This window comes from Melopsittacus undulatus, chromosome 4 (genome assembly GCF_012275295.1).
Source record: "Melopsittacus undulatus isolate bMelUnd1 chromosome 4, bMelUnd1.mat.Z, whole genome shotgun sequence".
NCBI lineage: Eukaryota > Metazoa > Chordata > Aves > Psittaciformes > Psittaculidae > Melopsittacus > Melopsittacus undulatus.
In genome coordinates, this window is record NC_047530.1 from 55,024,586 (window position 1) to 55,085,533 (window position 60,948).

Genomic DNA, 60,948 nt, shown 5'->3' on the forward strand with positions numbered 1-60,948 from the left:
GTTTAAATGCCAAGTGAGATTAGCGTAATACTAAACCTAGATTGAATCATTTCTGCTGCTGACCAGTGAAAGACATTTATTTCCATGCCTTCTTATCTCTCTCAGAATCAGATAGTGTCTGCACCTGGTGGTAACCACCCCTCTCAAGAGTGCAACTATATATTTGCAGGGACATCCAGAGGAATATAAAGCAGCATCAGGATGTGCAGTAATGGACAGTGCGTATGTAAAGGAAAGTGTGCTGCCCAAGACTTGTAAAATTGGAAGGGGAAAACATAGGCAGTCCACTCTTATCTGAGTGTGATCCATTGATGGGAAACCAATTCCATGCCAGCATTAACAGAAAAGAAGAAGCTGTTCCCAAAAACCAGAGGAATCAGTTGTCATTGTTTTGAAGCTGCTGTTTCCACCAGCAGCACACAGCAAAAGAGGGAAGCACAACCCATTCTGGCAGCAGCCAGCTCAATGCCATGACCTGGCTTAGCACAAAGCACAGGAGAGGAAAAACACAGAGCCAGAGGCCTTGAGCAGCAGCACTCACTTTCTTTCATCTATACAGATAGTACCATCGTGCATAGCACAGTCCTCAAGGGAACTGACTGCCACATTCACTGACTCCAGAGCTGCTGCTGCTGCTGCACAGGACCTCTTGTGAAATAAGAGTAATTCTACCTAAAATGTACATGTATCTCAAGTCTAACTGGCTATGAAAACAGAACACTGCCACAGGACTCCTACCCTGTATGAGACGCTGGATAAGTAAAAGTCCCTTTCTATTAAAAACAAAGCAAAAAATAAAGCCAACAAAGTGGGTACATAAATAGATTTTCCCTTGCAATTGACACTGAATCTAAATTAAACTAAATGGTTCTCATAATCTGCGTCCTCTGGTTTCTCCATAATTATGATGTTGTGAAAGGAGTAGGAACAGCTAATGTATACCCACAGGGAAGAATTACTTTTAGTGACTTTATAATAAACCAGGACGAAGAAGATGCAATAAAGGAACCCACAGTATTCATTAATGAATAAGATCCATAAGAAAGGAGGAAGTTAGAGTTAATGAATATATTTAGGATTTTGATGTAGAAGCTGCAGGCAGAAGTAGCCAACTGTTTTATTCCAGCAATGGTCTCAGACATAAAGCACTTCATTAGAGATAATCATCTTCTGAAAAATCCCCAAACTCTCCCCATCTGCAGAATGCTGGAAAAAAAACCCTATTTTAAATATGTTTTGCCTTTAAAATAGGATGTAAACAGGTGTTATCAGCTATTACAGATAAAACAATCTGCTAGAAATTAATCTTAACCTCACCTGATTTTAGAATTGCTGCTTCCATCAGTTATTCCCTTGCACTGCTGAACAGTCTTTCTGTTGACCATCAAAATTCAAACAATCTCTCAGTGATACCATGTTCTCCTTATGCACCAGTATTCTGGGCCTGTTCAGTGCTTATAAAAAAATAGTATAAGCAAACCACTAACACAGGTGACTATGGAAAATTACAGAATTACAGAAAGTTAGAAGGAATTTCTCTTCCTACACACAATCTTCTCTTGTTCACAGTCCTTACCTCCTTGGTGAATGAGAATATATGGCATGTTAGGTAACAAGATGGCACATATCATTTGAAGCTTATGTTATGGTATCACTCAGATAACCCAGTCATAATGATAGCACAGCATATCATGGTCCAAATATGTCTAGCACAAGTTAGCTACATCCCTGTCTCCATGAAGCTTATTTGACAATCTAGGTAAGTTTGAAAACAAAACTTTATGGTAGGAAGAGCTCATCTAGCTAATACAATGTTCTGGCTAAAGCACAAATTGAGGGGTACCTTTTGCAAAAGGCAAGTTTCCCTTTGCCCACAGTTTGCACTAATTAAACTGTGACTTTACATCTGCACCTATGACTGATCTGTACCAACAAAGATTTGGTTTGTGTTCACGCTTTGACATGTGGATACAAAAGCAGAGCATAAGCTTTAGCCTGCTTCAGCATCATTAAATAACACAATATTCCATACATGAGAACTCTGTCCTGCCTACTTAACACTCCTACTTTACAGGATTAAATATACACCTGCCTCTAGTGAATAATTACATCTGGTATCAAAACTTGGTGGTGTACTCTAACTGCTTGACAAAACCTAAGAAGGATGAGTGTCATAGCTGCCATTTTCTTCCAAGTCCATCGCTGAGAAGCCCTTCTCCTTATCCTCAGGGACTAGGCATCCACCAGTGTTCTGAGCTGCTAGAAAGGATCAGTTATTCAGAAAATAGAAGAGTCTTCTAAAAATCCTCATTTTTAGAAAATTATTCTTAGAAAATTTGAATTATCAAAAGCAATCTTCTGGCTTTACAAACAGTATTACAAGCAGCAGACAACTGGATGGTTCGGATTTTCACTGTGCATTACAAACTTCACACATAACTAAAGAGGGTATAGAAGACTTGCCTTAGAAAAGTTTCAAGCACATCTGTTAACACTCAGAGCTCCCAACAGAAGTTAATATCTCAGAGACTCATTTCCTCTCTCAGCAGTCTGCTGGATGAAGAATTGGGAACCATTTATTTTGCAAAACCCCATTAGTTTTCGATAAACTCTTTCAGAAAAATGGTAATTTTGAGTGATTCACCTGAGCAAAATAACGCACCCAAACTTTCAAAGTGCCATTGGGGTGAGGTCAGGCAGGGAACGAGTCTGCCACCGTAAATGGCTGCATTTGTTTGCTGTCAGAGTCCTCCACTTCAGGCACAAACAGCACTACCATAGGATTACTGGCTTGACAGTGTGAGAACACAGATTGCTTTTTAATTTTCAGGAAGTTTTCAAGGAATTCAGAATAATAGATCCTATTAAAAAGCTTCAGATGCTACGAGATGAGCCCATGCACACACAGGCTTGTGTGCATGGGGAAGTGCACCTCCCTGTGAGTTTTACTGATGGAGGAGAACCAAGGACCACCCTTGTCTCAGTTATACATTGCTACGTTATATACAGTTGTGAACATTGATGAAAGTAAACATACCATACCTGGGTTTCAAAGTACAACACAGCCCTTGACAGAGACCCCTAATCCCTTTTGGATGAGGGCTGTTATGCTTTTGTCTAGAAACAGGCTTTCCAGACCACATCAACCACTACAGCCTCCTGAAAAACACACTCCTAAAACAAATCCAACATATTCATTTAAAACTAAAGCCTGAATTAACCCTCTTTAGCAAATTTGCAAATAGTACTGAAGATTGGTTCTAAGGATATCAGCTAAGGCCCTGGCATCAAAACAGCCAGTAATAACTGCTACTACAACCACAGGTAGTACCTGGCATGTAGATACTATAACAAATGCATTACAGAGGAAAACCATTTACAACCTTCCCATTGCCCTTAGATCTACTCCTTGTCCTTCTCTTGTGGGGAGCAACAGCCCAGCCCAGCCAGCCCTGAGCCTCTTGTGCTCCAGATTTCAAGATCCCATCTTGTTTATGCTTTGAAGAAGCTCTAAGCTGGCTCCAACTGGGACACCAGTAAGCTGCCTTGCTACTTCAGGATCAGCTTCCAGCAAATGACGGAATTCCTTGTTTGCCTTGTCAATGCCACTCTAGTCCTAAATATAGCACTGAAGAAACTTGAATTAATGCTCAATTACTGCACTGATGACATTGCAGTTAACTGTGCATGAGGCTGCATTTCCTTGGAGACAAACTGTAGGGCAGAGATGATCACCAGTCAGCCATTCTCAAGCTCAGATCCTGTTTTCATTCCATAATGCAAATTCTGCATGGAAAGAACTAACAAAAGATCCAATTCTCTAAGTAGCTGCTTAAGTTAAAAAAGCTGAGGTTTAGGGGAACTTTGAAGAGACAAGTATCTTCCACCCAGTCAGAAACACCAGAATTCATTTCAGGCACATAACATACACAGAACCAGTCAAACAAAAACGCACTGGATTGCCACTGGGCAATCTACAGGATTCAGCTGGATTTTGAAGCCATTACATGGAGCTCATCTATGCGAATGGCACCAATTCAGCATACTTTTCAGATGACTGAACCTTATATGATAATTTATCATGTTAGAGCTAAATCATATTAAAAACTGCCATCAAAAAAACATGAAGAAACAAGTGCTTGTAATACTTCCATCACATCACCCAGCAAAACTTTCATCATATGATACAAACCCACTCTACAACATAATTGTTATCACTGTCATTCACACTCTCTGTGTAGCAGTGTTTTAGTGCAGAAACCTTTGTGAGTGAGGACTACCAGGAGTTCAGTATACAGCATCCTTTGTATGTCATTGCATTTCCAAGCTCCCAATTAATTAAAAGCATTTTCAGGTTACTTCAAGGTATACTGTATACTGCAAAACATGAAGTTAAAATGCTACACCTGGAATCAAGGTAACCGCAGTTATTATATATTATTATATATTCTAGGCCAGCAAAGGACATAATCCCTTGCTTTGGTAAAATATGGGCACTTCAGCTGCTGAGAACAGTGCCACTAAAGGATCCCTGCATGGTTCAGAGACACTAATCTTTTCTATGAAGAAATTAACTTCCCTCAAAATCTTATCATAATCTAATTAAGCAGGATCAGCTGAACCTGTCAAGGGGCTGTGGTGGGTTGACCCTGCCTGGATGCCAGATACCCACCAGAACCATCCTATCACTCCTTGTCTTCAGCTGCACAGGGGAGAGAAAACGTTATGAAAATGGGTTGAGACAAGGACAGGGAAATAACACTCGCCAATTATTGTCACCAACTGAACCTGGGGAAATTAATTAGCAATCAAATCAGAGTAGGGTAACAAGAAACAAAACCAAGTCTTAAAATACCCCCCCCACACACACATCCCTCTTTCCCAGGCTTAACTTTGCTCCTGGATTCTCTACCTCCTCTCTGCCAGTGGTGCAAGGGGACAGGGAATGGGGCTTGGGGTCAGTTTCTCACAAGTCTCTGCTGCACCTTTCTCTTTATGGGGAGGACATCTCACACTCTTCCCCTACTCCAGCATGGGTCCCTCCCATGAACCACAGCTCCTCATGAACTGCTCCAGCACAGGTTCCTTCCTGCATCACCAGTCCTGCCAGCAAACCTGCTCCAGCATGGCCTCCTCTCTCCAAGAGGCAACAGGTCCTGCCAAGAGCCTGCTCCAGCCCCTGGGCTTCCCACAGGATCACAGCCACCTCCAGGCATCCGCTTGCACAGGCATGGGGTCTTCCATGTGCTGCAGGTGGGTATCTGCTCCATTATGGACTTCCATGTGCTGCAGGTGTGTATCTGCTCCACCATGGATCTCCATGTGCTGCAGGGCACAGCCTGCCTCACCATGGTCTGCAGCACCTGGAGCACCTCTTCCCCTCCCTCTGCACTGACCTTGGTGTCTGCAGGGCTGTTGCTCTCACACATTCTCACTCCTCTCTCCAGCTGCAATTGCTCCTGTGCAGGCACCTTTCCCCCTTATGAACTGCATTATCTCAGAGGTGCTGCCACTGTCACTACTGATGGGGTCAGCCTTGGCCTGAAGTGGGTCCCTCTTGGAGCTAGCAGGTATTGGCTCTATCAGACATAGGGGAATCTTCTAGCAGCTTCTCACAGAAGCCACCCCAGTAGCCCCCCTGCTACCAAAACCTTGCCATGTAAACCTCATAGTCCTCCAAAAGTGGCTGTGCCTGAATCTTTAAAAGAGAAGACAAACTGGAAAACAGAGCCAAAAAATAGCCTTTCCCTGTAACAAACAAGGTGTTGTTTTCAGATTTCACTAAAGGCAGCATGGCAGCAGCAAGACGAGCCTGCCAAGCCCAGCTTTCAATGATTTATCAATCCCCTTGCCTTGGCTCATGGAAAAGGTCATCTGAGATGCATCAGGCTGACCATGCTGCAGACTGGCCCTGCTACACTTCACCTACCCAACTGTTTTTATAGCTTTTGTGTACACCAAAAACTAGTCCTGCTTTGCTGAGTACTTACAATCTTCACATTAAATCATGGCAAAGTGTAAATCGTAGGACAAAGCTGGCAAAGTCTTTGTTCATCTGATAGCTAGCTGCTTACCAGCACTCTTTTGCAACCTGTGCATGGCCATCCAGTTCCCAGTTGTCTTATTGCATTCACCCAAGGCTTTCTCTGAGACATGACTCAGCTCTGTTACCTGCCCATTTACTGACTAGGAAGAAAGAAGTGGGGACTGTTGGCTAGGTTTTCAGAAGCAAAACAGCGTTTGAACTTTCATCTAGAACCTTTCACCACCAGATCTCAGAACACAAAGGTAGCAGCGTGTCTCCTTCCCAGCTATGAAACTGAGGCCCTGAGGTGATTTCCTGGGCATGTGAGAAAAATGGCAGAAATCCGTGTCATTCTCAAGACCTCTCCCATATCCCATCCATTAAATACTGCTATAAAAATCAGCTACAAGCTTTAGAAAACATGGTTGCCCCAATTATAAACCCCAGTAATTTTCAGGAAAACTGGTAATGTAAAAATAGGTTGGTTACAAAAAAGCAAAGGTTAAACCAGATTTGCAGCTTCATTATTTACATGCTTTAATATATATAACTAGGGAAGTTAAGGACTACTTTGTGTTTCCAGAAATACAAGCACATATTTGTTAGGGCTTGCATCTTCATGCTCTCAGTAACACATGGTGAATTAGCTGGAACACACACAATTCCTGATTTTCACTTAATTAACAAATGCTTTCCATAGCCTCACATGATCTGTATTTTCCATAAATAATAAGCTTAACTGATTAACTGATAAATGCCTTCATCTGCTTTTAGCATCTGCATGCTGCAAGAACAGGTTTCTCTGGCATTCCATACCTCTCTCAAAGTGACAGCGTTTCTACAGCAACGTTCACATTTATCAAGGCTGGATATAGTATCACTGCTGAACTTGTGCACCTGAAGCGTAAGTGAGAACAGGCGTAGGAAAAAACACCTGCTCTTACTTATGGAATAGGCATACAAACTCTGGAATAAGTCTGTCTCTTGCTAAAGATGGATTAACATAGCGCTACATGCTTTAGAATACAGCATTAAAGTATTGACAGGTCAAGCACATTAAGGTTTTAATAGCTTATTTTCTTGCACCTTCATGAAAGAGTTTGATATGGCATTAAACAAAAAACAAACAACAAACCAAAACCACAAATGCTCCCCTCCCCCAAAACCAAACAAAAAACCCCCAAAACAAACCAAAACCAAACCAAAACTACTACCACCATCCAAGGCAATTCCTTTCCATTGTGGAAACTGTAAGAAACAACATTTCAGTTTTGGCAGTCACCTTGTTGATCTCTGTATGTCAGGAAGTTAGGAGATAGATAGCCACTTGTACCACAGGACAGTACGGCATGGCACAGGGAAGACATCACTCTTCTGAGACAACCTCCACCAGTCTATATTGGATAAAGCAGAAAAGCAAGAAGCTCCTACAGCAGGGTTTTTACTGGCACATCAGTGCTGTCTGGGCAGGTAATCACCTGTTTGAAAGCAGCCTAATAAGCTAGGGAAGACTGGGTTTATAGCAACAGGCGTTTTAGGAGCAGGTACAGTCAGCAGGACTCTCCCTGGACACACTTGTGGGACCTGCAGACTGAATCAACCAGCAGCAATACATGCTTTGCTGCATGTGTCACCAGGTACGGATTCAAGTGGCCTTTTCTTCTCCACCTAGCTCAAATATGGATGAAGAGTGAGCTCTGGAATAAAAATTCACTCTTTCTCCTTCAGAAAATAGTATGTGTCAAAACAGATCTAATTGTAAGGAGACAGTGAACATCACTACTTTCTACATGAGGACAACATCGGCTGTACTAACCAAATAAACTGGGACACTTGCCTTCCAGACTGGTATCAGATCTGTGCATAACACAATAAATTAAGTGGACCATTTCAAGTTGCATTTTTCAGATATTAGAATATTGTGAGCAGGCAGAGATGTTTCTTAAGATCTAATAGACAGAAGCCTGGAGCATAACTCCCATCTGGTACAAAGAACTGCACATTTGGTCTTTGTGACAAGATGTCTCATCACATAGAGTGGCCTCCTCCTGACAGGCACAGGAACAGCCTGAAAGACCTCAGAGCATGGGATAATGCCTGTAGCAGGCAGCTACATCTCTGCCAGCAGCCACTGAATGAGGTAGGAATGGCATAAATAAATTAATAGCTGAAGTGAAGCCCAGCTTTGATTTGGTCTGACCTGTTGCCATCCTGGCACTGTATGTCCAGGCTCAGTCTTAACTGGGAATGAAGGTGGCACCAAGTCCTGATCCCAGGTGCTTATCACAGGCATGCAGACCTAACTGCTGGAGGTCATAGAATAACAGAATAGGTTGGATTGGAAGGGACTTAGTAAAAGCTAATGTATAGCTAAAATCATGCCGTTCCAACCCCCTGCCACAGGCAGGAACACTTTCTACTAAACCAGGTTGCTCAAAGGCCCTCTTGTAGTCATGTTGCAAGTGATGTACCAAGATAGTACTCTGGTTCACAACTTCAGTCTGGGTGCCACAAGGAAGAAAACTGCTTTAAGTTCAAGTGCATACCACGAGACTATAGCTATAAATGTAAAGCAGATTCACACCTACAACCATGCACTGTTATTAAAACAAGAACCCAGTGGGTTTTCATTGTACTCATGGGTCCCGCATTCTTCTGCTTAACAGGTTACAAACAAAAACAGAAACAAAAGAGTACTCTGCATCAAGATGGGACACACTGAAATCACAATGCTACCCCCTCCAGAATCTGAAGGGGCTTATGCATGCCTGCACTGCTCATTCACTACTCCTGGCCACAAGAAAGTATTTACTGCTAAATGGTGTATGCTTCTGCACATGAACAACCCTTCCCTGTGTTTCAGCAGGCATAGCTCAAAGAGGAAATTAGCCCACTAGCACCACTGAATTCAATGGAAAGGATAACAGAATTCAAGTTAAAAAACAATTACAAGCAGGGATACCCATGCAAAATGTCACATGAATTTCGGACAGTTCATCAGTTCTACAGTTATCAGTAGCATACGGGTTTTAAAATAAAGGAAAAATGTAAAGGTCATGGGGAATCTCAGAGTGAAGTCTCTACACATTAATAAAACATTTATGTATTCTCATATAGCTTAAGGTCAACTCAGTGGAAGTAATTCTTTATTCTTGTGCCTGAATATCAGTGACAGCAGTTGTAAAACGTCAGGTTAAAAGCTCATTGCTGCATTTTTAAATTCAAATGATCATTTCTGTAAACAAGAATTTTTGCTAGCAACTCCATTCTAAGCAGTTGTGGAGCATGCTGATGAAATATACTGCACTGATGCAAGAAAAAAATAAAGAATATTAAACAGTTTGGAAAAGGTTAAAATGACAAGCTAAAGAACACACAGAAATCCTCAGGAGAAAGATCTACTGAAATAAGATGGATATTTATGGCTTTGCTCAAACAAAATTGCTTAGGTTAGTATTAAAAATGTACAGGCAAAAAAAAAACCCAGTTGGAATTTCCTGTATTTCACCCATATCCATCTTAATTAACTCATTATCTTGTCTTTCAAAGAGGAGATCCTCCCTAGGCCGGCTGTATATAGCCACATCTATCTGATTGTGCTTTAGAAAAGTAAAATCTCTAAAGGGCTGTGTTCAGATGTACTGTATCAGTAATCTGAGCTCTCAGAATCACTGTGCACTGGTTACACATAGCTAGGCAACCTGAAAAGACACAAAAACCAACAGAAAGTGACCCCAAGAGTGGGCTAAAACTACCGTGTGTTGCTTTTAGGATGAAACCTGCAGGACAGCCTTGACACTTTTAAAAACAAAAAAAGCAAAAACGACACCAAAATTGATGGGTTGTTAGACAGCACCCCCTGGTGTAGCAACGCATGAAAACCTTACAAACTTACAACTTATTTGTGATGGGATGCAGCCAACAGGTATTACCATGTAGATTACCCAAGAAAGGGATTAACTGGCTGGGTCTTTCCTCCACACTTCAGCTGTAGCTCTGTGCCAAAAAGCACATGATACAGAGCCAATGCCTTTCACATGAGGCTTCACGTTGCTGAGAGCTGTGTTGAGCTGTCTCTACAGACACCCCTTACAAACCTTTTTAAAGGTCATTCTAAAAACTATGTTCCCCCATAGCCTGATTTATTTTTTATCCTACCTACCTTCACGTTTGCTTGGCATGACCCCTTCCTCTCCAACTGAGAGCTGCTTAGAGCGTGCCTGACATCAGATGAACATTCCTGTTTCTTGTGTTATAATCTAAATAGGACACGAATATAAACCCTCATTGGGCTCTGAATAAAGAAATCTGGCTCTGACTCACAGGAGCTCTACATCAGGAGCAGGGGCATGGGAGAAACTTGCTATGCCAACACTGCACTGTGCAGTGTGACCTTACAGAACTTTTAATGGAAAAGCAGCAAAATTTCCTCACTCTGTTTACTCCTATTGGGAATTTATTCCCGTTCTTATCAAATTTTCTGAAGTAAGAGTTGTGGAATACCACTACCTTAACCCAAGCACAGTGTACGCTATACTTACTGCTGTGCAGAAAATAGCTTAACCACTTCCTCATACAAAGTTTTCAACAATACAGGATAGCCACAGCTATACACTAGCTTTTACTAAGTCTTGCTGCAATAGAAAAGCTGTGAGTGGATCCTGAAGTAGGATAGTCTGTAATTCTTTTTCATATGCTGAACATTTCTCAAAACACTTCTATATGCAGAACACTTCTCTAGTATCTAGGAAAGGTTTTGCACCTCATTAATGTTGATCAAACGCTTCAACAGCAATTACTTCAGAGTTCCCATTCTCCAAACAGCAATTTTTGAAGTTGGCAACAGTGCATCTGTGGTTCTCAGCTCTCCTATTTGCTCACAAACACTAATCCTCAAGGAAGCCAAGAGGGATCGTACATCAACTTTCCTCCTATTTCCTTTCCCTGTAAATGGCTGTGATAGTTGTCACAGAGATGTTTTTAAAGTGGTGACAGGCCTGCACAGGAAGTAGAAGACCAGTGGGCCACCGATCAACAACACGAGAATCCTGCCTGTGTACACAAGCAGATGCAGAAAAATTGCTACGTCAGTCTCTCTGTAGGGTACAAAGCTATTGTAGAAAGAGGTGTTTTGAACCAAAGCCAGTCAATTATCTGAGCTACTGAGCAGAAGTTTAGCCAAAACACAAAAGGACAGAATTTAATCTCTGAAGTATGGTCATGAAACACACATCTAACTTTTCTGTTACTGAGAAAACGCACACCACCGATGAAAATGTCTGTACAAAACCAATTATGAAGAGCTACTGAAAAGTATGACATGTGGAAAATGAATCCTAAAGTCATGGCAGCATCTGGTGAACAGGTGTTTTCATGCCTCTGCATGAAGTTCTGATAGCAAAACACATCATAAATGAACTTATATTCTGCACTTCTCCCAGCTGACTAGAGTCACATGAAATGTGGGTATCTGCATATGCCAAGATGTTTTTTCTGTTCTTCAACAAGGATATCAGATTGTGACTGAAATAGGGCTTGGATAACAGATACTGAAAGTTATTCCTCTTCACCAAAAACATCCTTTCCTTGGGTGCAGTTGGCAAACCCATCTCATTCAAACCAGTCAGTATACACACAGTTATGACTCAATCTTTGTTAGCAATGTCTTTGTGAAGAGACGAAACCATTCACTGCAATATTAAGATTTTCTTCTCTCCTGCTTTGGCTTAAAGGGGTTGGAGAATAGAAATCCTCCCACACTCACCCAAGCAGCATACTAATACCCATTGAATCAGAACATACACAACATTCTCCTATGCTTCTCTCCCATCACCCACACCTCCACCCCGAATTATTAAGTACTGAACATTTAAGATGACAATCCGTTTAACTCTGCTATGCTCTTGTGAACCTGGCATAACTTCACAGAAAGGCAATACTCTCGTGAGATCATGCAGAGATAACTTAATTATCAAGGCAGACCTGCATATCCAGAGCTTCAGCTCCTGCTGGTATCATGATGTAAAAGTTGGAGCTTTCATTAAAAGCCAAAATAATGGCAGAATCAAAAGGGATTTCAAAAGATGAAAACCAAAACAAGTCACACAGCAAAACTACGTTGTGCTACTTTACTTACTTCTTGTCTCTAACATCTACTTGAGTACAACAGCTGGATACCCACCACTATGGCAGGTGAAGGTTTTAAAAATCAGTCATAACACTTAGTGTCAACAGCATCTACTATTTATACCTGAAACACATGACTGCAACCGTCACAGCCACACTCAGTGCTCACAGAAGTACACAAGACAATCAGAACCTTCAGAAGCTACTTTAAAGGTTTTTTTCTCTACTCAAACTCATGGAAACAGCCTTGCTTATTTAAAAGCCTTTTTTCCTATTGTATGTAACAAGCATGAGGTGTATGCCTATGAGAAAACAGTAAAATAAACACACCATAGCTTTGGAATGTCACACATTCTGAATCCAGAATATTTAACAAAACAGCCTCAGCAGGTATACAGACTTTTCTGTACCTGAGGTGTGCAAAGTGGAGTACAGTAATGCAGACTTCGGCACTGTTAGACACAGCATGGCTTTGATGGCTAATGGCTTAAAAATAGAACTACTGCTAGCAGACTTTTATTAGGTTAATGCTTTTTATGTACTAAAAATTCAGAATTGTACAGCTGCATCAGTGCAAAGTTTTAGCTGTTGACAGATCTGCCCCATTTTTTTTTTTACTGTGGAGAAACTATTTCCTTCTAGCACCTAAGCTATAGAACAGGATCGGAACCATTAGTGAACTTAATGCTGATAAGAAAAGACCAAAGTCAGTTGGCAAAAAAGCAGTAGTGGAAGGAACAAGTAATGAAATATTTATATGAATGTCACTTTTTAGGTCAGGTTTTGCATTGTACTTCTAGGACTCTCCTTTAGCACATAAAAAGCAGCAGCCAAGACTTTTTCATCTCACAATTTACATGTCTTCTCCTTTCTGTGCTTATTCAGTGTGGAAGATACATTTTCACCAGTGAGGCGTTAAACATTCTGGGAATCAGCTAGTTAGGATACTGACTCAGTTTTCTTCTGTCCTACTGGAGCAGTACACAGCTCTTCAACTTCAGCAGCAGGACCCTGCGCCAACTGGAAGAGTATCGTTGGCTCTGTATACTCTTCTGTAGAATTAATTGCTTGCAAAAATGTAACAAACTTAGAATTAATGCTTAGCAAATTCAGCTAAAAGTATTTTCAATCTAATGGTTGTATGTTTTAATTTACTGCTAATTTGAATAACATTTAATAACCGAACGGAGTAAATTCACTTCCACATTCTCACCTGACCTTCGCTCACAATTCCTCCTTTTCCTGAATTCCTCCACCTGATTCAATTCACTGGAAAATCATAACCAGTCCAAATCCTTCCTTCCTGAGTTTACATGTGGCTAACAGCTGCATTCACTGAAAATACTGCTTATGATACTAATACTTAATATTGCCCTTGGCTGTCTTTTCTATACTGACTGAAGATGATAACACCACCAGCAATGTTACGTTACTCATGATAACACTGTCAGGAAAACATTTCAGAAACAAGGCTTAAGGTTCTACTACTTGCTGGGAAGAGCTGAATTTTCACAATCTCTTCTGATATTACAAGCTTGTCTGAACCAAGTGATAACATTACTAAACAAACCATCTAGAAGATACAGCTTTTAATTTAGTTGTCAAAATATATATTCTCCCAGGTATAGGGTATTTTAAGAGTCGTAATCACATGTTCATACAAATTCAGACCTAGTCACTATTGTAAACACTTAAGCTATTACACACTCCCATGTTCTTAGAGTAACAAAAGATCCCTGGCCAGATATTCAACAGTGATCAAATAATAAAAGATATTATATCATTTACAGATAAACCAGTACTGGCATAATTTGTTTATTGTACTGTAAGCATCAGTATATATTAGAGACAAAGAACACATGACTTCCAGGACAAAGAAAAAAAAACCTTGAGATTAAAAATTCTGCTCAGTATCAATCATGGAGAACTATAAATTATCTGCTGGAATGCTTTAAGCTCAAAAGCTTGGCTTCTACAGTTGCAGAACACTGAAGAATATAAGATGTTCTGGATCCCAAAAGCCACATACCTAAGGTTAAATTGTAAAAGACCCAAAAAGACATAAGGTAAAATTTATAAACTTGTTTTCTTCTGAGACAGGTTGATCTTATCTCCAAGACTCAGGGCCATTCCCTGTAAGAAAAAGAAAGAAGACATTCATGACACAGCTCATAGCAACTTTATCTATATTAAAATGGAAGATCCATATACAGAAATTTAATAAAGAAAGTTAGTGGCATAGAAGTTAAACTATTTCTGTTAATTTAATTGTCTATATTTAGTATATACTTTCTTAGCACTAGATAAAGACTAGATCTACACATAATGTTGAAACAATGAAGCTTAAATGAGATAGCAACTGCTAAATTCGTTATCCATACCAAAGGTAGAAGAACAACAGAAAAAATAAGTCTTTTGACCTCCCAAATGAAACTATGCTGCCACTACAGAAATCACAACTGTTGGCCCAGTTACTGGAATTCTGCTGTTGAAAGCCTCAGTGCCGATACACTACAGCTATAGAAAGTAATTTAATCACACAACTATATTAACAATGCATAGAAACTGAAGAAATGTCAAAAGAAACTACATTAATAAATCCATGTAATCAAAAGCGGAATGATTTCAAGATGAAACTATGCTGGCATATGTAACTGAATGCAGTCTTATATAAAAGTGACAGTGTAAACATACTGGAAACATTAATTTAAACAATTCCAAAATCTTTATACATTAACATCACATGAACTAAGTGATTTCTTTGAATGTAAATACTCACAGATATTGATACACTGGGGTTTTTTTATTAAATAAATCTTGTAATACATATATATATATATATATATATATATATATATATGTATTTTTTTTAGTTGGAAGGAAATAGTTCTGAAGTCCAAAGCAAACTCATAGATGTATCTACAGAAAATAATCCTACTGAAAAACTTTGGGTTTGTTGTTTTAAAAATTACCAATAAGCAGGAATAACATGCATACCATTTCCTTGTGTGAAACTGAAAGGTGTAACTTCATAGGAAATGGATCACGGAATCCTGGGGAGCACTTGGTCTTTATTTAAATGCCAATAAAACCTAACATCCCACTTGTAGCACTACAGATAAAATAAGGAAATCTTTACCCCAAGGCCTATTTTATGATTATGCACCGGGAGATGAAAAAAACCCCAAACAAAAACCACAACCCAAACCTATTACATGTGTTTAGGGTATGATTATAGCTATTAGAAAGACATTCTTTCCTCACAAAACCCATGTCAGATAGTTTTAAAACAAAGGCTAAAGTTCCTATATTCACCTTCCCTGAAAATTTTCCCATTTACCTAGTACTAGAAACTAACATACACCATTCCAGTACCTAAAAGGAACTTGTAAGAAATCTGGAGAGGGACTTTCTACATGAGCATGTAGTGATATAAAAAGGGTAATGGCTTTAAATTAAGAGGAGTCAGATTTAGATTAGATATTAGGAAGTCTTCACGGGTGAGAGACCGGAACTGGTTGCCCAGAGAAGCTGTGCCTGCCCTATCCCTGGCAGCATTCAAGGCCAGGATGGATGAGGCTTTGGAGCAACCTGGTCTAGTGGAAGGTGTCCTTGCCTACTGCAGGGAAGTTGGAACTAAATGACGTTTAAGGTCCCTTTCAACCCAAACCATTCAGACAGTCTACCCAGAATTTGAGTGCTTAGTACAATTTCTTGAAAATGACAATGCAAAACAGTGCTGTAAATATAAACCATATTACCTGACTCTTTGCACGGATTCGTATGTGACCAGTGACAGGTGCCTCTGGTCCAAGATGAATTGGCTTTTCAATGCTGACATTTGCAAGTGCATCTTCCCCAAATATGGAACGTGCATAAAGGTTGGCCGCCATGAAACCACAATAACCAGAAAGTGCCTATGGAAAGTAGATTTGAACTCTTTAAAAGGCCAAAATCTTTTCATCCTAGGTTAGCTAGGCAGATATTGGTATACAATGTTTAAACTTCACATGCAATATATTGTGAAATGTTAAGAATCATGCGATGGGAAACAGTGGTGGCCTTTCTATGAAATTAATATGGGAAGAGACATAATCCATTCATCACATAAAAGTAGGATGGAATTTTATGGTCTGATTTAACAAAGAGCAAAATGATAAAGCAGCTAAATAGTACTAATAGCTCTACACTTATTTTGGCTACTTTACATATATTAACTAGTAGATATAATACAGATTCTATCTTAATAGCAAATAGCTATTGTATGTATTTTTTGCTTTACAACAAAAAGGCTAAACTGGCAAAAGAAATGTAAATTTTGACAGAGGAAGGAAAGAACTTGGAGCTATTGGAAAAACCTTTATAAAAACGGATGTCCCATCAAATCCATACTACAGCTTAAAATACTATGAATTAAATTAGGCATTTTCTAACTGGGCAAGAGATAGCTGCTGACTGACACAGACTTTTGACGATATTAATTTCTTTTCACTCATTTCAGACCACTCATTTAAAAAATCTGAGTATATGTACTACTTTACATTGTAAGCAAGCATCTCTTAAGAATATTTGTAACAAATGCTAAACAACAATAAAGCACACAAACTAAAACAGGTGCTTAAAAGTCTCCAAGGAAATAGCTCACCTTCTCTGGAGTCAGGCATTTCATATTGGTTGACTTCAGTATGTGCTGTAAGTATTCATTTAGATCAATGATATTTGTATTCACTGTAACCTTCAAGAAGATAAAAAATGGCAATTGCTTAAATCAGCAGCTCAGGTATTTCTGAAACCATATCTTCAGGGTTCTGTAAAGAAGACTACCACTACATTTCTCCTTGAGGAATGCCATAATCAGTAAGCTAGCTGCACTTCCCGTTATGTGATGGCATCATACAAAGTCTTCACACCCTGCCATACACTTGTTAAAGAATGAGAATTTCATGTTATTCCCATGGTTTCCAAGACGTATTAGGTGAATGATACTCTGATGAACATGTAGTCTCCCTACAGCAAAAACTGGACTTCTTGTCGGAATACAGTTAACCACTTTTTCTTGTTTTGGCAATGGGTGATCTAGTCCAAAAGCTTGCTTTAAACCAGTGACAGAAATTACTTTAATCTTCCTCTTCTAGCAACAAAGGTCTCTGGTCTGCCTTAGCTTTCTCATATTCAATTTTGTGGTCTTGTTTTAATTGCTTTTTACAACATCTGTTAGGAGTAGTTTACAAATTGCTAAGGCTTTACATAACATGAATTAAAATGTATTGTTTGTGAGTTTCCTCTTTTTTTAGTTTTAAATCTAGTCTCAAATGAATACACTTAAATACTTGTAGCAAACTAGGCTACAGTTTGTATAAAGTATCTCCCATTCTGTTTTAATGTTTCTACTCTAGTCTTAAATTATGTTGCTCTGTTGTACAAAGTTATTTCCCTTACAGTTTGACCACCCCTATTTAAGTGTGCTATGGCTGTATTGTAAAGTAATGAAAGAAAAAACAAAATGTAATTCAGAACCAGAGAGGCTAAGCAGTATAAGTAATTCTGCAGTCTCAGCACAAACTTATACATATTGCTATCTCACATTTGAGCCAAAATACACAGTAATCACTAGACAATTTGGACACCTTCCATAAAGGAGGTACAGGCGCATACTTATTTTGCAAAAGAAACCCAAAAAACTAGTTATTGCACCATAAGGGTTGTGAAACAGATAAAATAGCAGTAAGAGAATAAGTTACTTCAGGCCAAGATCCAGTGAGGATGTTGGAAGAGGTTTGTATCCCAAGAGATAATGTTGATAAAATGAGCTGACATAGAACAAGAAACAGAACTAACAATGAACATCAACAATAAACCCAAACAACATAAAAAACATGTTTTGAAAACTAACTTTGTTTTCCCACTCAAATTCAGCCCACATCTGTCTGAACTCTGCATCCGTACAAGAAGCAGGCTGGATGTAATCCATGATGTCAATGTGAATATCACTGAGAACCACGCAGTTTCTGTCACTGGCTGCTCCAGACACATCATACACTGCAATATAAAACACAAAACACTTTAATGCTTAAAAAAGTGAATTTACATTTAATAAGAGAGCTTGCTTACCACCTGCCAGTTAAGAACAGTCAACACTTGCTCAACCTCATTGCTGACCTATGTCTTCTTCAAGTGCTTCACTCAGTTGCTACAGAACTTTGAGTTAAGCGCATTGGTCTTTCAGGCAAGGCTGCCTAGCGTATTTCCAGTTCAGAGACTAGGGCTCCAGTATCATTCTGACAATCATTCTAAAGGCAGTATGTTCTATTATATTTATGTAGAAGCAACATAATTTTCTTTTTTATAAAAGAAGCATAAAATATTCTTTCATTGTAGACCATTTAGTTTCCTCTCCCAGTATGAAGGGTGTTAATTATTTTTGGCTCAGTTACAAAATGCTACACGTTAATGTTAATTTTGCAAAATGAGCTGTTTACTTACCAACATTACCAAAAATTATTCCATTTTCTGTTGAAGCCACTTTGACATTAGCTTTAATGTTTGCAAAATCATGTGGAGCAAGTGTCAGAGGAGATGGTTTTTCCACAAGTTTCAAGTCACCTGTGAAAAGAAATTGGGAGATGGGGATCAAGGAACATTAACTGCTAAAGAATTAACAATTTACAATGAGTTCAGCTTTCGGAACAACATTGTTTTATTTTCTTGACATTAAGTTCTAGTGTCTACAGAGTTGCACTAAACACCACCATAAAGGCATCAGTTAATTTGGATTTTTTTTGGTTGATTAGTTGCTACAGTTTGCTACCTGCAAGACAAAAATAATTTACATTAAAAACATCAGTTAATATACAAGCGCATTCACCCAATCCCCACTGAAAAAAAATGCAATTACTGACTTACATGGGCTTCAGATTGAGTCTAGTATTACCTTTCTAACAATCAGGAAATGGTTAAATCTACCTTGTGTTTTAATCACTGACATCATCATAATTACTAGTCCTGTAGTCAAGCGTCTCAAATCCAAAGTTCAATGTCCAGTATTACATGCACTACGCTATTTATAAACAGGTCAAGTATCACCTCAGTTTGGAATATAATTGCTCTCAGGAAACAGCAAGAGATTTATTTTCCTTAATCCTTGAGCAAGCAATTGTGAAAGACTCCTTAGCTCTATATCAAGCTGTGCAATTTTAGAACACAGCATGAACAGCATCAGCTCTATACACAGAAGTGATTTCCAGTTGGTTTTTGCAGTATCTCTGAAGACACCAACTGCGAAATACAGAATTCGACTTCACTGAGCTGATAAATAGAAAACTTCAACCTATTAATATATTAATGTTTATTTATCTCCATTATTAGTCTGATCAAACAATTTACAGAAGATTAGGAGGAAGTTTACATCACTCCAGTCATATTTACGTCAACTAAAAGCATTTAACATGCATTCTCCTAGCATGTAGCAAACATATTTCAACTCTTGATTGCAAGACAGAGGCCAGCTAATATAAAACTCATTACTGTTCTTAAATTATCTGCTCCAGTCCCTCCTCAAAAAGAAGTTAATGAAGCTGTTGGTACATGGAATGGTTTCAGCTGTGTAAATGCAGTATTTAAGTACTTCAGGCTGAGTGCAAGAAAAACCTTTGGGCAGATGGCTTTCTCTTGCCTGACATTTGCTCCACACCAGTTTGGATTTTGTCCTCTTGCTCAATGCTAACAGCAGAACAGAGAATAAGTATATTAAAAAAATAAAAACAAACAAACAAAAACCACCAAAATAAACCCCAACCTGCCCATATTTCAGCAAAAAGGGGAAGTGGAATGCTACTTTTCCAGTGGAAAACAAAAAACAAACAAAAAAAAAACCCAAAAAACCCCACAAAAACACACAAAAAACCAACCAACCAACCCAAAAAAGAAAGAAAAAAGCCAAAACAAAAAAACACCAAATGGATTAGGGTTTATATCATGAGACAGTATTGTCAGTGCCAATGGAAAACAAGTCTTCCTGGAAGAAAAATCTATTGAAGGCCTTCAAAACCATCCTTTCAAAATGGATACTAACTGGCATTAAAAAACTTATTATTATATATTTCAGACACTCCTTCCAACTGGGTGCCAACACCCAGCAGCTCACTGCTGCTCAACAGCTGCTTTTGTTTCCACCAGCACTCCTTACCTAGTGTGGCTAGTTCTAGTGTGCAGTTCTGCAGAGTGTCACTGGTCTGGTTGACCACAAGCACATCCAGCACAATGTCATATTGATTGACGTGGACATATGCCTCTGCATAGACAGGATCTGAGAAACCTGTCAGCTGAGTAACCTGCGAGAGAAATGAGTTTATGGTACTTTTCTTCACTTAAACCAGTTCAAAACATGGAATCGTGTCAAACAATAACAAAAAAGAAAAATGAAGTGCAATCAAATCCACTACTTTTTACTGTGAGCCTCCAAATCAAGCAGGTGTGCAAAGAGCTTTTAATTTCAGACTAATTTACTAGTAAGAAAAAAAGAAAAAAAATAAGGAAAATTGGAAAAAAACCCACTGAATACAATCACAAGTTATGTCTAGAAAATAGTATCTAAAGTTGTGATATTTAGGAAATCCAAAGTTCATGCATAAGTCTTCCAAAATAAACATCTCGCCAATTTATACAGTGACTGTCCATATTATTCAGACAAATAAATCTTATCTGCATCCTTCCTTCATATGTCCTCTTGTGTACATACCACAATTACAAAGCCTTTCCAGATGACATGGTATTCTGAACTGAACACATGTGAGTTCCTAAAACATGGACTGTAATGCCATTTATTCTTAAAAAGATCATCAGCATAAAGAATTGATGACTTAAAATTAACAGGTAACTTTAAACAGTAAAAAGAATTAATCCAGACTTGAAAATAACGTCTGAAGTTTAAAGTCTTATGAGTTAAATTTCAATGAATGAATCAAAAAACTTATTTTCTTTGGACCTTCTCTGCAGGTCCTGGTAACCAGCAGCAAAAAAAGGTACAAGGATTGAGACAAGGATGGAGTAGGCATAGTAGGACATGGCAAGCAAAGAAAGGCAGAGGTTAATCACTTGTGACATCCCTGCTCACTTCCCTGTGAACTTTACTGGACTCTTCAGCAAATAATCTTAATTTTGCCTCCATATCCCATGAGCTCAGCACTCTTCAAGTCTCCTCTTTATTCTTCCTCTCTCACAGAAAGAGGGTAAGAACATTAAGCAGAAGGGGTTTCCTCTTTTTCCTGATCCTAACCAGGGAATACCTTTCCCATCAACCAGCATAGCCCAGTTCATCAGTTCCAGCCTGTGATTCCCAAAGCTGATCCTATGCATAAGCAGCACAAGTGTACATAATGAAAACACTGACTTCCACATCACCTTATTAAGTTTGGATGCAAGAGGATCAGCAGCCTCTTTCCTCTGTGTGTTTCCCATTGCTGCAAGAAGGCTAAGCTGAAACTGGTCTTCTTTTGAACTCATTTCATTTTTAGCAGTAAGCTGCATGAAGGAAATGGGATCATCTGGCTGAACCGTCACATTCCTCTTCTCAGATTCTTTCTGCAGGAAGAGAGATACCCAAGAGTTCAGTATGAATTCCATCCCTCAGCACAGAAACACAGTCAAAGAATATCAAATGGTGACATTTCTGGGACCAGCTTAGATATTAACATCCATAAAAAAAGAAATACAAATATAAAAAGTGTTTCTGGTTACACACTTAGAGCAGCTCACCTTCTGAGAAAGTTTCTCCTCCTCTAGCTTGGCTGACAGCATATGAGAGAGGGACTGCCTGCATTCTTTGTTGAAAATATCATTCATGAGAGGAGAACATTCTGATAAAACTTTCAGACACAAGGAAATACGATCTACATCATCATCTGTAATTGGCTTCTTGGGAAGAGAAGACTTTCCCAAATGGAGAATAGTGGCCATCAGCAGCATGGCTTCAGCAATAAAGGACTGAGAAGGAGGAAAAAAGGAAGAGAATGGAAGAACATTATTGCACTTTGTATAGCTTTACAGAAATGTTTATTTCTTATTTACAGAAAGGTGCACAATTAATCAAATCATTAAATATATTATCAAATTATGCTGGTTTTTTTTTTTACTAACTGCTATCTAGAAACCAAGCAGCATGATTCATAGACTCTCTAAATAGTAGACTCTCTAAACAGAGTGGCTAGAAAGCAATAGGCCCGGTTCGTAACCCAAATTTTCATCATTTTCCAATCATGTAACTGACACTTCAGACTTAACACATTTTGCACCTGTTTAAAAGACAAGAGGCAACAACCAGATAGTCTGCAACTAAAGTGAAAACACAGAACAGATGACTTACATTTTGTTTCTTCTTTTCCTGAACTAAGGATACATATCGTAAAGCAATCTTAGTTAAAGTTGTAGCAAGGGAAGCCGCAACAAAGAAATCACCATCCAGCAGGAATCCTCGCAATGGAGGTCTGCAAAGACAAATAATAACCATAAAAATAGCTCTGGATAATAGTCTCCACCCTACTTATTTTAGAATCACAGAATAGTTAGGGTTGGAAAGGACCTTAAGATCATCTAGTTCCAACCCCCCTGCGATGGGCAGGGAAACCTCACACTAAACCCATGCCACCTAAGGCTCTGTCCAACCTGGCCTTGAACACTGCCAGGGATGGAGCATTCACAACTTCCTTGGGCAATCCATTCCACTGCCTAACCACCCTTACAGTAAAGAACTTCCTCCTTATATCCAATCTAAACTTCTTCTGTTTAAGTTTGAACCTGCTACCCTTTGTCCTGTCACTACAGTCCCTAATGAAGAGTTCATGCCCAGCATCCCTATAGCCCCTCTTCAGATACTGGAAGGCTGCTATGAGGTCTCCACGCAGCCTTCTCTTCTCCAGGCTGAACAGCCCCAACTTTCTCACCCTGTCTTCCTATGAAAGGTGCTCCAGTCCCCTGATCACCCTCATAACCCTCCTCAGGACTTATTCCAACAGTTCCATGTCCTTTTTATGTTGACAACACCAGAACTACACACGATACGACAAGTGAGGTCTCATGAGAGCAGAGTAGAGGGGCAGGATCACCTCCTTTGACCTGCTGGTCATGCTCCTTTTGATGCGGCCCAGGATACGGTTGCTTTCTGGGCTGCAAGCAAGCACTGCAGCCGGCTCATGTTCATTTTCTCATCGATCAACACCCCCAAGTCCTTCTCCACAGGGCTGCTCTGAATCTCTTCTCTGCCCAACCTGTAGCTGTGCCTGGGATTGCTCCAATCCAGGTGTAGGACCTTGCCCTTGACATGGTTAAACTTCATAAGGTTGGCATCAGCCCACCTCACAAGCATGTCAAGGTCCTTCTGGATGGCATTCCTTCCCTCCAGCATATCAACTGAATCACACAGCTTGGTGTCATCAGCAAACTTGCTGAGGGCACACTCAATCCCACTGTCCATGTCACTGACAAGGATGCTGAACAAGACCGGTTCCAACACCGATTCCTGAGGGACACCACTCATTACTGTTCTCCAGGCAGACACTGAGCCATTAACTACAACTCTTTGCGTGCAGCCATCCAGCCAGTTCTTTATCCACTGAGTGGTCCATCCATCAAATTGATGTCTCTCCAATTTAGAGACATCAGTGTCGTGTGGGATAGTGTCAAACGCTCTGCGCAAGTCCAGGTAGATCACATCAGCTGCTCTACTCCTGTCCATCACTTCTGCAGCCCCATCATAAAAGGCCACCAGACTGGTCAGGCAGGATTGCCCCCTAGTGAAGCCATGCTGGCTGTCACCAAGCACCTTTCTCTTTTTCATGTGCCCTAGCATGCCTTCCAGGAGAATCTGCTCCAAGATTTCACCAGGCACAGAGGTGAGACTGACTGGTCTGTAATTCCCTGGGTCATCCATTTTCCCCTTCTTGAAAACAGGGGTTATATTTCCCTTTTCCCAGTTGTCAGGAACTTCACCTGACGGCCAGGATTTTTCAAATATGATGGCCAGTGGCTTTGCAACTTCATTTGCCAGCTCCTTCAGGACCTGTGAATTGATTTCCTCAGGCCGCATGGACTTGTGCACATTCAGGCTCTTCAGATGGTCTCAAACCAGACCCTCTGCTACAGTGGGCCCAAGGTCTTCATTCTCACAGTCCCTGTGTCTGCCTTCCAAGACTTGGGTGGTGTGGTCAGAGCATTTGCCAGTGAAGACTGAGGCAAATTAAGATTAATTAAGAACAGCAGCCTTCTCCAAATCCAATTCATTTTCCTACCTTAACATCCATACTGTATAAACAAATTTGAACAGTCTCAGGAAGTCTTTCTCACCCCCCAAGAAGGATTTTCCAGATACAGAGATATTCACAAGTCACACAGTCACTTCCACACAAAATAGGGGTGAAGTGAAAAGTGTAACGTATAACAATTTCATTCTAGCTCTGAGATCATAATGACTACCCAAGATGAAAAAGCTCACTTGCAGTAATTAAGGAAACACAGGAACCCTAGGTACCAATAAACTACATCAAGTATGAAATTGTGTAAGGTGATACTAAGGAAAAAAAGTTTTAATCTAAAAGCAATATCTTTGTGTTTGATTAAAATTATGATGGACTTGGTACATAAACTATAAACTATGAAGTCTTAAATACAATACCTGTCTTCTTCCTTTTTGGCAGGTCGGGAACTACTGAGAGCACTCTGTGTTGCGTAAGTGCCCATCTCTGTCACCAGTTTTTGGGCTGGACCCACAGACACCTCTTCTTCAGGTTTTAGCTCACCAGTTTCTTTCTTGATTTCAGATTCTACAATTGGGATCTAGAAATGAACACGAAACAACTGTTAGAACTAAAATTAAAGAAGTATTTTTGCTCTAAAGATGGTTTTAATAAAATGTATCTGCATTGGTAAGGTTTTTATAGATAAAAGGCCAGTTACAGTTCAATAGTCTTGAGAGAATTTGAAGAGAAAGGCAGATGTTGAAATATACACAGAAGGCTCCTACCCTTGTAATAAAGCTCCCATCTTAGATCTCAGACGCAGACTTAAAGCACTATTCCTTTGTCAGTGCATACAATTGAGTTGTATTTAAAGCTGCAAGAATTTTCTGAAACAAGGAGCTTCTCTTCTCTCAGTAGACGCTAGCTACAGGTATGCTACTTAAAAATAATAATAAATGCAAAACCTTAACTAGTTTTTAAATTAGATTTCTTGTGCACACTCCATTATGTATCAAAAGCAGTCAAAACCCTGTCACATCCTGAGGTTTTAAAAATATATTTTTCTTAGAATACACACTGCATAACATTAAGAAAAACCACCAAGCATAAAGTAAACACACCTCTCCAAGTGATCTGCGAACTTCTGTCATTACACTTTGTATATCCTCCTTTGTGCTGCAATACTCTCCAAGGATCCACAGAGCTCCCCGATAAATCCTAAGACAAGAACAGTAATATAAGTCATGCTTTCATGATATACTCAAACTACCATCAACGGAAGTGGTTTCTGGTCAGGTGGTAAAGGCCAGTCCTGACAAGTTCAAAAGGACATGACTGATAGAAAGTAAATTTGATCAAAACCAATCATCCTTTCAGCCTTAGTAAACTGAGTAGTAATGAACAAGTGCATCAAGTGACAAATTCTCTCCTACAAATTTTTTCTCATCTGTGTTAATCTTAGTAACTACTGAATGCAGAATCAGTCAAGGTATGTGAATCAAGTCAGATCTAACTTTTCCAGGTGACTAAGACAAACTATTTTTTCCTTCATACAGGAGAAAATAAAAACCAAGAAATGAGTGAAGATTAGGGGGAAAATTAGCAAAGCTCCAATTTTTTTCCCCTCACTTAATTAAATGACAATGGAGATAGGATTCCGAATTTCCTGTGTATTGGAAAGATGGCAGAGTGCTGTCTTGATACAGAGAAGTTCTCATACGACTTCACCTTTACAGATCCATCAGAAAACCAACTTTTAGAGTCCTGAAAAGTACCAAAAAAGTTCTGCAGATTCCAAAGCCCAGTCTACATTAAATTTTCTAACAGATGTACAGGAAGTACTTCCACTTGCCTACAAGTGCAATTTCCTGCCGCACTAATCCCTTAGTAACTCTTTTAACAAATACACCACTTGAAAGTTGGCTTTCATCAACTCTACTACCTTTTAGCAAGTGGAAATATAATTATCAATTGCATCATAAAATTAAAAAAATAGATTATTTTTTGCATTCATTGCAATAAACACCCCATATATCTGTTGTATAAGTAGGCAAGAAGGAATCCATACCTAGAAAACATCAACCCCCAAAAATATCTCAGCTTCAGTTATTCTTCTTTGTATGTGGGTTGCAAGGATTTTGGTACATATTTAATGACAACATATACTCAATGTAAATGAGCTACAGGGTGCTCTGATGTCTGTTTGATACATATTTTGGACTCACTTGACAGATTTAATAGCATGAAACACTTCAAGCATCTTCTCAACAATAAGAGGTCTGAGGTTATCAAATCGCTGGATTGCTTCGCGCACAAACTCCAAGACATCAGCAGCTGCTGCTTCATTGTTATCACTAAGGAACTCCATCAGCTAGCACAAAAAGAGTGAATGTGAGCACAAACAACAGCACAGCTAAGTTTATACCAGAGTATTTTCCTTCTAGATCCAGAAAAATAAAACTTCATATTTTCCATTAAACAAAGCTGAAGCCAAACATCCTTAAGTACATTCCAAACAACTTCCAATTATCATAATCCCCAAATTGTTTTTTTCTAATATGAATTATCACAATTTTAAGTAAAGGTACTCTTCAGCTCATGTTCTTGAAAAATATTTCAAAATTAAGTCTCAGAAGACAGCACTACAGCATTAAAAGTCCTGTATTTCTTTATTAAAATTATTATTAAAATGAATTAAAATACAATTATTAAAATTAGTATTGCTTTGTGTGAGGCCACTATTAGAAACACCTCAGTTTCAGTTATTCTTCAAGGTTCTGGGTATAGCTAGATCAATTTAATGACAATGTAATTAAACATTTGCATACCACTGGAATAACATTTGCAGCCATATCTGGAAACCGAACGCTACAGGAATGGAGTGTACGAACAAGCAGCTGCCTATACTTGTCTGTATCTTCATGCTCTGTCACATTATTAGTTTTAATCACTTCCTTCTTCAGAACAATCACAAGCTGCAGAAAAGATCAAGTAAAATTGAAGACAGTCCCGTATTTTTCCAAAGACTAAAAACCCAGTATAATGAAACAGAAGTAACACATATTTTACCTCCTCCACATTTCTTGAAGAGACAAGGTCCAGAGCCAGTTGAAGGGTTTTTTTTGCGCACCTCTAGATCTGGGGTACTCAACACTCTGAGGATGTCCATAACTAGGTCCTGAAACAGTAACAAAATTGTCTCTACTCCATTACTTTAAATCACTTCCTTCATACAATTCTAATTTTCAGTCCTCTGATTTTCAAAGCCTTTCTGGATACATAATATATTACCTTCTGATAAACAAGCAAGGTATCCTAGGCATTAGGCACTTCACAGCATTCATTTAACACATTCTACAGCTACATACAAGTCTTCCCATGCAAGCTACACCATTAAGGCTCACAATCAAGACAGTATTTGCCATTGTTAATTGTTACAGAGACAATAAAAGCATCAAATCATAAACATAAAAATCCATCCAATATGTTTTTACCAAAACCATATTAGCAGAAGATATAAACTTTAGAAGTACATTTTTCCATACATCACAACACCCAGAATTTTCATTTAGGAAAGAAAAGCATTTAATAATCTTAGAGGAAATCAGACAGCTCACATACCTGTAACACTCGTTCATGTGAGGGATGTTCCTTTAATTCAATCAACCGATCCAAAACGATTAGTTTCACATTATTATCACTTTCTTTAATAATCAAATCTATGTAGCATTGAGCAGCTGCCTAAAATTAAAATGGAAACATTTTTTAAGGTACCAAAAGGAAAAACCAGCAAGTTTCCAAGAGAAATTCAGGAAAAAGACACCTTCTACACTGCTATTAAAGCAACTACTTGAAGAGTTGGCACAGAAATGAACTTGAGAACAGACTTCAAAACTTCCTGGTCCACTGCAAACACTGATTCCATCACCACATTACAAAAATTACTCAGGAAGGCTCACAAGGGCACCAGCTTACAATACACACATTTGGTGTCAAATTCAAAGAAAGTAATACAGAGATAAATTTCCTGGCATGCTTTGGGTCAGTTCTTAAGTACAGAGCAGGGAATGAAAATTAATATAAAATAGTTGCCAGTATTAGCCTATCTAGACATTGGTGTAATGACAGCTTCTACACAATATTCCTGCTCAATAAAAATGACCATGCAGAAGTGAGAATGTTGGAATTAATAATTCTTCTCATCCTTTCAAATTATTATCTTTTAGTCTAGGAAAAAAAAAAAAGCTCTAATTTTTAGACCTTCATGTTTTATTGTTGAAATTTTCATACAAGTTCAAAATTTCTGCTTGATCTCAAATAATTAGCTGTACCAACATAAATCTAAGAAAGCAAGGTCAGTCAGTAATACAAATCTTCATTGCTTTGTGCTTCCACCCTGCTCTGGAAAGAATAAAGTTTATGAGTAAGGAAAGCCATTCGATCTCAGCAAATCTTCACCTTCAGTCTGCCTTGCTAAGTATGCCAAGAAGGCTACAGGTTAGTAGCACCTGTCTGCAGGTGTACGCCACTGTACAACAGTTTGCACAGTATTCAAGCTTGTCCCTTACCAAAGTGAGGCTAGCTGCAAGTCTGCAAAATACAGTCTGTCTTCTTTTGTGACCAATTTTAAGAGACATTTTAAGATAGAATCCTAGAATAGTTAGGGTTGGAAAGGACCTTAAGATCATCTAAGTTCCAACCCCCCTGCCATCGGCAGGGACACCTCACACTAAACCATATCACCCAAGGCTTCATCCAACCTGGTCTTGAACACTGCCAGGGATGGAGCATTCACAACCTCCCTGGGCAACCCATTCCAGTGCCTCACCACCCTAACAGTAAAGAATTTCTTCCTTAGATCCAATCTAAACCTCTGCTGTTTAAGTTTGAACCTGTTACCCCTTGTCCTACCACTACAGTCCCTAATGAATAGTCCCTCACCAGCATCCCTGTAGGCCCCCTTCAGATACTGGAAGGCTGCTATGAGGGCTCCATGCAGCCTTCTCTTCTCCAGGCTGAACAGCCCCAACTTCCTCAGCCTGTCTTGATATGGAAAGTGCTCCAGTCCCCTGATCATCCTCGCGGCCCTCCTCTGGACTTGTTCAACAGTTCCATAGCAATTCACATGTGAAGTGTTCAACACACATATTACTAGAGCATTCACTCTTTCAAAGTATCAACATACAACATATTCATTCCAGTGCACTGAAAGCTACTGAAAGATCTGAAAACATTATTTTTTTACCTTGATTGCTGTTGGTGCACTGGAGAGTGTAACAAGAGTACCTGCAGCTTCATACTTCACTGCAGGACTCGATGACTGCAGCAAGTTGTAGATGCAGCGAATAAACCGAGCTCTCTCTGATGGATTCGCATGACAGACCTACATGAGAACAAGACATAGGTGGCACATAAGGAAAAAAGAAAATAGCAACTGTACAGCTTAACTGCTCCGTTATCTTACAACAGGGTGAAAACTAAGCAAAAGGTGACAACCTTTTCTGGGGATAGGAAGTTGTAAAAATTTAATTACAAAAGCTATTAAGAAGCTATTATTGACAGTTCTGGGCAATGCTACAAAGTCTTAAAAATCTTAGACCAAAAGGAAGGGCATAGCCTGCACTAGTTTCTGTAACAGCTGCCCTGCTCATGTCCAAGAAGAGTCTGATAATATACAGCCAACATGAGAGCAAATCAGGTGAGACATATTGCTCTATACTGTGCACACTTGAGCAGTCTGTTGTTTCAAGAGACAAAACTTACTTAGTTCTACTAAACAATGGCAACAAAGACCCAGCATGGACTATATCTAGCCCTAATGTCTTTTCCAGCAATGTTCTATCTCTTTTTAAAAGCAGTCTAAGAATTTAACAGGTATATTTATTTTACACTTTCCACAACATTTCCATTTTACCTTATAAATTAGTTCAACAATAACCAATTGCAGTATGTCACCAAATGTCTGGACTTGGTCAATACAGGTACTCAAATAATCCAAGGCTCGATCCTATACAAATAAAAAACAAATTATTCTAAACTATTCTGAGTTTCCTCCCAGAGCTATGTTTTAAATCAAACCATTTTAGAAAATAACAAAATACAAACCAAAATATACTCACCCCTTCAACTTGATATTTAAAGCAATTTAAGAAAACATTGTAAACCTGAAGAGCAAATTAATCCACTCTGTCTATAGATGGCAAAAAGAAAGACAAAACTAACAGTAATTGGGCACACAGGGCAATTGCTTGTAGAGCAAATAACCCAGAACACTAAAAAGGAATTGGTGTTTCTTTCTCATGTGACTACAAAAGCCATAAAACAGTAGGTAATGGATCATTTTTCAGTCTGGTTCAGCTCACTTGGCAAAGCTAATTGCAGTTGTCAGCACCAACACGTGTGTTTGCCCGATACAGTAATTCTCCTTTAAAATTAAGACAGCACAAAGACCTACTTTAACTTTTTCAGTTACCAAATATTCCACAAATAGGTTGACAGCACCATAGTGGGTTTTTTTATGAATATAAATAGTTTATACTACCAACAAAATACCGTCTGATTATGGAGCACATTCTGAAGTATTTAAACCAAAAGAGTTTGAGGATGTGTACCTACCTGATCTGCATGAATTAGCATCATAAATGCGTTTCTTTTGCAGCTTGCATCTTTTTCATTCACCAAGAAATCATGAATCAATTCAGGAGCATCTGGTATAAGATGTTCAAAATTTCTTAAAAATAAATCAAAATTAAAAGATTAACTGTCAGAGAGCAGAACTCATGGCTTAAAGGCATATCCTAATGACAAGGATTTACAAAAAGTCAGGAAGTCTGAAACTGTGATACATAGCTTTTGTGTAGCTATGTGAAACTAAACAGACTCAAGCAGCTTTACAAACATTGTTTGTTATCGTGACAGCTAAGACATTACCCCAGCAATGACTTCCATTTAATAGTAACATTCAGTCACACTGCTCAGGTAACAACTGCAATAATGTTTAGTATGTAACTGCAGCACATGAAGAATATCTCACTTCAAGCAGATTTATATATGCATATTCTTGCAAGGATTCCTCTATATTAATGATTGTGGTCAGTTGATCCTATGAATAATGTTTATATCATTAAGAAAGGCATTTTTCCATACAAATTAACCTGCAATATAAGGACCTCAGTCATACTTGAGAAAGCAAGGATGCTTTTCCAAACAAGCCCATTGGATAAAGGAGAAAAAGAAAACAAACCCAAACCAAACCACCAAACCAAAAAAAACCAAAACCACCAAACACCACACCAGTGACTGATAAACATTTACGAGATCTCAACAACTATCCAGGTCATTAAAGCTAGACTTGGTCTTCTGCATCCAGGACTTCACATAGTTTCTGGCATTTACCTATAAATTGTGTAAATAGCAAGAACTGCATTTCTGCGCACGTAGCTGTGGCGGTGTTCTAGACATGCACGAATGGCAGGCATCAAAGGCTCCAACAGTTCTGCTTCTTTCAGCTTACAAAGGAAACGAAGAGTAGAGCCTCGGATAAATTCATTTGGGTGCTGAAGATCCTAAAATCAACAAGAAACATACTTGAAATGCCAGAGTGTTCAGTCAAATTGTTAAGCTCAGATGAATGCACTTGCTAGGCTTCCCCACACTCAGCCTTCCCATAGTACAAGTTACCGACATTCACAACACCTTACCATCTGTCTTCTCATGAAATACCTTCTTATACCACTGCTGCCCCAAAATATGTAAAACCGTGTATTTTCTTGTAGCAAACTTACAAGACTGTGGAATTCTTCCTGCACTCTATGTGTTTTCCCGTGATTACTACAGCTGTGAAAGCTCACCTCACAGGCATTTCTGCACACTGGATACTAACCTCTAGTATATATTAGTTCATCTGCTTCTGACCCATTTCCAAAGAAGTTGAAGGGCCTTATCTTTGTGAAGGAGTGTTCCAAACATATCACTATGAACTTATTCTAAAAAGTGTCCTCTTATGACACATAGCTTGTCCCAGGATACTATGAAGATGTGTCCTGGGTTCAGCAGTAGCAGTCATTTTTCTCCTTTTTAGTAGCTGGTGCAGTGCTCTGTTTTTGACTTTCAGCCTGGGAACAGCGCTGATAACACCGATGTTTTTAGCTGCTGCTCAGTAATGTTTATTCTGACTAAGGACTTTCTGGGTCTCATGCTCTGCCAGGGAGGAGGGGAAGCTGGGAGGAAGTAAGATAGGACACCTAACCCAAACTAAGCAAAGAGGTATTCCATAGCACAGCACGTCATACCCACTACATAAACTAGGGGCAGTTACCCAGAAGGGCTAGATCACTGCTTGGGTTTGGCTGGGTATTCATCAGCAGGTGGCAAGCGGCTGTATTCTCTTCCCTTGTTATTTCCCTTATCATTACTACTATTGGTGGTAGCAGCAGTGGTTTTGTGTTATACCTTAGTTACTGGGCTGTTCTTATCTCAACCCATGGGAGTTACATTCTTTCAATTCTGCTCCCCATCTCTCTGGGAGAGAGGGGGAGGAAGGGCAGGCAGGTACTGAGCGAGCAGCTGCACGGTTCTGAGTTACCGGCTGGGCTTAAATCATGACAAGATGGAAATTAGGTTACCCCTCATCTTTGAGGTTCACTGACTTGGAAATGAAGAGCACCAAAGTTTTGTTATAATTTTTGTTTTGTTTTTGTAATAGTAAGAGAACACATGAAAAAACCTTGATAGTAGGTGTGCTGGTTATCTACAATTATCCACTAAGACATAACAATTAGGAAGAAAATGCTGAGCATAAACCATTTTCTATTTCTTAAATAGCACAAAATTATATAGTTTCTATAAAGATCCAATATAGGAACATAAGCAATGAAATAAAACAATCGGGTACCTTCCTGTAAGCATCACACACGAGGATCATTTCTTGCAAAAGCCTGCCATCTGGAGTGGTCTTTGGCACTATCTCCCAAAAAACAAGCAGCAGTTTTTTGATAGTATGATCTTGCAGAGGCAGTACAAAACGTATGATGGTCATCAGAAGCCCAGGGAGTTTTTCACCATTCAGAATCATAATGATTACTTTCTTCAAGGCCTCCGTCTTCAACTTGACATCTCCTTTTTCTGGAGGAGAAAGAAACTAAATCAGGAAAGCTAACATGTCACAGTTTGACAGCAGTACTGATCTTCAGTGTCAGGAAAGACAAAGGCCCTCTGAAGGGGAGTTTTCACACCCTCTATTAAAATTATAAGGAGGAAGCAAGAGATATTTAAAGAATGAGCATGGAGTCCATTCCAGGATTCACATAGTGGGATTTTCAACAGATTTCATGGCTGTTTCAATGCTTAAATTTAAACAGCCTTTTATACCAGCACACTACAATGACCTCTGATGTCATATATATACTAAATACTAACACTGACATTTCTGCCTGCAAAATACAGCTGTGCATTGAACAAGTGGTAAGTCAGCTTGCTGCTTATCATTATATTACTTAAATCTGCCTTAGCCCAAACAGGTATTATCTCAAACAGAAAGACAGAAAAAGGTTTCAAATGTCTGCACCAACTGAGGGAAAAACAAACCACAAAACTAAAGCACATCAGATAAATAACATGAAGTTTCTGAAAACCAAAACAGAGGAATTTATACATTAAAAAAGGGCAAACAGAACAAAATAAACATGAAACTGACTTGTTTGAATTTTAAAAATGTAAACAATGTTTTAGAAAAGGCACAATGAGAGAATAATTCAGGTACAAAGGAGTATCCTTCAAATTTTTGTCCATTACTTGCCTAGGTCATTCTTTAAGCTGATTTCAGAAGGTGGTTCTGAATCCATGGGAACATTGATTAATGTGTAACACACGTTCTCTGCAGCAGTCATGGTTCTTGGTCACAGAAGTTTTCTCAATGGAAGACTTATTTTGACACAAATATCAAACAATCTAAAAAAGAAGCAAAGCCATCCCAAAGTTAACAGATTTTATTAACAAACAAAAATGTTCTTGCAGCCCACTTAATGATTTGAAGGAACTGCTGGGTTTCTCAAGAAGCCACATTCAAAAGCCTTCTCCATTTTCTGTTACACAAAAATCTTGTTAATACCAAACAATGGAGAGTGTGACATTTCCTAACAGAAAAAGGTAATGAAAGAAAACTTTTCAGTACTTACAGCACAGTCAGAAATAACACATGTAGCTGACTGCAGCTGAACAGATGCAGAAGCTTTTCCCTTATCTACTCTCTCCTCTTTCTGGCTATATATTCCCACTACCTTCCCTGTAGGCTGTGCCCCTCCAGGAGAACTGGCAAAAGCTGCAAAATCATCTAAAAAAACAAAGAAAAACACAATCCCAGCCTCCTTACCCCCCAAAAAAGGAATACTTTACTTGTTCAAAAAATTGAATCAGTTTATAAAGGAAGCTTTGAAGATGAGCACAAGATCCAACAGAGCAGAAACCAAGGATGGGAGGAAAGTCAACACGGTGGAGAGGGAAGCAACACTGCACTTCTACGTGCCAAGGATCAGACAAGGATCAGCTCAACTCTACTGTCCAACTGCTCCACTAGGCACTACTGAGAACAGTAAACATTTTTATGGTGACAAAGTATGACAGGTCACAAAGCTATCAAAGCTGCTGTGTGGCTGACAGTTCAGGTAACAGAATTGGCAATTACACTCAACCCTCATTGTCATCTTTATTTCTTCCATATATAACATATCTAGGATTAAATCAATCTTTGTATTCTATTTCTTTTGTAAAAACAAATGCTCAAGTTTGAGTTTGCTCAATTCAAATTATGATACCATACTGCCAAGAACAGTCCAGAAAACTGACACTTTATTAAATGTGTAAATATGCGTTTTCTACAGAAAGTGTCAAAAAATTTACAAAAAAGTTACTTTATTACTGTTAATTTTCTGGGACTCTTAGAATGAGTTTAACAAATCATTAAAACAAGGAAGATGTCTTCTTACTTTAAATTATGATACTAGACTTCAGCCAATTATTCATAGGATCACAGCATCAATGAGGTTGGAAAAGACCTTTAAGATCATCAAGTCCAACCTTAATTCCCAGGACTGCCAAGGCCACCACTGAGGGCCTTGGCTACACTGGTTTTGAATACTTCCAAGGACAGCAATTCCACAACTTCCCTGGGCAACCTGGTCCAATGCCCGATTACCCTCTTGGTGAAGAAATTTCTCCTAATATCCAGTCTAAACCTTCCTTGGCTCAGCTTGAGGCCATTATCTCTTGTCTTTATCTTGTGTAAAAGCATGCATGGTTTATATAATTAATATGACTAACAACAGAGCCAACAGAACCAAACAAAATGATCCCCATCAAAGGTTGTGACTTATATAAAGGTCAGAACACTGAACTCAACTCTCCAACTGAAGGCTATGCTTTCACTGCGCATCATTTGTCTACTAAGTTCCATGGTCTTGAGCAGGGTCGTACCTCCCTGATATAAAGCATTCAGTAACATACCGGTTCAAGAAATCATTGCCTGGGGACACCAGCTTCCACCTCAAAACACTTCTTTAACCTGTGTAGACAACTTTTGAGATACAAACACTGTAAACTCTCCGCTCCCTACCTTTTTGTCTTTTTGAAGCAATAAGGAAAACAAAATCCAACAGACCAACAGAAACCCATTCCCAGCCTGGTTAAAAGCACTGCCCCACAGACAGCTCTGAGGAAGGAAAGTGAGACAGAATTGCAGCATTTGAATGAACACTCGAGGCCCTACAGAACCTGGTATTGCGTCTAAAGTCTCTTTTCTCATCATATGGGTACCTAGAGAACCTCAGGCTGAACAACAGCCTTTACCTGCTGAGAGCAGGCAAGTTGTGCTAATTTGGACCACAGCCTCTTTCTACACAAGAAAACAACACAACTAAAATATCACCACAACAAGTACCCCCAAAAGTGCTTGTAATACAATTAAAAAGGCCCAGAACAACCCATAACCTAAACACAACACCTCTTTTCTGTTATGGATTCTGTATTTTCAAGGACTAGATCCTTCAAGCTGTTGCTTACCAGTATCCAGAGAAAGGATTCCTGCTCATTTTTAGAGATATGAGTGTTTTCTTTCCTCAGAAGCAGCTTTTTGTGTGCTTTTTCCATACTGTTACCCACAGCTCCTGCCCCAAAGCCCTGCAGCTAGCACCTTCATCTCTAATGATGTCTCAGACAGGACATAATGCAAACCATTGCAAAAAGCAGACCAGGTAGTTTTATTCATATACAGATATCAGCTGCAGAAATCCTCTCCAAATCACAGCCGAAAACGTCTCTGAAGCCTGAAAACATGGAAAACTCCCCACAAATGCTGAGCTAGGAAGCACCACCACCGAGCCTTCCTCCTTGCACGGTGCCAGCCCTAAAACCACGGTTTACTCCTACAGAGAGTCCCCAGACACAGAAGTGCATGCTGCTTCTCCAGCAACAAAACTTCCCAGTTATTCGTAGAAAGAAATTGAAAGTTACTCAGTTTGTACAACACCGGAGGACAAAAAGCCTCGCCTGCTACACCTAGGGGAGCCTTATGAATGGGGATACCTTACAAAGCAACCGCCTGAAAAAGAAGCGTTTCACTCATGCACCACCTGCAATATATTAACGTTTATTACAATAAAACGGTTATTAAAAAATCCCAAATAAATTTATAGCCACCTTGGAGAGATTTCTCTTAGTTTTCCGGGCGAATATTTTCTGCTCAAAACGCCTAGCGTTTTTAGCTACGAGTTAAAACATTTGATGCTGCCGGTTTATTGCCGCTCCCCTAAAGAAATTCAGGGGCCTACCACACCACAGTCCCACGTCCCCTGTTCATGGCGCCGGGAGCTCCCCTCAGGGAACCACCAGGAAGATGCCGCCGGTGCAGTGAGGCCTCGGGCCTGCGGGCCCTATGGGGCGACGACACAGCCATGGCTCACTCCCCACCATGCACCCCACAGCCCCGCTGCTCTCCAGGTTCCCTACCGGGAGATGTGGCGGCGCTGCACGGAGCGGTCCGGCCCAGCAGCGTCGAGCCCGGTGCGGAGCTCTGCCCGCGGCGCTCCAGCTCCGGCAATGGCTGACGTGGAGCCGCTTCTTTCGAGGCCACATAGATAGTACGGCGGCCCCAGTAGGACACGCCTTTGGCCCGTACGGCACCGCGAAAGGGGCGGGGCCTGCCCCGCCCCTTTCGCGGTGCCGTACGGGCGAGGTGGACTCCGGAGCGCCACGAAGACGGGGGGCGGGGCTTCCCGCCTCTTACGTCACGGTTACGTCAGTGGCGCGGCAGGGCGCGGTTTTCCCTCGCGCGGGGAGGGAAAGGCACGTGGGGGATAGGAGTAATGCACACACAGAGGTAGGGACAAATGAATACAGATAAATGGGGGGATTAAATGGGGAGAAAACGGATAATTTGGCTATTTTCATTAATGGGGAAAAATAAATAGTAAAATAATAGAAAAAACAAATAGAAAAGTAACAGAAAAATATAAAAGGGAAAAGTAATAATAAGATATGTAATGCTTAAAACCAAATCCACAGCCTGTTTAAAACAGCACTGTGCTTTATTAATAAATACAAGGTGTGACTGTTAGGCTTTTGGGTTTCATGTTTTCATTTGGGTTTTTTGTTTTAGTTTGGGTTTTTATACAGTACATTGAGCAGGGGATCAGGTTCCTGTGCACGTCCACCCCAAAAACTTGTTTACCCTTTTCAATGTGTCTGTGAGAGAATAAACCAGGATGAACCAACATGGAAACTGAAAACCCCAACACACAACTGAACTCCTTCTGCTTAAAAACTGCCTCACACCCATTTTGCTCTTTGGAAGCACCAACTCATTGAGCTTCCCTGGCAGCTGTCCCTAAAGAAGCCACTGTTAGATCCAAATCTGAATCCCAGCAGGCAGTGGGTGCTCCTCAGTCAGACAATGCAGAACGTGCTGAAGGAAGTTGGCTTATTCCACAGCACTGCAGGGGCTCTGCAGGTCAGGGAACCTGTGATAGGCATTTTGGGTGCTTCCCTCCTTACTCCAGTTTAGGCCATCAGGGAGCTAGAAGACCCCCCCTTATCCATGCCTGGCTGATGGCTCTAAAGAAACCAAGTGATACAATTCACCTGCAAACAGGCTGGGGTTTACTGAAGCAGAGGACTCAACCCAAACACAAGCTGGTTGGCAGCCTGAAGCTCCTTCAGACTGCAACATTTCTAGTAAACACCCATCACCAGAAGTATCTTTTCAAGTCGAGTTTGAGACAACAAGACAACATGGGGAAACACGCTGCATCCTAGCTGTTCCGTGACCATTGTGTAGTTTTGTAGCCATTTTAAAGTCCTCTCAGCTCAACAAAGCACCGTATTTATACACAGGAAGTAAATGCTGACTCTGACAAATGATCAAACACATGATGACACCTTGATATGACAGAGTAATTTGAATATTTGTTTGTTCATATTAAAAAGGAAACCAAACCCCCAGCAGATTCCAAGAAAGCGATTTATTTCCACTTGTCCTTACAAGTTTAAGACAGTATACTTTTTATTAAAAAACAGTTTCATGTACTATTTAGAAAAGATTACAACTTTCTTGTGAAACACCAAATTATGACCTCCTGTCTACCTTTTAAGGATAGGTGGGTTTGTTTCTTTCTTTTTTGAAGAGTAATCTTCAGAATGTATGGGCAGAAATAGGTGAGGATAAAGTTATCAGCAAATGGATAAACTTTCCTGTATAATTGGACATACATTGATACAGAGGAACTCATCCACCAACTAGTGCTCCATCGGCTCCTCTGCCTTTTCTGCAAGGTCATCAGAAACTGGAGCAGGCTTGAAGAGAAGAAAAACAAGTATTTTAGGAAGACAACACTTTACAAGTAAATCAGCTTTACCCTGGTTTGAGCACCACCAGTGCAAATGCAGCTCATGTCAGCAGTTTTACAAAGGAGCAATACCCAAATTAAGCATGGAGCAGGACAGAGCATCTTGCTCCAGGCATGAAACATACATAGCCACTTCTGCTGCAAAATAGTAAAAACTTGGACTTGATCAAAGATGACATTGGAACAGTGTGGTGCCAGTTCAGCATAAACTGATTTAATAAGCATCTTAGTTTCCAACTAAGGTTATATGATTTTCATATGATAACCAAGGTTATATGGTTTTCATATAGTAACTTCAAATTTAAAAAATCCCATTCCTAAAACTACTAGAATAGTAGAGTTAAATGTTGCAAACACAAATGTGATAGGTCATATATCACAAAATGCTGTCTTTCAACAAAGCCTGTTTATTGAAACCACACACCTTTCTCTGTGGCCTCTCCTCAAGACCTTCTAGGAATGGTGCTACATCATCATCGTCATAGATGGTGAACTCCATGTCTTTGCCAACAATTCCAATGGAAACATTCTGTCAACCAAAGAAATGTGAAGAAATGTGAAGCAGTCTCCTGCAAATAAACTCTGGCTTTACAGTTGTGAAACAGATCAAAAGTTTCCTCCCATGACAGAGAGACTCATTGTGCTCTCTGTGTCACCTTAAGGGAAAAAAAGATCCAGAGAGCCCCTCTTTGGCAGATTTTACTAGGAAAGGAAAGGGAGGCAGATTTATACCCTACAAAAGCTGTAATGTTTCAAAATCTTCAAATTAAAACCACTTTTTAAGGCTTTTAATTTCTTTCTTTTTTTTTCTTTTTAATAAGATACGTGATTTTTCAAACTCAACTATTTTAGTCTTATTTTGGATTTTCATTATTTTAAGAGTTCTAAAAAACAAGGAGGGCTAAGAAAAGATAAACATGGAAAAGTGCAGACCAGCCACAGGCAAAACCCCAACTAATGGATACCTTTAGAATTTTCTAGTTCAACAGTTACTCTATTGTCAGAAGTTTCTGCAGCTTCTGATGGTGGATACTCAATCAACTGCTTGTGCGTTACCTTCCCCCACATCCCAGGTGAATTACTGACTGTGCTTACAATGCCAAGTTGTGATTCTAGTTGCATGTGATGCACCTTAAACATTGATCAAAGTTTAAAACAATGAAGCCACCAGGGAAGCAAGGCCTTATTTAGAGGCAATATCACTTCTGATCGGAAAGTTAAATCTATGATAAGTAAGGAAGGACACTGTAGATTAACTGGTGACATGAAATTATCTACTAGTATTCAGCTTCCAAATTTCAGTGCCAGCCATACTTCACATGTATTTTGTCACAGTTATTTCTAGTAATAGCAGCAGTAAAATTTCTTCATGAGAAAACTTAGTTTTTACCTTGGTGGTCAGATCCTGTTCAGCAGGAAGAGTCTCTCTCAGGGCACGCAGTCCATGTTTAACTAGCTCATTTAGATTGCCTTCAAATGAAACCAGAAAGACATTTACAAACTATATACTATTATCTCTAGGCACTCATTTTCCCTTCTTTACATTCCTAGTTGATAACTAGAAAATCAGCTTGGCTAACTTGACTTCCAGAGCTCCTCTCCTTTTTGGTACTGAACACAGAGTTGGTTTGATAGGTGTAGGTAGCACTGCACCAGCTCCTAAGGAGAAAAAATGACTGCTACAGCTGAATCCAGGACAATCAGTGTATCTCAAGAAACAAACCCTTCCCTAAACTTGAGGCTGAATGCATCTAATTTTGGCACCTGCCTTGCCACCAGTGCAACCAGTGATAATCAAGTTTTCTTTTAACCCAAACAGCTATTCAATAGCCTCCTCATCACTATTTCATGCAAAAATAAATTCACGTTTTTCAATGCACCAATTAATAACTGCCCTGACATACCATCCTTGCTCTGACATGGACAGAATTGTCCTTCCCCTGGGTTAAACAGGGCAGAGGCCTTTTAGGTTTGTTTTTTTCTCTGCTTTCCTGGGCAAAAAACTTCTCTTTTCATTAGATGTAATAAGCACCCAGAAGTTAAGACATGAAAATTTGTAACATTTCCTCTACAACTTTGTCTTCATGCAGATTTACACTTACACCAAAATTTGGCTCCCAGAATGTGAAAGAATGGAGCAGTAGTAGAAAACAAAGTGCATAATTGATGAATACCATTAGACAGACACAGTTTCACTACTCACAGTCAGTAAATTCAGTCATATGTCTTTCCAAGTAAGTTCGTGCCGATTGTGAACGAGCACCAATAGACATTGCTTTGCAGTCAAAATAGTTTGCAGAGGGACAAGTCTGGAAGATATGAGGACCCATATCCTACAAAGAGAGAAAGAAAACCAACACACAGAGTGTAAAACAAATGTATAAATGCACACCAAGCCTGGTGCTGGAACACATGAGATTTTCTAAAATAGTTTTGCTTCATGGTATATCACACAGCTTATATGTATGCACATAAATGTATTTTATATTGCTTATCATATCACTGTTCTTATACAGTTCCTTCAAAACTACTGAAAGAAAAAAGCAATAACCTAAAAAAAAAGTAAAAAAAATTATTTCTTTCACTTTGTTCATTAAAATGCAGCTTTTATGTGGGCAGGATAGCTAGCACTAGAAGTGTTTCCTTCTCTATTCCTTAAACAGTGCTATGCTTGCGTATGCTTTCTACCCTGTGGCTTGCAGCAGGTATTTCATACACATTCCATCTTATCTGCACAGAACTAAAAACTTGCTGTAGGCTTAAACATCCCATGCACGATTTCAGGCAAGATGACAATTTCCTTCAACTTTCCTCACGTCAAAATTCTGGAGGTCAGAGATTCTGTTGTGCTGCATTAAGCAAACTGCTGTTGCTAAACAAGTAAGGTAGAGGCCAGCAATGATTTCCACATACGTTTTTTTATTGACAACATTTAAAATAAGAGTTCACAAATCTTCATAATCAATAGTAAAATTACTATAATTGTGGGATCAACACTTTGATCCCTTAAAACACAAATCTAATTTTTGCAGTAAAGAGTTGTTCATTTTTGCAAATGTACACTTCATAAGTGTAGGCAGAATTAGCTATTCAGAAGCATTTTTGAAAGCTATATTTTAGGTCAAGATGCAGAAAATTATTTACTTATTCTGAGAATTTTGGTAAGTCTGCTTCTTCCATCTTCCTCTCTTAACATGTATTTGTTAAGAATTTGTATAGTATTTGTATAGAATTAGTAACTACTGAAGCTTACTTACATCATAACCTGCAATGAGCAGTCCTACTCCATACGGTCTCCTGCCATAACGCTGTGTTGGTATCTGGGTTTCTTAAGAAAGCTAAGGAAACAATCTCGAAATAACATGCTAATTGCCCATTTTCCTAAGTCAAGCAAAGATACACCAAAATCATTATACAGCCATTATACAGAGAAGTGAAGACTATGTTCAAAAAACCCCCCAGATCTCACAATGTACTGGAATACCAATTTCTTTTCCATCAGAACAAATTTAGCAATTAGCTTTTCTGAAATAACTCAGCAGTGCATTAAACCAAGTATACAAACACTTCACCTAATGCTGCACAGCCTCGCTTAATTTCTTATCTCTTTGAGCATTTTCTAGGTACCTGACATCAGAATACAAGGCCTCAGTTGTGTTCCATGGAGAGACAAAAGTTGCCACAGGATAAAACCCATATATATGTGTGTGTTTGTATATATATATGTGTGTGTGTGCGCGTATATGTGTGTCCCAGCGAGCAACTATAATACAGTAAATCATCCTATTTTGGATGGTGCAGTGACATCTTCTCCCCCACTTCCAAAGGCATGGTGCTGTGTAACAGTAAAAAACAGTGCCATGTTAAATGTTGCATAGCACTTTAAGCTTCTCTATCAGATCAGTGCACATTATGGGATATTCTCTGAAAGAATACACAAGCTATGTGAATAAAGAAAAATTAACTCTTAATTTAAATTGACTTTTAAGCTGGGATATAGGAAAATAATTTTATGAACATGTATGAACAAGTAAAAAGCTATAAAAGTCATAAAAGTGTAAAAAAAGGATACTACTTCCAATTAGTGACACTAGGCGAGAAACTGGCAGAGGTCTATCAAACACAAATCTAGAATCCAGACATTCCTGACGCATGAAATTGCTAAGAGGAAAAAAGAGAAAAAAAAAATAGGAAGGGAGGGAAAATCAAAACCAATGCAGACATCAAAGTCACAATGAGTTGTCACAATACTTGTCTCTTAATATAAGCATTTTTTTCTACTCTGCTCCTTGAGAAAAAGGGTCAAAGGCATTCCGTAATTTCATTTCATCGTGACCTATCACTGTTATTTTAAAGTTGACCACAGGTTTGAAAGAGTATTATTGTATTTCAGCGATACAAAGGCAAAGAAGGCAGAAGTTCATGCAGGCAACAGACACTGTCTGAAGAAAAGCTGCAGTAAAATGGTAACACTTCTTTGTAATGCTACAGCAATTTAGATTTATTTCAGAAATTTCTTCTAAGCCCTTTCCTATCAAACTCAGGAACACTTCTCCTTCTGTGTACATTTACCTCATTTCATGAAACTATAGGGCCAGCAGGTAAAAAGCAAGCCCCTCTGAAGCTGAGACATGCAGCAGTGTACTTTTTAAATAACTTTCTTAAATGTAAATATACAGAAGCAGCTGCTAGTGGGATCTAAGTGATGAACTTTCTCAGACTGCTTGGAAACTCCATCACACTGAGAAAACCAGACAGGATTGTCGTACTAGTAACAAAACCAAAGAGCAAGTGAGATTTCTGCCAACTAGTTAAACATCTGCCAGTATATCATGCTGAGGTCTTTGGCATAGTACAACAGAGCAGCAACTCAATACTAATCCTTAGCTGACCATAAAATTTCATTTGCAATAGTCTACAAATGAACTTTCACTCATTATTGCAGAACCATGTAAGTCAACAGCTAAGATACTCACCACAAGAGTCTTGCATCAGCAGTAAGTCCAGCAATTGAGATACCAATATGGTTGTCAACGTACAGGATTTTTTTCTGATGAGCTGCAAGCTCAGACTGTGCTCTCTATGCATAAAAGGAGAAAGCAATGTGGCAGACTGAACAGTCTGTCAAGCACTGTGGAGAAATCTGATAACATTTTCAGCAAGAACTGAGTATGATCATGAAACGTAAAACAAACAAATGTACAAACTTGCAACAGAAACCTATTTCCACTTCGGTAGGAAACTGCCAGAACGAAAGAAACAACAGACACTCAAGCCTTCGGAAAAGTAGTTTTAACACTTAATAACTAATGAAAAAAAAAAGATTAAAAGAAGAGGAACACATCTTTTAAAGAGAAGAAAAATCTTTCACTCACTTCCTTCACAATTTTATGAAAATCTGCTTTACATAGACACTGAAAATATTTATAGTCCGATACTGATACACAAGCAAAAGGAAGCTGGGATTGCATTCATGGAAGAGTTCAGACTGGGCAAAACTGATTTGCCAAATCGAAACTTTTCTACTAATATCATTGTCCTGAGAACACAGGTTTGAAGTTACCTTGAGAGCAACCAGGACAGCATGCGTCTTCGACTTCAGCCCCACAGTAGCTGAGCCTTGCTTCACAGCTTCCATGGCATATTCTATTTGATGAATTCGGCCCTAGAGAATAAAATCAAAAGTAATTATTCTAAAGTTAATAATCTGAATCAAGTTTCAACAGTTCTTTGTTTTCAAATGTTTGATTCCTCCACCCCAATTTACTGCATAATAGTTTAAACCTACAATAGACTTCCTCAGTTAACTTCCACAAACACCCCACAATTAACTGCAAAAAACCTGGCCATCTCTGAGCCATTCACTAGTGAATATAAAGAAACAGGCAAACTAAAAATAAAGTACAAAAAATCTTGCCATTACAAGACTTCTGTCACTGTCTTCAGAGGAATCAGTACTTGACCCAGTGTGATTCAAAGACAGACTCCCCCAGCTGAAGTTGTATGCTTAACTTTTAATCGAGTTTCATGAAGAAACAAGTCTTATGCAATTGTTGTGTCTCACTATCCATTCCCTAATAACTTCTAAACAAGTTATTAGTCAACTGCAGTAAAGCCTGAAAGAGGAGTAGAGGTCTCGAAGACATTTAAGTCCCACCAAGTTCTGCAAAGGCAGCCAGGAGCTTTGGAAGAAAATAAGACAATGCCCTTTTAATGCAACAACTGCAGGCAACACAGCCTGTGTTCTGCACTCTAGCTGGCCAGCCTACGTCAAATAGTCAGCATGTTCACTGCTGATATGCAAGTACTAGAATTACTGACCACAGCACACAGTTGCATCCTACCAGTTATGATGGAGTTCCTATAGTGAAATGTATTGGAGATTACAGGAAATTGCTTTCTATTAATTTGTTGGGTTTTTTTTTTGGCACAAGGCTTTTAATTTCATTTCTCTAGAGAAACACAAAGTCTGCTAGATGTTTAAAATAATCCACCATCCCATTTCATCCATAAGTTATAAATGGAATTTCAGTAACATAGGATACTTCCTGCCCAAGAGCAGTATTGAATGACTGTGAATACTGCCCATCAGTATGGAACACTGTCCAACATCTATTTATCAACTTTCATGAATGACTTGCAAGGCTGTAAAAGTGCAAAATCCTTTATAGCCTTTAATCTCTTATTTCCTTTTCTTTATAACAATATTTTCAAACCTCTCCCAATAGAATGTGATTATTCTTTGCTCCTGTATTAAGAATTATTGCAATATCATATCACTGCTTCACCTACAGGACAGTATGGAGCAGTAACTGCAACACAGCAGCAATTCTTAATGTCTTTTTTACAAAAGGTATCAACACTACTTAAATTTTCAAGGCAATTTATGAAAAAAAACATGTTGATGACTTTGTAATATCTACTTAAGGTGTGAAGAGAATGTTATAGTTTTAAAAGTAATTTTTAAAGTTTTAAAGACAGATTTAGGAAAAAAAAAGTTCCTGATAAAGAATCTGCCAGAGAAACACCATCGTTAAGAAGGATAAACCAGTTCAAAGCCATCTACAGCCACAATGGTATTGACTAATGAGCATTCCAACATTCAAGGCTGTCTTCATATAGGATGGAAAGTAGGAAACATGCACTATTACAACATATGTTGAAAACAATACTACTACATGACCATGATTTTCAGTATTAATACAAACCCACAAACTACTTATATTAACTTCACACTAATACAATTCACTATTTGCATTTAAAATAAAGCTTTAGTTTTGCTATTGCTAGAAACAAGCCAATTTTCAAGACTCTGGTTTTCCATTAGTATCCTATCTTAAAATGTCCATACCAAGAGAGGAGGCAGTATTAAACACCTGAACTGATGCTTGCTTCTAGAATATTTGGAAGTCAACACAACCTATGCGAGCTTCAGAACACACCATATATATTTTAATAGCAATATACAATAAAAAATGATTCAGAGGTAATAACATTTCCAATTTAGGAGTAAATCTCAATATAACCTTGAAGACAGAGATAGCGTGAAGCCTCCCTGACATTCCACAACATGGGAAACACTGCTGCACAGACTTCGTACCTGAAGCACGGTGTTAACTGCATTACAAAATGGCATTTAACCACTCACACGTTCTAGCTCTCAATATTATAATTACAAGCTTTATACATGGAACTTACTCAGCAGGCGTTTTTTAACCATTACAATTACAGAAAATTAAGATCTGTGAATTCATACTACAAAAACCAGTATCTCAGATTCCACATTTCAGACTGCCACATGGGTACAGTCATTCAAACAGGGGCTTACTGTAGGCCTACAAAAATTGTGTAATTGTGCATAAAACCAGAGATAATCTGAAAAAAGAACAGATATTTTTTATTTTGAAAAATCTGAAGACAATAAAGCTCTTAAAAAAATAGTAAACCAAATAGTTCCTTTCCAATATTAGCTAGTGAAAAAAGAGAGAATGACCTAGCAGTAGCTTAACATTGGGGAGATTTAAGCTCAGTTACATGCTTTTTCATATCTTACTTAATTTTTCATTATAGGTTTGTAAATTGATCGTACAATCACAGAATGGTTTGGGCTGGAAGGGACCTTTAAAGATCATCTAGTTCCAAGCCCCAACGATAGGATCTATTTTGTACCTCACAGGTACATTCAGAAAACAAGGGCCTTAAGTACTTTGAGGTAACATGGCCTATCTAAGCATCACTCAGGTTCATACACCAGAAGCTCAGAGAGGTGTTAATGGCCTTGTAGAAAGCAACAGCCTACAAAGCTACAGGGAGCAGACTGCAGCAATCTCTAGGCACTTGAACACAATCTACACTACTGTGATACCACTTCTGCTAGAGTGGAAGAAAACCAAAAAGCTAGGAAGAAGTCTGTTAGCAAGCTTATAAAGATTTTACCTGTGGGCTCCAAACTGTAACATCATTGTCATACTGGTTGCGAAACTAGAATAAGCAAAATAAAATCCATTAGTGTCACTTATAAGCTGGCAAAAAGAGCACTCCTAAGCAAATCATCATGGACTGGTTTGGGTTGAAAGGGACCTTACAGATCATCCAGTTCCAATCTAGATGCGGTTACTTCAAGCCCCGTTCAACCTCAAGTTCCGGCCGTTTTGTTACAGGGCTCCCTACACGACGCGTCTGTTCCCAGGCCTGAGGCAGGGACCGACCTCCGGCCAAACCCGTTCTGCAGCCGGCGCAGCCTCAGGGCACGGCGAGACCATGAGGGGTGCAAGGAGAGCCCCCGGTGCCACGCTGGGAGGGCCAGGACTGCTGCCTGTCCCGCTCCGCGCTGGGGTGAACGGTGTTGCTCGGCCCGCTCCGGGGGCCGCCTGCAGCGCTGACCCTCCGCTCTGCACCGTCACGCCGGGCCGGGCTGCGCTGAGGCGGCCAAACGGGCCGAGCCCCACAGCCGACGCTGCACTCCCCTTCCTTCCTTCCTTCCCTCCCTGCCCCTGCCCCAGCCCCGCCGAGGGGAGCGCGACCTCCACCTTCCCCGGGCAGCCCCCTCGGTGAGGCTCAGCCATAGGCCTGCTCCCGGCCCGCGGCGAGCCCAGCCCCGCATGGCCCAGGAACTGCTTACTCACGGCCCCGCTCCCTCCTCCTCGCCCTCCCCTTCCCCCTGCAGCCCGCTCCGCAGCCCTGGCAGGGACCGCGGGGTCGCCCGGCCCGAACCGGCCGAGCCCGGCTGCCCCTCACCATCCTCCTTCCCCCGTAAGCGGCACGGGCTCCAGGGCAGCTTGAGGGGACCGCTCCGGCAGCGATCGCTCCGGACTGGAAGCGGTCAAGCAGCACTAGTCGCACGTCGAGTCATCGATGGAGCGCACAGCGGCTAGCCCCGCCCCAGCTGCATGCGCGGTGCCGCGGCCTGCGGAGGTGATCCCGGTACACCGAGGTGCTGAGGCCGCGGGGCCGGTCACTGCCAGTAGACACCATGCAGGAGTCGCTGTGTGCTAAAGGTGCTGAGCGACGGCATTGAGCCTGCTCTGTCTGAGGGGTGTGATTGCTCAGCGCTCGAAATAACGCGGCGGGTCTCTTCAGGCTCCTGCGGGCAATACGGAAGCTTCGTTACCTGAGGAAAACTTGCATTTGGGAAGTTGAAATTCATCTATTTTTATCAATAAACTCGAGCTGTTGGTTTTGGTAAATCTGTAGTGTTTTTAAACACATTGAAGATAAAGGCACTGATATAGGATTATTTGCTATTATCCCGTTTTCTTTGTTCTTTGGGAAAACCGTTCTTCACATTCACAGGATATGAAGAGAGCATTGGAACAAAACGCCGTTCCAGCCATTGTTACAAATAGCATCAGGTTACATGAAAACCTTAGCTGCAGCCAGAAGATGTATGGAGAAATTCAATCACAGTTACTCTTTAAAAATTGATTAAAGAACCCAACTACTGCCAACTGGAGGAAAGGTCTCTCCAGAACAGCTGTAAGAATTTGATCACTGCTTTGTGAGCACAAATGTGCACAGGCACTTGGAAAGGTACTGCAGAACCAGCAATAGTAGGTCTGTATTGCTTTTCTCCTCCCATTTTTTCCACTCTGAGGCAAAATCCATTGCTATCGAGGAAAAGGCATCCCTGTAGAGTTTATGTACTTAGCACCAGTCTTGTGCAGACAGCACAGGAATGGCATCTCATGCTTCAGGAGGCTCCAGAGTCCAACCCTCCACACTCTAAAACCACTAGAAGGTTTTAAAGCTATAATGGGGCTTTTCTCACAAGCATGCAGTTTGTGAAGTGGTGTGCTCTCAAATACTGCAATGAAGTTTTCTTACAGTGTCCAGGACCATAACCCTTATGAGCTTAAGCAGTTCAGGGTAAAAAAGCCAAACCAAAACCAAATGAAGGCGGTTGGGTAGGAGTAGGACAACAGCCACTGTTAATCAGGGGTTTTGGAAAAAAAAAAAGTAACATAAGTCTTTAAAATTATATGACACCAAATGAGAAGCACTATTATAAATAACATTAGAAAAATATTGCTATGTCTTTCTTAATTACAGCTAAGATGGGATTAAATGTCTAAATGTGTCTTTTTGCTGTCAAAGATAGAAAACTACAAGTGCTTAACAAAAATTTATTGCTTACTGGGGCTATTTTGGACAATATAAAGTACTCATATATTTAAAACTGAAAAGTGAGTTAAAAATTGCTGAGAGAACTCTGTAGGATTGCATGACTCAAGCATTAAGACAAAATAAAAACAATACTGTATTCATATGTTTGGTTTTTTTAAAAACAAGTATCCAACTGCTGGGGTCACAGTCTTTAAAGTCAAATCAGTATCCAGTCACCTTTGGAACCTCCAGACCAATGACACATTTCTCTTACCACTGTACAGTTTTCTCTTTTTCCCTGGAGAGGGCTACAGTGTTGTCCAGGAAAAATAAGAAAACCAAAAAACCAAACAAAACATATTTAAATTAACTTGTTTTGCTATTTATAAGCTTTCTGATTAATAAAAATTCATTTGATCTGAAGTAACTTCCTTTCTTCAACATTGTTCGGTGCACACTGAAACAGGATATATAAACTTTTTATTAAGTGAGCTGAACAGCTTTCAAACTTCACTGCAGTTTCAGCAGATAGTCCCTTAGTCTCTGCTGTAACACCATTCTGCAATAACTTCCTAGAGCAATCAGGGACTCCTAAAGATCCCTTTACTCCACCTACAGCAATAGAACAATAGACAGATATTTCCTCTCTTCTGACAGAAGTATGTTAGTTTTAATAAAATGCTAAACTATGCCAAGACTCTACATTGTTCTGTACAAATACAGCAAGTAATGTTAGGAACCACAGTTTTAGTGATGAAAAGGCAGGATTTGTGAAACTTCACATAGAAAACTGGTAAACGCTGTACAGATTAAGAACTTTTGGAAGCTAAATGTACTATTGTATGGATTTATTAAATAACATCCTTTACTAATCCTTTATTATTAATATTTTACTACATGGATAGAAAAACATATTCAAAACCAAACTAAGCAGATGTCCAGCTATTAAAAATTTATTCTAGAGCAAGTGGATTCAGGCCATGTGATGGCAGGAAGAGTGGCATGCACTGGAGTTCCAGCTGCTCTCCAGTGCTTCAGGCAAGACAACTGTTAGTGTATTCCCAAGGCAGCAGCACAAGAGGATGTCAGAGGCAGGAATAATCTCTCAAAAGGGAAATGCTTACTGGGGAAGGAAGTCATTCACTTCCTTCTGAATGCTCCTGCTTGCCCTTCAGGCTCTGTATGAGCCCTGTGTAGGCAGGGCTAAAGTGACTGGGTTTGTAATGTATTTCTGATTGCATTTCAGTGCATCGGTGTTGAAAAGCACTCAACCTATTTTGACACCGTTCACACTTGAATACTGTGATTCTTGTTTCCCACCTTAAAACGATGCGGCAGTACTTAAGACCTTAGGAAAAGTGGAAAGAATTATTCAAATTATGGAACAGCTTTATATAAAGAATGGCAGTAAAGAGTAGAATTAGTCTTCAATCCAAATACCAGGAAACAAGGAAAGGTGACGAATACTCATCAAATCACAATTGGCATGGAGATGCTGAATAGATAATGTTGCTTCTCTGTACTCTGACGGTGGTATTGGGTGTCATTAAAAGCAGCATGATCAAGCAAAGATGGTAGTACTTCCTGAGACATGTCATACTTGTCCTGTGAAAACATTTGCACCTTGTGGTCTTTTGGTCTTGGATTGAGAGAGCAGCTGGAAAAAATAATGGATAAAACGACTTTTCAAGCCACCTTACAATACTGCTGATACGTTTGAACTATGTGCACCAATGAAAAAACAGCTAACCTAAAACATGCATATACAGTCTCAGGAGAAATTAATGATACTATTTTGTTCTGTTATGTTTCCAGCCTAGTTATAAACAGCACCTGACATCTGAGCAATGTCAGGCATTGCTCTGCAGAGATTAATATACAGGAACTAGAAGGCAAGGCCATTATGCCTCCTCTTCTGCCGATTCACTAAAGGAAACAACATTCCTCCAACTCCCCTTTTGGGATACCACTCATCATCCATCTGTGTAAAAAAACTGTGTTGCTATGGACTATACTCCTGTAGCTGTACAGAGTTTCTTTGGTAAAGATTTTCTCCACTGGGGCCAGTGGTAACACTTTTTGTAATACTACATTTCATAATAATACTATCACCGTTTAAATTAAATATGGGACACTAAGAAACTAAAGGCAGCAAAATCCTGAGACAGAAATAATTTGATTTCGACAGTTTGCTCCCTTTTTTGTACAGTGAATGTCCAGTAGATGATCAGTCATCTAGACCAACATGAGAGGAGGTGGATACCTTCCTTTGGACAGAGTACAAGACTCTCAAAAATTATCATCATGAGAATTAACTGCTGAAGAGAGACTTTAAAATGTTGTTCTTCCTTCCCCTATTAAAAAAAAATAAAATAAAAAAAGCCAAAAAATTGTCATCTTGTCCACTGCAGCTTACAAATACTGAAGGTCAGAATTTGTTTCAGAAGACCCTTCAGTCTTACATGCTGTATTTAGCTGGATGACATTTAAACCTAATTAGTCTCAAGTCACCATGGTTGATAATCATTTCACATTAAGTGTCTCTTACACTTCTCAAGTCGTTGATTTGTGTCTTTTCATTTAATGTCGCAAAGCTGGATCTTAATCTCTAAAATAAAACTGGATTTAAATGGCCCAAACACCTTTATTCCATTCTGACATACATACAAACATTTCAGCTTCGTGTTCGTTTCATCAAAATAAGGGTACTTAGGATTAAATTGGATATTGTTGTAATACATTCAGGACTGAACATTTTGACTAAATTTCTTTGAGAACTACCTTACTCTCTCAACAATATGAACAGTCCATATTAGGATTTAATTCACGTAATAAATTTACTTCATTATTAGATATTTTTATAAGGTGAAAAGACTACTTCAATGTACGCATTCATGTATAACATTGAATGTCATATTTGATATTTTCATCAACTAGGTTAAGACTGAGCACAAAAGCTTGACAGCTGCTATAAAAACACATACTTGTCTTTAGAATCACTTAAAGATGATCACAGAAGTGCTCACAAAGAAAAAAGATCTATTGTATTTAGTACTGTAAATAGGAGAAAATAACTTGCTATAAATGATGCCAAATTCCTTTCCTATCCTTTTGCAAACTCGCAGTGGAGGTGCAGGCATTTCTTTCCTTATGACAGCCTTGCATTCATGTTGCTAAAGGCATTTTTCAAGCTACTGACCAGTTTGAAACACTGGAATATTTTGTCATGAAAAATATTAACTACAAAAATTTTTAAAGTCTATTCCTGATTTTAAAAAATCTATCACTTTTGTGAAATGCCATAATTTGTCTTTTTTCAGGACAGGCCTTCAGGGCAACTAACCTTGTTTGATCATCAAAGCTGGCTGGGAAAGACCAGGCAGTGCTGAAAACAGGCTAAAATAACCCCTGTGGAAAGAGAACTGCTGAAGAGTCTGACTCTCTCTCTCCGGGCCTGGGGCAAACAAGGGGCACAAGGTTCAACACAGTAAAGCTGTTGTGGCATATTCTGGTCATGAAGATAGCTTATAATTGTAAGTTATTGTTTGAATATAACAAAAATATATTTAGAGAGAAATCCACATGGATATTTTTGCTAGTTATTTCTTGGACCTGAAATTTGTTTCTTTCTTCTGAGGAAGGGTTTCCGTATAATATACATTAACTGTATAAGAAAAAGGTCTTTTGAGCAGTAAACTGCTTGCTAGCCTAGAAGTTATGACTTAAACAGGGGACACAGTATTGTTTTAGCCACCAAAAGATAACTGAAGAACTATTATCATAATTTATGGGAGTATGGTGGCATATATGAGAAATTTATGAAAATTTCTTAAGCTTTTTATTTCAATGAAGAAGAATGGCAGTTATTATTTTTAGTCTCTGAGGAGAGAAGATCAATTTCAGTGTGCATATAGCTGCATAAACTCTATCAAATATATTAATTGCTATTGTTGATGCATATTATTGGAATGATTTTTGTCCGAGTACACCTGAATCTAAACCAAAGCATCATCATTCAGCAGTGGATATGTAACATTTTGAGGCAGCCATCTATGAATGACGTGCGAGTTCATGAATAAATACTGTATCAGTTATATTAGTGATTAAATTTTTCAAAACTTCTACCTATGAAAGAATTAAGTATAATTGTCAGCGCAGATTGCAAGTAATAGTGATACAGAAATAAAGCCTTTGTAATCCATGAGAGCACTAATGGATCCCATTTCCTTATGACAGACATCACTGTCAAATATAATAGCTAGACAAAGTATTACCCTCTTTGTTATGCATTTATATTGCATAAATATTTTACAATGAGTATTTACATGTAGATCATACAATAAAATGTTCACAATATTTCTGCCACGTTAGTATTGCCAGAAGTTTCTGCTTGAAAAATGGAAATAACATTCACATACAGAATTTTCCAGAGGCTACTAAACTAAGTACTGAGAGAAAGAGAGAAAGACTAGGAACAACTTGCTATTCCTGGCAAGATATTAGGGATTTCTCCAACACATCTCTTTACAGGCATTTTCAAGTTCTATGGGAGTGTTAAAACCTATTGTAATAGTCAGTTACTATTCAGGCAAGAATTCTGCTATTTGTGGACCGCACTTTTTAAAAAGTGACTCAGCCCATTCTTACCATGGATTCAGTTTCGAATTAGGGAAAACTGCAATACAGGATTAATATGGAGGAAAAATAGAAATGCTTGAATAAACTTCAGTCTCCGAAAGTCTTCCTGTCACCAGCCAGGTTTTTTATACTGTTTGCCAAGCTCCTAATTTTTCTACATGAATTTTAACAGTTTTGCTGTCATGCATGTCCCTGTTTTTATAGTACAAACTTCATTTGGCACTGCCATCTTTATTGCACATATTACTAAACTCACAACAATGCAAGCAGAAATCTAAGCCTGTGAGAGAGCTTCTGGCAGTGTAATGCTCATTGTCTGCAATCGTTCTGACAGATCACTGAGCTCAGACAGTGCATCATACATGCTTAAATTATTAATAAATTCCAGTGATGCAAGGATGATTCTAAATCCAGAGTATTTGGCACAACCCTTGGCTTCTAAGCCTGCTTCATGGAAAGATTCAGTGATAGGCTTGAAGGGCTCTAAATTAATTCCAGACCAACTCTATATAAACCTGCCTTGAAACTAACTAGTGAGTATCTAAAAATCTCTGCAGTAGTTACTACCATTATCACTATGCAGTCAACACATCTGCACATGTTTTTTGGTTTTAAGAAGTATATATCAAATAAATTTGTGACTACAGAGCACCAGAGCACCAAAGTATCTTTAAGCTGTGTTTATCACATTAAATGAAAGGAATAATAATTCTTCAGACAAAAGGTATTACCAAATGGAAGATTTTATACTTGGAAATCATAAATTAAAAAAAAAGAATAGATAAAAATAGAGCAAGTGTGAAATCAAAAGACTACTGAAGGGTACAGACCCTTTCAACTGTGCTATAATAATTAATAAAATCACAGATGTATTTTCCAGGTGGGAAATCAAATCCGTACCTTCAGATTTTTAAAGGTAACCAGTGATAAAGGCTATCAATTTTTTGTTATGCAACTGGAAATGCATTGAGGCAATGCAATTACCAGAAAGCCCTGGGTACCTCCTTGTTTCACAGTGAGTAGCAAATATGAATGGATTTGTACTTCTTTTTAATATTGTGCAAAATCACATAGGGAAAAGCTACAAAATAAGCTCCTGACAAAGAGAATGCTCCTTTTATCAAATTCTGTATTCTCACTATTAATTTTATACAACAGTCAGCACACATTATTTACATTACTTTCAGACAAACATAGTCTTTTTACCACTAAAGCAAAACTTAAAGTTAATTTGTTCTGGATCTTATCCAAAACCCATTTATACAATTTAATTTGAAATATGCTCTGACACTGCTTCCTTATCTATAATTACCAAACTTCACCAAAATATATAGTTTGCCCTTTCTTAATGTAGCTCTCTACTGAAGTGATATTAATATATATTTCTAGTGCAAAGCAGACTCATTAAACATTTCTTCAGTATATATTCAACCACAGTTTTAAAATCCAGCTTCTGAGTTACAATTTCTTTTTCAACTTCAGTATAGCCACACTCTTACTTAGATCTTGGACGTGTAGTCAGTACTGTCAAATTTAAATCAAACTAAGAAAGTATATATAGTTTATTTCCCCCTTTGTTGAAAGACAATGGTACGGGTATCTCTCTAAATTTCGTATCATAGCATTTGTCTTGTGACTTTAAAGGATTAATCTAGATAACGATTCTTAGCCTGCAGCAACATATTTGTGAATGGTCTTCTGAATTTTGGCCCAAAACTGCTTAGCCACAAAGAAGGAAAGAAATTAAAAAATGTAACAGGAATTGACAGAATAACACGTTTGTATTTTTACACATGGTTTTAATGATATGGTGTTATGCAACTATAGCATACAAGTAAAATGATAGCAGTACTCCATTGCTTAGAAGTGGTTTATCATAGAATCATAGAATAGTTAGGGTTGGAAAGGACATTAAGATCATCTGGTTCCAACCCCCCTGCCATGGGCAGGGACACCTCACACTAAACCATATCACCCAAGGCTTCATCCAGCCTGGCCTTGAACACTGCCAGGGATGGAGCATTCACAACCTCCCTGGGCAACCCATTCCAGTGCCTCACCACCCTAACAGTACAGAATTTCTTCCTTATATCCAGTCTAAACCCCTGCTGTAAGTTTCAACCCATTACCCCTTGTCCTATCACTACAGTCCCTAATGAACAGTCAAACTGATCAATATTCTCCGGCTTCTAGCTATTATACAATCACTTTTACAAAGTGAAGGGAACGTGAATTTCACAGAATGAGAATGCTTCTCAGATCAGGAAATGCAATTTCCTAAGTTGTACTGCTGCATGTATGCATTATCCATTTTAAGAAAAGACCATCATCCATTTCAGAAAAGACCATTTTAAGATCTTTCCTTTAAATAGCTGATAATAGTTTTAATATATATCTACCTTTGCATATGGTGTTCTTCTGTTCTTTTTCTTTCTTAATGCATACGCCTTTGCAAGAGTAACATAAATCATGAGGACTTGTGATGAACATTCACAGGCACTTCAAAGTTCAAGTACCATTTCTAACCACTCAAAAAGTGTTCAGACTCAAAGGAAACAACTAAGATATTCAGATCCTACTTGAAAACTAGTACATAAAGCAGAAAAAACCCAGCAAGATAACAAACTCTTCAGGATACAATTACTATAGTGTCAACAAAAACAAAGAAGCCTCCAGCCTGGAAGCACAGTGCTGAAACAGCTGTCAAATAGATTGAGCTTATAGAGGAACCCAGCACTATCCAGGAAATACAGCAGAATTCCAAGAGGCCAAGAAAAGGAAAATTGGCTTTTCTGTGTATAACACGGCAAATTAAGTCTACTTGGCCAAATACATCTGCCTTTTATTTGTTCTTCTATTAATTACGGTATTTCTCTGAAGGGAAACAAAATTCTCTGGGGATTGAAAAAAAACACCAAAAACCAACAGCAACTTCAATAATGAAGTTGAACAAAGTTCAACAGAAAGGTTTAAATTATGTCAGATCTCCCTTGCATTCATCCATAGTTACCAGAATGATCACGATTATCCTATTTTATCTTTCTAAGCAACTCTGAAGATTAGGAAACACATATAGTTGATATGAATGCCTCTGTCCCCTTGAACAGCTGATTACAAAAGGGTCTGGAAGACACTCTGGAGTCAAAAGGATGGCATTTCCTGTTCACATCTACAAGAACAAAAGGTCTTGGTTAACCATATTCTTGTAGAAAAGTCTTCAGAACATTGTCATGGATTTTCTGCTTGTGATACATATGCTTGAAATGACCTAATCTGATTTCCAGCTCATTCAAGAACCCAGGCAGATTGCTAGCAGAAATGTCTGATAAACACTATACTATACTTCTGGGGAGGACAACATAGCTCCTTCTGATCTCAAGTCACCCAAGGACAACTTCTAGACAAGAAAGCAAGCATCTGTTATAAAGACCTGGGAGAATGGGTAATTAGAAGAACACTCTAATGTTATTCAGACTCAGCCACAAGAAGTCTGTACTTAAAAAAAAGGTCAAAACTATACTAAACAACCAGTAGAAGAGTAAGCTGTCTCCTATCACTTCTGCTTGCTTCTGGCATGATGTTCCAGTTCACACCACTTTGTGGTCCATAATGCTCCCTTGGAATCATGCTAAAGAATCTCTTTATAATTGCTGTATTCTTCCTAGGAACACAGAAGCCAAGAAAACTGCTTAAGAATTAAGGAGGAGGCGAAAGCACAGACTGTTGTCCCTGCTGCATAATGTGAGGCTTACAGGATTGGTGTAGATGACATATGACCAGTAATTTGAGTGTCAAACTTCTGGCAAAAATCTTTGGGCAGTAATCTGATAAAGGTCACCACATGGTCAAAGATCTTGTGAATATAGTTTGAGAAGCACTCAAGATAATTCCAAATGTGGAACTGGAGTGAGGCTGAAGAGTCCAGTCTTTTATGGAGCACAAGTAACTCAAAAGTTCTTAGAAAAATAGCCTTGGAAAGTACTTAGGAAACACTGAGGGGAGGTAAAGATACAGACCACAGGAAGGTCTTTCCCTTAAAAACATGGTAATATTGCAATAGACTGTGTTAGGGCTCTGGAAAACAGGTAGCATGATGACCAGCTTCTTTAACTGCCACCATGGTCATGGAGCTGACTCACTACTAAGGTCTTACTCAGGAATTAGAGGGTCCCAGGTGTTGTCTGGAGTACAGCTCTGTCCCATCCTGACTGAAACAGGGTGCTCAAAAGCAATTCTCTAGCCGTGTTGATGGGATTTAGATGCTTCTTGCTTCTGAGGAACCCACAAACCTAATTAACAAATACTCCCAAAGCTAGTGCTAATGATCTCAGTTGGCAAAAAGACAAATTTGCCCAGGAATACGGGCTATCAAAGCAATGGTAGTGGTTATCTGAGACTCAGGTACAATTGCAAAGATCAGTGCACCTCTCAAAACCCAAAGCAGACCCTAAACAAAGTAGGATAAAAATACCAGTAGAAGCTAAAACTCTTAGCTATAAAAAAATTTGAAAGTTTCAAAGTTGGGAGTCAGCTTTCCACATATGTGTATGAAATGAGGAATCATTTTGAGTCAGTAAACACTTAAGAGCAATTGAGTAGGAGACTGTGCTTATTCTCACATGGAAACTATACAGGGGGTTGATAGTAATGCATGCTCCTACTGCTGTCATTAGTAAAATTATCTGACCTATAGTACTAGTAAAGATATACTCTCAGGGTGAACATAAACATAGATCAGCTGATAAAGGGAACACTGAATCCTTGCCTAATTTAAACAAAACATGTTTAGTTTACTATTAATCATCAAGGAAGTTTTTTAAGGAAGCTAATCTTTAGAAAGCCCCATAGCCTATCCATATGGAAAAACAGAAGAAGGAGGTGGGAAAAAGGGGAAAAAAAGGTGAGGAAGGATGAAAACCAGATCACATTTATTATCAGAAGAAATGGCTTTCAACTCTTGGAACGTATTGTTTGCACCCTAAAAAATTTACATTTGCATTTGTGAACAATGTTCAGTGATTAAATAATTTTAAATACATGGAAAGTACCTGATTTTATTGGTTAAGGTTCATGTAAGTTAAATTTTCACAAGTCATTTTGTCATTTAAGACTAACCTTCAAAGTTAACTGGGAAAGCACGGACTGACTTCACAAACATCTTCTAAAATGTCATGTCCATTTATAAAAATAGTTTATATATATTTCAGATTAACAGAAACAGAAATGTACTTGTGCATACTGCTCTAGCAACTGGAATCTTGTTACCTTACATACAGTAAAATAATAATTTCATTTATGTCCAAGACAATATATTCCTGTATCAGCTATAAAAGCAAAGGCTTTTAGCTAGGCATCTCAGAAGCATGATCCTGGTTATAGATCATTATTGCCTAAAGCCTCAGAATAAAAAAATCTACATATTAAAGCAGTATTCCTGACTACCCTAAGGCTCTTTTATTTTGCTTTGCAGTGTATGAAATTGGGCCTCTCCACTCAAAACCTTAAAATTCCTTAGTCATTTTAATTTACATGCCAGATTAATATGTTTTACAGAAATTCAACATTTCCCTATTCAGAAATAAGTTAATGGCACTATTAGGTTTGGTACAGACCTATTTGTGTAAGAGACCTGGGTGGGGAGCTAATTAAACAGAATACCTGCCAGCATTTCAACTAACACCACAACCATCCCATGTACATTTTAAGAATTCCTACACTCGGAAGTATATAAAACAAGTCCAGAAAAAGGTTACCTTTTTCTTTTCCCCTAGTGTATCAAAAAGTATCAAAAGTTTTACTAATCATTTCCTGAAAAAAATGCTGTTTTCCTTCTTCCCTCCGCCCCTTTCAGAACTTGCATGAAGAATGCATCAGTCCTGGGAAGGGGACATGTTAATAGATAAAAGCAGAACTAAATTTACTTGTAAAGAATAGATTCCTCACTTTCATCATTAAAGGAATCAAACATGCCAAGTACATAATATTTTAACAAATTTATGTAACTTCACAGTAAGTAACCAAGGCCAAAACTGAAGAACATAAAATCTTATTTAAAACCAACTTCTAACAATACTACTTGACATCTGATATTCACTTCTACAAAAGTGCCCTAGAATTAGCAATTTAATTATGTGATTCAAGCAACTTCAGTTAAAGTATGTCACTCAGCTTCATTGGTATTTGGCTAATCCCCTGAATACATAGGTTTTTTTGCAGTTTTTACATAGCTAATAATGAAACCAGTACATAGTATTTTAGATCCCAAAGGCGGTATGCATCTAGGAGACTTATATTTATAAAACTACAACATTGCAATAAGCCTTACTATAATTAAGTACTAAAACTCAAAGTAGCCAGGAATCACAAACTTTAAAACCATTATCAAGCCCACATTAGTACCAAGTAGCAATGGTTATGTATTTTAGAGTCTCTGTAA

At 39.0% G+C, this 60,948-nt stretch overlaps 2 protein-coding genes across 2 annotated transcripts; both read right to left on the reverse strand.

The window, feature by feature from the left end:
• Positions 1-13,931: 13,931 nt before the first annotated feature.
• On the reverse strand, positions 13,932-37,516 carry COPB1 (COPI coat complex subunit beta 1). The gene is given in 23 exon segments (XM_005153261.3): positions 13,932-14,284; positions 15,913-16,068; positions 16,797-16,886; positions 18,045-18,190; positions 18,635-18,754; positions 20,337-20,481; positions 21,551-21,730; positions 21,905-22,132; positions 22,512-22,632; positions 24,816-24,976; positions 25,500-25,596; positions 26,604-26,749; positions 27,207-27,353; positions 27,448-27,501; positions 27,503-27,556; positions 28,000-28,119; positions 29,624-29,761; positions 30,293-30,385; positions 30,994-31,108; positions 31,774-31,943; positions 33,272-33,501; positions 34,175-34,326; positions 37,378-37,516. Coding segments are annotated over 22 exon segments (2,862 nt in total). The 5' UTR covers positions 34,266-34,326; positions 37,378-37,516; the 3' UTR covers positions 13,932-14,224.
• Positions 37,517-38,875: 1,359 nt separating this feature from the next.
• On the reverse strand, positions 38,876-48,663 carry PSMA1 (proteasome 20S subunit alpha 1). The gene is made up of 10 exons (XM_031052660.2): positions 48,510-48,663; positions 47,709-47,753; positions 44,836-44,937; positions 44,249-44,352; positions 43,345-43,433; positions 42,530-42,600; positions 41,476-41,605; positions 40,663-40,742; positions 39,697-39,801; positions 38,876-39,219 (listed from the first exon to the last, which is right to left on the reverse strand). The coding sequence occupies exons 1-10, from the start codon at positions 48,510-48,512 to the stop codon at positions 39,163-39,165; spliced, it is 786 nt and encodes a 261-aa protein (XP_030908520.1). The 5' UTR covers positions 48,513-48,663; the 3' UTR covers positions 38,876-39,162.
• Positions 48,664-60,948: the final 12,285 nt, after the last annotated feature.

Bases quoted from the DNA above. Each gene is read 5' to 3' on its own strand.
- PSMA1 (XM_031052660.2), bottom strand. The intron at 41,606-42,529 runs GTAAGTAAGCTT...CTCTCTTTGTAG, and splicing joins TGCTCATTGCAGGTTATGAT to GATATGGGTCCTCATATCTT. The intron at 39,220-39,696 runs GTGTGTGGTTTC...CTTCTCTTCAAG, and splicing joins AGGAGAGGCCACAGAGAAAG to CCTGCTCCAGTTTCTGATGA.